General features: G+C 44.9%; 1 protein-coding gene across 1 annotated transcript; it reads left to right on the top strand.

Annotated features, from left to right (window-relative positions):
- Positions 1-34,996: 34,996 nt before the first annotated feature.
- PYY (peptide YY) lies at positions 34,997-43,682 on the top strand. The gene is made up of 4 exons (XM_077257718.1): positions 34,997-35,114; positions 40,041-40,228; positions 42,238-42,321; positions 43,509-43,682. Exons 2-4 carry the CDS (start codon positions 40,041-40,043, stop codon positions 43,534-43,536), a joined length of 300 nt encoding a protein of 99 aa, XP_077113833.1. The 5' UTR covers positions 34,997-35,114; the 3' UTR covers positions 43,537-43,682.
- Positions 43,683-72,089: the final 28,407 nt, after the last annotated feature.

Below are 72,089 nucleotides of genomic sequence, written 5' to 3'. Positions count from 1 at the left end.
AAAAAAAAAATATTATTGTCATGTCGGACACTGTTCAGACCAGGTCGTCTGACAGACAGCGGTAATTCCGCGTTTGACCACTGTTTGCTCACTGTTTGCTCATTGGCGTCAGCTAGTTTTCGTCTGGCTGCTCCGGGGTTAATTTATCTGATCCTCGGATTGGAAGCTGGGCCATGCCCATTTCCTTTAAATGGTTCTCCTGATCTTTGGGCGTCGCCGATTATAGCTTCTGTCTTATCCGTAGTTATCTCGGTCCGGAGTGGAGAGCTGGTTGTTGGAGAATCGTTGCTGGTGGTGTATTTTCTTGTCTTATTTACTCCTTCCTATATTTGTATTTATTTTGCCCTGCACCGTTATAGTGTATTCCTGATTGACTGCGGCGTGGTGTATATTTTCCTTTATCCTTGTTTGTTATAACTGTGGGTATTGGTCTATTGCATTCACTGCGTGGTGTGCGGTGGTATTCAGTCTAGGGCTGAATCAGGAGTCAGGGTGAGGGTGGAGGCCTGAACATGCACACCTTCAGTGTAAACTTCAGGTAGAGGGTCAGACAGGGTTTCCCTAGTCTGAGGGAAATTGCAGGGGCCCGGGTTATTAGCTCTCGCCCTCCTTGTATCCCCGTGACAATTATTCCCATAAATACATTTCTTTATCTAAATAAAAAAACAAAACAATAAAAGTACACATATTTAGTATCGCCGCGTCCGTAACGACCCAACTTATAAAACTGTCCCACTAGTTAACCCCTTCAGTGAACACCGTAAGAAAAAAAAAACGAGGCAAAAAACAACGCTTTATTATCATACCGCCGAACATAAAGTGGAATAACACGTGATCAAAAAGACGGATATAAATAACCATGGTACTGCTGAAAACGTCATCTTGTCCCGCAAAAAAGGAGCCACCATACAGCATCATAAGCAAAAAAATAAAAACGTTATAGTCCTCAGAATAAAGCGATGCCAAAATAATTATTTTTTCTATAAAATAGCTTTTATTGTATAAAAGCGCCAAAACATAAAAAAATGATATAAATGAGATAACGCTGTAATCGTACTGACCCGAAGAATAAAACTGCTTTATCCATTTTAGCAAACGCGGAACGGTATAAACGCCTCCCCCAAAAGAAACTCATGAATAGCTGTTTTTTGGTCATTCTGCCTCACAAAAATCGGAATAAAAAGCGATCAAAAACTGCCACATGTCCAAAAATGTTACCAATAAAAACGGCAACTCGTCCCACTAAAAACATGACCTCACATGACTCTGTGGACCAAAATATGGAAAAATTATAGGTCTCAAAATGTGGAGATGCAAAAACGTTTTTGCTATAAAAAGCGTCTTTTAGTGTGTGACGGCTGCTAATCATAAAAATCCGCTATAAAAAAACACTATAAATAGTAAATCAAACCCCCCTTCATCACCCCCTTAGTTAGGGAAAAATAATAAAATTAAAAAAATGTATTTATTTCTATTTTCCCATTAGGGTTAGGGCTAGGGTTAGGGATAGGGTTAGGGTTAGGGCTAGGGTTGGGGTTAGGGCTAGGGTTAGGGCTAGGGTTAGGGCTAGGTTTAGGGTTGGGGCTAGGGTTGGAGCTAAAGTTAGGGTTAGGGTTGGGGCTAAAGTTAGGGTTAGGGTTGGGGCTAAAGTTAGGGTTAGGGTTGGGCTAAAGTTAGGGTTGGGGTTGGGGCTAAAGTTAGGGTTGGGGCTAAAGTTAGGGTTTGGATTACATTTACGGTTGGGATTGGGGTTGGGATTAGTGTTAGGGGTGTGTCAGGGTTAGGGGTGTGGTTAGGGTTACAGTTGGGATTAGGGTTAGGGGTGTGTTTGGATTAGGGTTTCAGGTAGAATTGGGGAGTTTCCACTGTTCAGGCACATCAGGGGCTCTCCAAACGCGACATGGCGTCCGATCTCAGTTCCAGTCAATTCTGCGTTGAGAAAGTAAAACAGTGCTCCTTCCCTTCCGAGCTCTCCCGTGCGCCCAAACAGGGGTTTACCCCAACATATGGGGTATCAGCATACTCAGGACAAATTGGACAACGACTTTTGGTGTCCAAGTTCTCTTGTTATCCTTGGAAAAATAAAAATTTGGGGGGCTGAAAATCATTTTTGTGGGAAAAAAAGATTTTTTATTTTCACGCTCTGCGTTGTAAACTGTAGTGAAATACTTGGGGGTTCAAAGTTCTCACAACACATCTAGATAAGTTCCTTTGGAGGTCTAGTTTCCAATATGGGGTCACTTTTGGGGGTTTCTACTGTTTGGGTACATCAGGGGCTCTGCAAATGCAACGTGACGCCTGCAGACCAATCCATCTAAGTCTGCATTCCAAATGGCTAAAAAATCATTTTTGTGAAAAAAATATATATATATTTTCACGGCTCTGCCTTATAAACTGTAGTGAAACACTTGGGGGTTCAAAGCTCTCACAACACATCTAGATGAGTTCCTTAGGGGGTCTACTTTCCAAAATTGTGTCACTTGTGGGGGGGTTTTACTGTTTAGGTACATTAGTGGCTCTGCAAACGCAATGTGACGCATGCAGACCATTCCATCTAAGTCTGCATTCCAAATGGCGCTCCATCCCTTCCGAGCCCTCCCATGCGCCCAAACAGTGGTTCCCCCCCACATATGGGGTATAAGCGTACTCAGGACAAATTGGACAACAAAATTGGGGTCCAATTTATCCTGTTACCCTTGTGAAAATACAAAACTGGGGGCTAAAAAATCATTTTTGTGTAAAAAAAAAAATTATTTTCACGGCTCTGCCTTATAAACTGTAGTGAAACAATTTTACTTTCCAAAATGGTGTCACTTGTGGGGGGTTTTAATGTTTAGGCACATCAGGGGCTCTCCAAACGCGACATGGTGTTCCATCTCAATTCCAGTCAATTTTGCATTGAAAAGTCAAACGGCGCTCCTTCCCTTCCGAGCTCTGCCATGCGCCCAAACAGTAGTTTACCCCCACATATGGAGTATCAGCGTACTCAGGACAAATTGCACAACAACTTTTAAGGTCCAATTTCTTCTCTTACCCTTGGAAAAATAAAAAATTGGGGGTGAAAAGATAATTTTTGTGAAAACATATTTTTTATTTTTACGGCTCTGCATTATAAACTTCTGTGAAGCACTTGGTGGGTCAAAGTGCTCACCACACATCTAAATAAGTTCCTTAGGGGGTCTACTTTCCAAAATGGTGTCACTTGTGGGGGGTTTCAATGTTTAGGCACATCAGGGGCTCTCCAAATGCAACATGGCGTCCCATCTCAATTCCAGTCAATTTTGCATTGAAAAGTAAAATGGCGCTCCTTTCCTTCCGAGCTCTGCCATGCACCCATGCAGTGGTTTACCCCCACATATGGGGTATCAGCGTACTCAGGACAAATTGTACAACAACTTTTGGGGTCCATTTTCTCCTGTTACCCTTGGTAAAATAAAACAAATTGGAGCTGAAATAAATTTTGTGTGAAAAAAAGTTAAATGTATTATTTGTTATTTAAACATTCCAAAAATTCCTGTGAAACACCTGAAGGGTTAATAAACTGCTTGAATGTGGTTTTGAGCACCTTGAGGGGTGCAGTTTTTAGAATGGTGTCACACTTGGTTATTTTCTATCATATAGACCCCTCAAAATGACTTCAAATGAGATGTGGTCCCTAAAAAAAATGGTGTTGTAAAAATGAGAAATTTCTGGTCAGATTTTAACTCTTATAACTCCCTAACAAAAAAAAAATTTGGGTTCCAAAATTGTGCTGATGTAAAGTAGACATGTGGGAAATGTTACTTATTAAGTATTTTGCATGACATATCTCTGTGATTTAAGGGCATAAAAATTCAAAGTTGGAAAATTGCAAAATTTTCAAAATTTTCGCCAAATTTCCGTTTTTTTCACAAATAAACGCAAGTTATATCGAAGAAATTTTACCAATCGCTAAGATCTGTTGAAGCGTTCCAGAGTTATAACCTCATAAAGGGACAGTGGTCAGAAATGTAAAACTTGGCCCGGTCATTAACGTGCAAACAACCCTTGGGGGAAAAGGGGCTAACAAAGATCCAAATGATCAGTGCAAAGTTATCTGTAAGAAATGCTCAAAGACCTTTAGCAGAGGGAAGAATGTCCAAAATTTAAATACAACGTGCATGCATAGACATTTAACCAGCATGCACTTGCAAGCCTGGACTAACTACCAAACATCCTGTACCGTTGGTGCACCCGCTCAGAATGAAGGTAGTCAGCAACGCTACATTGCTTCCCTCACAGTAAGCCCACCGCTTAGGACACCACCAGCAGCAAATGTGGAGGTATCGTCGCAAGGCCAAAGCAGTCAGGGAATCACAAGGTTCTTGGTAGGAAACACTGTATGTAGGCCAACATCAAGAATACCATCACCAACCCTCTCTCAATCTGCCATGTCCACCACCACCCCTGCTAGTTCCACCATATGCAGCTCTCCAGTCCAGCTCACCCTACAAGAGACTCTCGTTAGGAAAAGGAAGTACTCATCCTCTCATCCGCGTACACATGGTTTGAATGCCCACATTGCTAGACTAATCTCGTTAGAGATGATGCCCTACCGGTTGGTTGAAAGCGAAGCTTTCAAAGCCCTGATGGCCTACGCAGTACCACACTATGACCTACCCAGTCGACACTTCTTTGCGAGAAAAGCCATCCCAGCCCTCCACCAGCATGTCAAAGACCGCATTGTCCATGCACTGAGGCAATCAGTCAGTAGAAAGGTGCACCTCACAACAGATGCATGGATCAGTAGGCATGGCCAGGGACGTTACGTGTCCATCACGGCGCACTGGGTTAATGTGGTGGATGCAGGGGACAGCCATAGTGGGACAGTTCTGCCTAGCCCACAGTCTAGGAAACAGTTGGCTGTAGGCGTTCACCACCCCTCCTCCTCCTCCTCCAGAAGCGAAAGCTCGTCCACAGAGCGCAGTCGCACGACCACTCCATCCGCAGCTGCCAGTGTTGCACACGAGGTGTCTCATTATGGAACAGCTAGTGGTAAGCGTCAGCAGGCTGTGTTGGAAATGAAGTGTTTGGGCGACAATAGACACACTGCGGAAGTACTGGCCGAGTACTTGCAGCAAGAAACTCAGTCATGGCTGGGCAGTGTACATCTTGAGGCAGGCAAGGTAGTCAGTGATAACGGAAGGAATTTTATGGCTGCCATAGCCCTTTCAGAACTGAAACACATACCTTACCTGGCTCACACCTTGAACCTGGTGGTGCAGTGCTTCTGAAAAATTATACGGGGTTACCTCCTGAAGGTGCGAAGACTTTGCTCGCACATCCTCCGGTCGCCCGTACACTCCAGCCGTATGCTGAACCATCAGAGATCGCTGAAGCTTCCCCATCACCGCCTAATAATAGACGTTGCAACAAGGTGGAACTCCACACTGCACATGCTTCAGAGGCTGTGCGAACAGAGGCGTGCTGTAATGTATTTGTGGGAGGATACACATACACGGGCAGGCAGTTGGATGGCAGACATGGAGTTGTCTGGTGTGCAGTGGTCGAAGCTACAAGACCTCTGTCAAGTCCTTCAGTGTTTTGAGGAATGCACATGGCTGGTAAGTGCAGACGACGCAATCGTAAGCATGAGCATCCCACTAATGCGTCTGCTGATGCAAAGTTTGATGCACATTAAGGAGCAGGCGTCTGCGGCCGAGGAGGTGGGAAGCCTTGATGACAGTCAGCCATTGTCTGCTCAGGGAACTCTCCTGGATGAGGTGGCGGACGAAGAGGAGGAGGAGGAGGATGGGGATGAATATTTATGGGAGGAGGATGCTTCTCAGGGGGCAATAGAAACTGGTGGCATTGCAAGGTCAAGTACAGGGTTTTGCGGGAGACAAGTGATGTTGATTTGCAAGAAAGTGCTCCTCAACCCAGCACAAGCAGTGAATTGACACCTGGAACATTGGCCCACATGGCTGATTATGCCTTGCGTATCCTAAAAAGGGACCCCCGCATTATAAAAATGATGAGCGATGACGATTACTGGTTGGCCGCCTCCTGGATCCACGATATAAAGGGAAATTACAAAATATCATGCCACATGAGAACCTTGAGCAAATATTGGCTACCAAACAAGCAACTCTTGTAGACTGTTTGGTTCAGGCATTCCCAGCACACAGCGGCGGTGATGGTTCTCACACGAGCTGTAGGGGCAACATGGCAGAGGTGTTAGAGGTGCACAAATCAGAAGTTGCGTTGGACAGAGGGGTTTTATGACCAGGTTGTGGAGTGATTTCACAATGACCGCAGACACGACAGGTACTGCTGCATCAATTCAAAGTGACAGGAGACAGCATTTGTCCAGTATGGTTACAAACTATTTTTCCTCCCTTATCGATGTTCTCCCTCACACGTCATTCCCCTTTGATTACTGGGCATCTAAAATAGACACCTGGCCTGAATTGGCAGAATATGCATTACAGGAGCTCGCTTGCCCAGCTACTAGTGTGCTATCAGAAAGAGTCTTCAGTGCTGCTGGTTCAATACTGACCTAAAAAAGGACTCGTCTGGCTACCCGAAATGTTGATGATCTAACCTTCATTAAAATGAACCAATCATGGATTTCAAATTATTTTGCCCCACCTTCCCCTGCTGACACGAGCTTGCCTGAAAAATGTCTTGCTTTTGGCCTCCTCTTACTGACTGCTCCAATTCCTCCATTTGCAGCTGCTGAATGTCCACCATAGGCCATTTTTATACTTCCCCCACAGGGCCGTGGTCACCACTTGGCGCAAGCACCCGTGTGAGTGCCTTCTGTCTGGACAGGTGTGTGTGCCCACTTTTGGGCGACGGCACTGGCGCAGGGTCCCTCATAGTACAATGAAGTGTCTCTGACGGTGGTGGTTAACACCCAACGTCAGACACCGTCGTAATATGAAGGGCCCTGTGCCAGTACCGCCGCCCACGATAGAGTGTTCCCCCCAGCTCAATCAGTGCTCTACCACTTGCAAAACTTACCTCTCACTGCTCCACCACTGTTTAGTCTGTGCTGTTAAATCCTTCAATGGCACTGCCAATACAAATTTGTTGAAATGATAGATGATAGTAAAAATATACAGGGGCCCTGCCCTCCATTTAGACCAGTTAATACTGTGTGCGAACTACCACTGTCTGTTTCTCAGCAGATGAGCCCACCCCTTTACCTAGCTATGCCACCTGTTTATTTAGGAACATTGTTTTGGCAGACATTTAGCCCACTTTACTATTTTGGCCTACTAACTGTGTCAGCCACTCCTTCCAGTTGTCCTCCACCGAACAAAGCAATGCCACCTGTGTATTCCAGTTACCAATTTTGAACTGCATTTAGCCTACTTTATCATTTGGGCCTACTACCTGTGACTGTCTGCGCCACTCCTTACAGTTGTCCTCCACTGCACAAAGCTATGCCGCCTGTGTACTCCTGTTACAAATTTAGAACTGCATTTGGCCTACCTTTTTAATGTGCGCCTACAAACTGTGTTTGCGCCACTCATTACAGTTGTCCTCCATTGAACAAAGCGATGCCGCCAGTTTACTCCTGTTAACAGTTTTGAACTGGATTTAGCCTACTTACTTTTTTGGGCATACTAACTGTGTCAGCCCCTCCTTACAATTGTCCTCCGCTGAACAAAGCAATGCCGACTGTTGAGTCCTGTTACCAATTTTAAACTGCATTTAGCTTACTTTTTAATTTTAGGCCTACTAAGTCTGTCTGCGCCACTCATAACAGCTGTCCTCCATTGAACAAAGCTATGCCGCCTATGTACTCCAGTTACCAATTTTGAACTGCATTTAGCCTACCTTTTTATTTTAGGCCTACTAAGTCTGTCTGCGCCACTCATTACAGCTGTCCTCCATTGAACAAAGCTATGCTGCCTGTGTACTCCAGTTACCAATTTTGAACTGCATTTACCCTACTTTTTTATTTTAGGCCTACTAAGTCTGTCTGCGCCACTCATTACAGCTGTCCTCCATTGAACAAATCTATGCGGCCTGTGGACTCCAGTTACAAATTTGAAACTGCATTTAGCCTACCTTTTTATTTTAGGCCTACTAAGTCTGTCTGCGCCACTCATTACAGCTGTCCTCCATTGAACAAAGCTATGCCGCCTGTGTACTCCAGTTACCAATTTTGAACTGCATTTAGCCTACTTTTTTATTTTAGGCCTACTAAGTCTGTCTGCGCCACTCATTACAGCTGTCCTCCATTGAACAAAGCTATGCCGCCTGTGTACTCCAGTTACCAATTTTGAACTGCATTTACCCTACTTTTTTATTTTAGGCCTACTAAGTCTGTCTGCGCCACTCATTACAGCTGTCCTCCATTGAACAAATCTATGCCGCCTGTGGACTCCAGTTACCAATTTTGAACTGCATTTAGCCTACCTTTTTATTTTAGGCCTACTAAGTCTGTCTGCGCCACTCATTACAGCTGTCCTCCATTGAACAAAGCTATGCCGCCTGTGTACTCCAGTTACCAATTTTGAACTGCATTTAGCCTACTTTTTTATTTTAGCCCTACTAAGTCTGTCTGCACCACTCATTACAGCTGTCCTCCATTGAACAAAGCTATGCCGCCTGTGTACTCCAGTTACCAATTTTGAACTGCATTTACCCTACTTTTTTATTTTAGGCCTACTAAGTCTGTCTGCGCCACTCATTACAGCTGTCCTCCATTGAACAAATCTATGCCGCCTGTGGACTCCAGTTACCAATTTTGAACTGCATTTAGCCTACCTTTTTATTTTAGGCCTACTAAGTCTGTCTGCGCCACTCATTACAGCTGTCCTCCATTGAACAAAGCTATGCCGCCTGTGTACTCCAGTTACCAATTTTGAACTGCATTTAGCCTACTTACTTATTTAGGCCTACTAACTGTGTCTGCCTCCCATTACAGTTGTCCTCCATTGAACAAAGCTGAGCCTCAATTTTCATCCTGTTTCGGATATTAAACTGCATTTGGCCTACTTGTTTGGTTGGGCCTACTAACGGTGTCTGCCGCTGCTTGTTGTTCTCCACTGAACAAAGCTGAGCCTCAATTTTCATCCTGTTTCGAATATTAAACTGCATTTGGCCTACTTGTTTGGTTGGGCCTACCAACGGTGTCTGCCGCTGCTTGTTGTTCTCCTCCACTGAACAAAGCAGTGCCGCCTGTTTACTCCTGTTACCAATTTTGAACTGCATTTGGCCCACTTCATTACTTGGGCCTACTAACTGTGTCTGCCACTCATTACAGTTGTCCTCCACTGAACAAAGCAATGCCGCCTGTTTAGTCCTGTTACCACATTTGAACTGCATTTAGCCTACTTTATTATTTGGGCCTACTTACTGTATTTCCTGTTATGAACTGGTGGTTAGGAGCAACATGGGACGAGCTCTGGAGGAGGTGGTACCTGTACTAACTGCAGTTCCTGAGCTTATCACAACACTAGAAGTAGCCGTGGGATGTTCCTGTCACTCCCTAGACACCTCGTCACAGCCGGAGGACTAACTACCCCTAAAGATGGAAACAGGAAAGCTATCTTGCCTATCTAACCTCAGAGAAAATCCCCAAAGGAAAGGCAGCCCCCCACAAATATTGACTGTGAGTGGAGAGGGAAATGACATACGCAGAATGAAATCAGAATGTAGCAAAGGAGGCCAGTCTAGCTAGATAGATAGAACAGGACAGAATACTGTGCGGTCAGTATAAAAAACTAGAAAAATCCACCACAGAGTTTACAAAAATCTCCACACCTGACTAAAGGTGTGGAGGGTAAATCTGCTACCCAGAGCTTCCAGCTTAACTGAATAAATCCATATTGACAAGCTGGACAAGAAAGAACATAGAAAGAGCTGAACGATTAAGTCCACAATATGTGGACAGCAAAAGAACAAGCAAGGACTTATCTTTGCTGAACTGGTCAGAATATCAGGGAAATCCAGAGATGTGAATCCAACCAGGAACCATTGACAACTGGCCCAGGCTGAAGGATAGAGCCAGGATAAATAGCCGAGCCAGAAAGACGATCAGTGGAAGCAGCTGCTGACTGCTAAATCCAAGGAGCAGCAGTTACACTCAAAACCACCGGAGGGAGCCCAAGAGCAGAACTCACAAAAGTGCCACTTATAACCACCGGAATGAGCCCAAGAGCGGAATTCACAACAGTACCCCCCCCTTGAGGAGGGGTCACTGAACCCTCACCAGAGCCCCCAGGCCGATCAGGGCGAGCCAAGTGAAAGGCACGAACCAAATCGGCGGCATGGACATCTGAGGCAACAATCCAAGAATTATCCTCCTGGCCATAACCCTTCCACTTGACAAGATACTGAAGCCTCCGCCTCGAAAAACGAGAATCCAAAATTTTCTCCACCACATATTCCAACTCCCCCTCAACCAACACCGGGGCAGGAGGATCAACCGAGGGAACAACGGGCACCACATATCTCCGCAACAAAGATCTATGGAAAACATTATGGATGGCAAAAGAGGCTGGAAGGGCCAAACGAAAAGACACCGGATTGATAATCTCAGAAATCTTATATGGACCAATAAACCGAGGCTTGAACATAGGGGAAGAAACCTTCATAGGAACATGACGAGAAGATAACCAGACTAAATCCCCCACCCGAAGCCGGGGACCAACACACCGACGGCGGTTAGCAAAACGTTGAGCCATTTCCTGAGACAACGTCAAATTGTCTACCACATGAGTCCAAATCTGCTGTAACCTGTCCACCACAGAATCCACACCAGGACAATCAGAAGGCTCAACCTGCCCCGAAGAAAAACGAGGATGAAAACCAAAATTACAAAAGAAAGGCGAAACCAAAGTAGCCGAACTAGCCCGATTATTAAGGGCAAACTCGGCCAACGGCAAGAAAGCCACCCAATCATCCTGATCAGCAGACACAAAGCATCTCAAATAGGTTTCCAAGGTCTGATTAGTTCGCTCAGTTTGGCCATTTGTCTGAGGATGGAACGCCGAAGAAAAAGACAAATCAATGCCCATCCTAGCACAAAAGGCCCGCCAAAACCTAGAAACAAACTGGGAACCTCTGTCAGACACAATATTCTCCGGAATGCCATGCAAACGAACCACATGCTGAAAAAACAATGGAACCAAATTAGAGGAGGAAGGCAATTTAGGCAAAGGTACCAAATGGACCATTTTAGAGAACCGGTCACAAACCACCCAGATAACAGACATCTTCTGGGAAACCGGAAGATCCAAAATAAAATCCATGGAAATATGCGTCCAGTGCCTCTCAGGGACCGGCAAAGGCAAAAGCAACCCACTAGCGCGGGAACAGCAAGGCTTGGCCCGGGCACAAGTCCCACAGGACTGCACAAAAGAACGCACATCCCGCGACAAGGAAGGCCACCAAAAGGACCTAGCCACCAAATCTCTGGTACCAAAAATCCCAGGACGACCAGCCAACACCGAAGAATGAACCTCAGAAATTACCTTACTATTCCATCTATCAGGAACAAACAGCTTCCCCACTGGACAGCGGTCAGGTTTATCTGCCTGAAATTCCTGAAGCACCCGCCGCAAATCAGGGGAGATGGCAGAAAGAATCACCCCTTCCTTAAGAATGCCATCCGGCTCAAGGACTCCAGGAGAATCAGGCAAAAAACTCCTAGAGAGGGCATCAGCCTTAACATTCTTAGATCCCGGAAGATACGAGACCACAAAATCAAAACGGGAGAAAAACAGGGACCATCGAACCTGTCTAGGGTTCAGCCGCTTGGCCGACTCGAGGTAAATCAGATTCTTATGATCGGTCAAGACCACAACGCGGTGCTTGGCTCCCTCAAGCCAATGTCGCCACTCCTCAAATGCCCACTTCATAGCCAACAACTCCCGATTGCCAACGTCATAATTGCGCTCAGCAGGCGAAAACTTTCTGGAAAAAAAGGCACACGGTTTCATCAAAGAACCATCAGAATTCCTCTGAGACAAAACGGCCCCTGCCCCAATCTCAGAAGCGTCAACCTCAACCTGAAAAGGAAGAGAAACATCCGGCTGACGCAACACAGGGGCAGAAGTAAATCGGCGTTTAAGCTCCTGAAAGGCCTCAACCGCCGCAGAGGACCAATTCGTCACATCAGCGCCTTTCTTCGTCAAATCGGTCAGGGGCTTAACCACACTGGAAAAGTTGGCAATGAAACGGCGATAAAAATTAGCAAAGCCCAAAAATTTCTGAAGGCTCTTCACCGGTGTGTTGAATGCAGTCATGAACGGCTTGGACCTTAACAGGATCCATTTCTATAGACGAGGGAGAAAAAATAAAACCCAAAAAAGAGACCTTCTGAACTCCAAATAGGCACTTAGACCCCTTCACAAATAAAGCATTATCACGAAGGATCTGGAATACCATCCTGACCTGCTTCACATGAGACTCCCAATCATCGGAAAAAATCAAAATATCATCCAAATACACAATCATGAATTTATCAAGATAACTGCGGAAAATATCATGCATGAAGGACTGAAATACAGAAGGAGCATTAGAAAGCCCGAAAGGCATCACAAGATATTCAAAATGGCCTTCGGGCGTATTAAATGCAGTTTTCCATTCGTCACCCTGTTTAATACGAACAAGATTATATGCCCCTCGAAGGTCAATCTTAGTAAACCAACTAGCCCCCTTAATCCGAGCAAACAAATCAGAAAGCAAAGGTAAAGGGTATTGGAATTTTACCGTAATCTTATTAAGAAGGCGATAATCAATACAGGGTCTCAAGGAGCCATCCGTCTTGGCAACAAAAAAGAATCCCGCTCCCAATGGTGACGAAGACGGACGAATATGCCCCTTTTCCAAAGACTCCTTCACATAACTCCGCATGGCGGCATGCTCTGGCACAGACAGATTGAAAAGTCGGCCCTTAGGGAACTTACAGCCAGGAATCAAGTCAATAGCACAATCACAGTCCCTATGTGGAGGAAGGGAACTGGACCTGGGCTCATCAAATACATCCTGGAAATCCGACAAAAACTCAGGGACTTCAGAAGAGGGGGAAAGGAACGTCACAATGTACCCCTTGACAACCCCAACTAGTCACAGACATAGATTTCCAATCCAGCACCGGATTATGTTCCTGTAACCATGGAAAACCCAGTACAACAACATCATGCAAGTTATGCAACACCAGAAAACGGCAATCTTCCTGATGTGCTGGAGCCATGCACATGGTCAGCTGAGTCCAATACTGAGGTTTATTCTTGGCCAACGGTGTAGCATCAATGCCCCTCAAAGGAATAGGGCTCTGCAAAGGCTGCAAGGAAAAACCACAGCGCCTGGCGAATTCCAAGTCCATTAAGTTCAGGGCGGCGCCTGAATCCACAAATGCCATGACAGAAAAGGACGATAATGAGCAAATTAGGGTCACAGATAAGAGAAATTTAGGCTGTACAGTAATGATGGTAACAGACCTAGCGACCCTCTTAGTACGCTTAGGGCAATCAGAAATAACATGAGCAGAATCACCACAGTAAAAACACAGCTTATTCTGACATCTGAATCCCTGCCGTTCTGCTCTAGTCAAAAGCCTATCACATTGCATAGGCTCAGGACTCCGCTCAGAGGACACTGCCATATGGTGCACAACTTTGCGCTCGCGCAGGCACCGATCAATCTGAATGGCTGGAGACATAGATTCACTCAAACCAGCGGGTGTGGGGAACCCCACCATAACATCTTTAAGGGCTTCAGAAAGACCCTTTCTGAAAATTGCTGCCAGAGCATCCTCATTCCATTTAGTGAGCACAGACCATTTTCTAAATTTCTGGCAGTATAATTCTGCCGCTTCCTGACCCTGACATAGGGCCAACAAGGTTTTTTCTGCATGATCCACAGAATTAGGTTTGTCATACAATAATCCGAGCGCTTGAAAAAATGCGTCTACATTAAGCAATGCCGGATTCCCTGATTCAAGGGAGAATGCCCAGTCCTGAGGGTCACCACGCAGCAGAGAGATGACAATCTTAACCTGCTGAATGGGATCACCAGAGGAACGGGGTTTCAAAGCAAAAAACAATTTGCAGTTATTTTTAAAGTTCAAAAACTTAGATCTGTCCCCAAGAAACAAATCAGGAGTAGGAATTTTAGGCTCTAAAGCCGGAGTCTGGACAACATAATCTTGGATACTCTGTACTCTTGCAGCAAGTTGATCCACACGAGAAAACAAACCCTGAACATCCATGCCAGCGCCAAAATCCTGAACCACCCAGAGATTAAGAGGAAAAAAAAGACAAAACAGACTGCAAAAAAAAAAAAAAAAATGGCTCAGAACTTTTTTTTCCTTCTTTTGAGATGCATTTAATTCATTTTTGGCCAGTTGTACTGTTATGAACTGGTGGTTTAGGAGCAACATGGGACGAGCTCTGGAGGAGGTGGTACCTGTACTAACCGCAGTTCCTGAGCTTATCACAACACTAGAAGTAGCCGTGGGATGTTCCTGTCACTCCCTAGACACCTCGTCACAGCCGGAGGACTAACTACCCCTAAAGATGGAAACAGGAAAGCTATCTTGCCTCAGAGAAAATCCCCAAAGGAAAGGCAGCCCCCCACAAATATTGACAGTGAGTGGAGAGGGAAATGACATACGCAGAATGAAATCAGAATGTAGCAAAGGAGGCCAGTCTAGCTAGATAGATAGAACAGGACAGAATACTGTGCGGTCAGTATAAAAAACTAGAAAAATCCACCACAGAGTTTACAAAAATCTCCACACCTGACTAAAGGTGTGGAGGGTAAATCTGCTACCCAGAGCTTCCAGCTTAACTGAATAAATCCATATTGACAAGCTGGACAAGAAAAAACATAGAAAGAGCTGAACGATTAAGTCCACAATATGTGGACAGCAAAAGAACAAGCAAGGACTTATCTTTGCTGAACTGGTCAGAATATCAGGGAAATCCAAGCAGAGATGTGAATCCAACCAGGAACCATTGACAACTGGCCCAGGCTGAAGGATAGATGTTGTGAATTCCGTTCTCGAACTCCCTCCTGTGGTCATGAATGGTACTTCGGTGAGTTCTGTCCTTGGACTCCCTCTGGTGGCTGTGAGGGGAGCTGCTGGTTCTGAGATTCCTTCCCCAGCTGCCCTCGTTTAGGGCTAGGCTAGGATTCTCTATTTAACTCCACTCAGATCGTTACTCCATGCCAGCTGTCAATGTTCTAGTACTGGTTCAGATCTCTCCTGGATCTTTCTGAGGACCTGTCTACTCCAGCAAAAGCTAAGTTCCGGCTTGTTCATTTGTTACTTATGGTTTTTCTTGCTAAGTTCTAGTCCAGCTTGCTATCATGAAACTGCCTGGCTAGCTGGAAGCTCTGGGGGTGCAGAGTGGCACCACCGCACCGTGAGTCGGTGCGGGGGTATTTTTTGCACACTCTGCGTGGTTTTTGAAGTTTGTTGTGTTGACCGCAAAGATCCCTTTTCTATCCTCAATCTGTTTAGTTAGACTGGCCTCTCTTTGCTAAAGCCTATTTCATCCTGTGTTTGTGATTTCCTCTTAACTCACAGTCAATACTTGTGGGGGGCTGCTTTTCCTTTGGGGAAATTTCTCTGAGGCAAGTGAGGCTTTGTTTCCTTTCTTTAGGGGTAGTTAGCTCTTAGGCTGTGAAGAGGCGTCTAGGTAGAGTCAGGCACACTCCACGGCTATTTCTAGTTGTGTTGATAGGAGTAGGGTTTGCGGTCAGCAGAGTTCCCATTTCCCCAGAGCTCGTCCCGATTCCGTGTTTAACTATCAGGTCATTCCTGGTGCACCTAACCACCAGGTCCATAACAGATAGAGCCAGGATAAATAGCCGAGCCAGAAAGACGATCAGTGGAAGCAGCTGCTGACTGCTAAATCCAAGGAGCAGCAGTTCCACTCAAAACCACCGGAGGGAGCCTAAGAGCAGAACTCACAAAAGTGCCACTTACAACCACCGGAGGGAGCCCAAGAGCGGAATTCACAACAGTTTCCTTCTCATCCTGCCCATTGCCCAGCCACTGATAGATGAGTCTGCTGGTACATTGACCCAGACCACTACATTCCCCTTGCACTCTACACAGCCAGAATCTGACCCTGCTGAAAGTCATGTTCCCCTTCTCGCATACTGTACCACCTTACATGGGGACAAAGATGCAGATGAAAGTGCAGGTTCCTTCATCAGGTGGGGGGGTGGCATACTCATTGGCGACGTCACTGGCACAGGGCCCCTCATAGTACACAAAAGTGTCTCTGCCGATGGGAGGCGCCCCCGCCGTCAAACACACCGCCGTACTTTGAGGGGCCCTGTGCCAGTGCCAATGCGAACGAGTGGGCCCCCCCTGCTTGCTCAGGATCACAGCACTTGCAAAGTTTAAATACTTACCTCTCCCTGCTCCACCGCCGTGACATAGTCTGCGTTTCCTGGGCCGACAAAAAACTTGAACCAGCCCTACCCCCCCACAACTTTAGCCAAATGACCCCCAATTTTCAATGACTATTATTATAAGGTAAATTAAGATTGACAAGCTTAAGTATCAAGAATTGATGTTTTGGCATTAAAATGGGCACTGTAGGTGTTTTCCTGTCCTCCACTCACTGCCGACTTTGATTCCCCATTGACTTGCATTGGTTTTCGTGTTTCGGTCAGCCCCCGACTTTACGCAATAATCGGCCGATTTCACCCAACCCGACTTTTGAGAAAGTCGGGTTTCGCGAAACCCGACTCGATCCTAAAAAAGTAAAAGTCGCTTAACTCTAATCCTGTAGTGTGTGTGGCCTCCACGTGCCTGTATGACCTCCCTACAAAGCCTGGGCATGCTTCTGTTGAGGCGGTGGATGATCTCCTGAGGGATCTCCTCCCAGATCTGGACTAAAGCATTCGCCAACTCTTGGACAGTCTGTGGTGCAACGTGACGTTGGTGGATGGTGCTAGACATGATGTCCCAGATATGCTCAATCGGATTCAGGTCTGGGGAACAGGCAGGCAAGTCCATAGCTTCAAAGCCTTCATCTTGCAGGAACTGCTGACACCCTCCAGCCACATGAGGTCTGGCATTATCCAGCATTAGGAGGAACCCAGGGCCAACCGCACCAGCATATGGTCTCACAAAGGGGTCTGAGGATCTCATCTAGGTACCTAATAGCAGTCAGGTTACTTCTGGCAAGCACATGGAGGGCTGTGCGGCCCTCCAAAGAAATGCCACCCGCCGCCATTACTGACCCACTGCCAAACCGGTCATGCTGAAGGATGTTGCAGGCAGCAGATCGCTCTCCACGGCATCTCCAGACTCTTTCACGTCTGTCACATGTGCTCAGTGTGAAACTGCTTTCATCTGTGAAGAGCACAAGGTGCCAGTGGTGAATTTGCTGAGGTAGCGGTCCTGCTGCTGGATTGTTGCCCTCCTACAGCCCCCTCCACATCTCCTGGTGTACTGGCCTGTCTCCTGCTAGCACCTCCAGCCTCTGGACACTACGCTGACAGACACAACAAACCTTCTTGCCATAGCTCACATTGATGTGCCATCCTGCATGAGCTGCACTACCTGAGCCACTTGTGTGGGTTGTAGAGTCCATCTGATGCTAACATGAGTGTGAAAGCACAACCAACATTCAAAAGTGACCAAAACATTGGTACTGAGATGTGGTCTGTGGTCCCTACCTGCAGAACCACTCATTTATTGAGTGTGTCTTGAAAATTGGCAATAATTTCCATCTGTTGTCTATTCCATTCGATTTCACAGAAGTTTGATTTACTTGGCGTTATATTCTGTTGTTTAAGTTTTCCCTTTTTTTTGAGCAGTGTATATAAATATACTGTAATATATATATATATATACTGTATATATATATATATATATATATATATATATATATATATACTCACAAGACTTTCAATGTTATTTATACATTGCAGTATCTATGAATTACACATTCAACATACCGTAGTTAACAACAGTCCTATATAGTGTTATACTTTTAATTCACCTCTTCTACATTGTTGACCTGGTAACTTTTCTTTCACCCGCAGATTCAGACTTTTTATGTGAGGGTTTTATTTTCCTCTATATAATGTTCGGTATTGGAACAGGGCATTGGACATGTATTACCTCAGTTTGACAAAGTATATGATTTTCGGTAACAGGCACTGATTGTATTTTCCTCCCCATCTGTATAAATCTCAGCACTGGCAGTGGAAACGTTAAGGATCCAGGACTCATTTATAAATCCCATTTTTGACAGAGCAGCTCTCTGCCCTCAGGGTTAGTGACAAATCTCATCAAATAAGACAATTACTCAGGCTTTTCCTGGACAGATACATCATTAAAACCAAATAAATTCAGACATATCTCAATTCCAGATATCCTGACTTTATATTATATGTATGAGAGTGTCTGATAACTCTTCCAATGCCAGGCGCCTTACCAAGGAGTAACACTGTCCATATGCCAAATATCCTGAAATCTTAAAAACATTAAATTTACAACACCTACAGTGATGGATACAAGTTTATGTAGGCCCTTGGGTAACAGTCTGCTTGAGCATTGTTACCCATACCATAAGGGTCATCCCATACGCAATGAGTCTTGGCATTAGACCAGGTTTGCTGCAATGCTTAGACAAACCTTGCATGGGATGGCTACTGCATACCCAAGCTCAAAGAGTATTGCCTTGAGGTGCAGTCCATTATCAATGTTGTGACTTTTGTTCCATGGTAAAAAACAATTGAGAGAATATATTCAGGAGACAAAGGGTTGCAAAGCCGTGTGGCTTCCAGACTTGAACAAAGTCCTGCAGAACTATTTTCAAGGAGAAGAATTGTAGAATGGACAGAATTAGGCAATGCTCCGGATCAGGTGACAAAAGCAGCTTTTGATATAAAAGGTCAGAGAGCAAAAACGACAGGAAATTTGGTGCCAAAAGATGTGAGGAATGTAGGAGAGTGGAGCATAAACGACAAAGGGTTGAAAAGTCGTGCAGCCTCCAGACTTGAACAAAACCCTGTGAAACTATTCTCAAGGAGAAGAGTTGGAAAAGGGACAGAATTAGGCAGTGCCCCGGTTCAGGTGACCGTGACAAAACCAGCCTCCAATGTAAAAGGTCAGCACACCAAAAAAGGAGGGGATTTAGTGACAAGAGAGGTGGCAGATGCTTCTGCTGCAGCTCCCGCAGCTAAGACAGGAGTCCGGGTACCAGCTAGGCCCAGTCCGAGATGATAACGATCAAGCACTGAAGATCAGAGCTACACCGGTCAAGGTCCACACTGCTCTCGTCGACAGTCAAGCACTGAATAACCCAAACAATACTGATCAAGTTTCCTGACCTAGACACTGACAACAAACAAGTGCCAGTCCCCACCGGGAAAGCATCGAAGAGGTCCTGGAAATACCTGACTAGAGACTCCAGCCTGGGCCAGTGATTAAAGGAGACGAGTGAGATGGGCTATCGGTCCTGCACAGACTTACTGTACCAGGCGTAGGCAGAAGGAGGGCTGTGGACCAGACTGTTGTGAATTCTGTTCTTGGGCTCCCTCCGGTGGTTGTTGGTGGTAGTGCAGTTGTCTCTGGGTTGTAATCCAGGGCAGGTGTTTCTGCTGATTGCAGCTTTACTAGGTATTTAGGTGTGCAGGATCCATTAGTCCTTGCCAGTTGTCCATTGTTCTTGGAGGGATTGCATCTCTGTCTGGCTCCTCATGCCCTGCTGTCAATTCAGCTAAGATAAGTGTCTGGTTTTTTGTCTCTGCAGCACACATGCAGGGTGCTTTAGAATTCAGTGCAATTCATTGTGTTTTTGTCCAGCTTAGACTTTGTTTGGATTTTTCAGTCATGCTGGATTCTCTGGAGATGCAGATATACATTCTATGTCTTTAGTTAGATGTGGAATATTTTTATTATCTGCTGTGGATATTTTTAGGGTTTTAATACTGACCGCTTAGAATTCTGTCCTATCCTTTTCTATTTAGCTAGAAGTGCCTCTTTTGCTAAATCCTGTTTTCTGCCTGCGTGTGTCTTTCCTCTTATACTCACAGTCAATATTTGTGAGGGGGCTGCCTATCCTTTGGGGTTCTGCTCTGAGGCAAGATAGAATTCCCATTTCCATCTATAGGGGTATTTAGTCCTCCGGCTGTGTCGAGGTGTCTAGGACGTGTTAGGTACACCCCACGGCTACTTCTAGTTGCGGTGTCAGTTTAGGGTTTGCGGTCAGTACAGGTACCACCTACTCTAGAGAACGTCTCATGCGGCTCCAAGGTCACCGGATCATAACACCAGACGAGGTCCGGCAGATGCTAGAGTGGCTCAGAGAGCATTGATAGACTTTGTAAGAAAAACGTGTGGCTTGTGAGACAGAGCAGTGACTCATCACGTCCCAGAAGGCCACAGAAACTTCCAGAGACTCCTCTCACCAAATACTGGGCTTGTCCCCCCAGTAGAATTAGGTTGGACTGCAGATTCCTGTTGTATAGTAATCCATATATCTCTGTTATATAATTGCTTGTCAAATGCTCTGTAAATATTGTCCTACTGTGATCTGTCATTTTTAGTGATGAGCGAATATACTCGGTACTCGAGATTTCCCGAGCACGCTGGGGTGTCCTCCGAGTGTTTGTAAGTACTCGGGGATTTAGTTTTCAGTGCCGCAGCTGAATGATTTACATCTGTTTCCCGATCGTGCTCGGGAAATCTCAAGTACCGAATATATTCGCTCAGCACTAGTCAATTTCATAGTTTGCCATAGTTCATAGTTTTAATCCTTCCATGGTGCCTCTGACACTTGCTAGGCAGCATAACATTAATGATGTCGTGTGAGCCCGAGTGACTTGGTTACATGCGACGCCTTAACGTGGTGGGGCCTAGTAAACGCAAGAGGTAGCCTGGATGCCAGGCAGAACATCCCAGATGCAGAAATGAAGAATGACTGCTATGCAAATACTGAATGCTGAATCAGGGCAATGCTAATCAAGTACCGTAGCTCATTTTTAGTATACAGCTCCTATGCAGACCTATTCATCTCCATGGAAACAAAATACAAACTCTGTGTGTAAAATGATACCATAGTCATCCTCCCTTTCATCTGTTTTTCCTTTTTCGGCCCACACTGAGTGTTTAGATGGAAGAGGAAGACAACGTGATTGGAGAGGTAGATTTCTCAGAGCTTGATTGTAGTCTGTAACCAATATACTAAGGTTTGCAAAGGAGCTGTGGTACTAAACAGCAGACTAATATAAACCATGGCTAGCTGTGAAGTTGGTTCGCGTACTGATGCATTAGTGCGCTAATATAATTATTTAGGTGGATATACGTCTAATTGTGCCGCTGTATGGCCTAATAGCAATTAGATGGACAATAGACCCATGTTCCAGGTTATTACAGCGTCACCCATACTGTTAGTCGAGCACTTGATTGGGTAATAACTTTCAATTCGCTTACACTGTTCTTCCTGTCCCTCCAGCTTGGAGCTGCCGATATATTATATTACACAGCAATGCAAATATATAACAGGCGAGAGATAATTGTTCTGTAACTCAAACTAAACACAGGACAATCCCTGCTATTTGCACTCAGTGTTTGCTTTCTTATTATCCTTCCTAGGAAACCTCTACTCCACCCCCTTGTGTCTGTAGTCTGGTCCAGCGATAGTTAACACCTTACTGACAGTTTTACCAAATATACTTAGGCTATGTTCACATGTCTAGTAATGATCCAGCAGTAATACGTAAGCAAAAGAATTGTGCAGACACAACCTTTAAGTCCGTTCTTCAAAAACTGGTCTCTGCTGGATCTGTTTTTTTAAAAGAGTTTGTCCACTACTTTTACATTGATGGCCTAGCCTTAGGATAGGTCATCTATGTCTGATCAGCCGGGGTCCAGCACCCGGCACCCCTGCTAATCAGCTGTTACCGTGGCAGTGGCCACCAGCCGGAAGTACTTACTTACAGAGTTGGCCGTCTACTTGTAGTGGCCGCGGCTTGCTACTGTACATACAGCACCTATTGATTTGTATATGAGGTGAATGTGCTGTACCCTGCGGTAGCCACTACAAGTAGACAGCCAGCTCCGCAGGTAAGTACTTCTGGTCGACGACCGCCATCACTGATAACAGCAGATCAGCAGGGAAAGCCGGACCACGGCCAATCAGACATTGATGACCTATCCTAAGGATAGGCCATCAATTTAAAAGTAGTGGACAACCTCTTTAACACTAAAGTCTATGTATAACGGATCAGTTAATTAGCCATACATTGTCTTCCATTTCTAATGGATCCAGCAAGCAAAAACTGGATGGCTAATTAACGAATCCATTGTCCATAGACTTTATGGTTAAAAAAATGAATCCAACAGAGATCAGTTTTTGAAACACAGACTAAAAAGTTATGCCTTCAAAACTATTTTGCCAACAGATTGTTACATGACCTGTTCTAAAAGATCATTACAGGACATCTGAACATAGCCTTATATTTAAACAAATATATATATACAGTATATTCTCTGTCACTATATTCGTACATGCAGAATTTGGATGGCGTCTATGAGAATACATTGTTTAACTTCTTTTAGTATTACGGTAATTAGTATTGTGATGGACAGATAGAGAAAGAAATAGGTAAATTTATAGATAGATAGATATATGACATACTGTAGATATTATATAAACATTGGACATCGGTACGTGTGTTGCTTTTCTCAAATTAACACACCAGAAAAAAATCATGATGTAAAAAATGAACTCAACACAACCAAAGCCATAAAATTTGTATATTTAGGCGTTGAATTACTGTATCTTCATCTGATACTCAATATCAGGCAGCAGCTGCAAAAGTAAATGAGATCTTAGGATGTATAAAAGGAAATGTAAAATACTGTGAAACTAATGTATTATTATCCCTCTATAAATCACTTATGAGGTCACATCTAGAACATATGATTCAGTTTAGGGTTCCACATTTTAAAAAGGATATTCAGAAATTAGAGAAAGTTCAAAGCGAGAAACTTATATTGCAAGGGATGGAAGGCTCCTCATATGATGAGAGATTAGAAAAGATGGGCTTGTTTAGCTTAAAAAAAGACATCTCAGTGGAGATATCATTTATATGTATAAATATATGTGTGGTCAATACAATGGACTGGCACATAACTTATCTGGACTTGGTGGACTTATGTTTTTTTTTAACCTATATAAATATGTAACTATGCACATTTCTGCATCAAGATATATTTGCCATTTCAGGAAAGATAGCACAAAATAAACACGGCCCTTTGGGCAAAACACCAAAATAAAACAAAACAGTAGCTCTAGGTACAGTCGTAGTAGCGGGGTCAGCCCAATCAGGGTTAGCACGACCCACGGTTCAGGCCTAAACCACAGAACAAACCACTTCTCTGGAGTGTTCCTCTCCAGACATTCAACACCCAGACTGCATGTGGAGCCCAGCTATTTAAGCCTAGACCATGTGACTCCTCAGCTATGTGACTGATCACATGCCTGTGACATCACACAGGTCCTGTCAGGACACGGCAGTGGCGGCTCTGCAGGTGGAGATAAGTTGGATACCCTCCCACCCTCTCTATGGATGTCCACATAAAAATGCCCATTTATACAACTGTAGCTTAAGCCTCACAACACTTTAATGTGCTGGAAGAAAATACTTTAGCTTTCTATCGCTGACGCCATTAAGCGTAGTGACAGATATCTCTCCTCAGTACTTTGCCACATATACCCCCTCTGCCCAAAGCCGAGGGTTTTGGCACCTTCACTGGCTAAGCATGGGACTATGGACAGGGCATCTGCATTCCCATGCAATTTCCCTTTCCTGTTCTCCACATGAAAAGTAAAGTCTTGGAGAGCCAGAAACCACCTAATTACTTGGGCATTCTTCCCCTACTTTTCACTCATCCATCTCAGGGGTGTATGATCTGACACTAGCCTGAACCTTCTGCCTAACAGGTAGTATCTCAGGGTGTTGATTGCCCACTTGATGGCTATGTACTATTTTTTTACTATGGCATAGTCCTTCTCACAGGAGAGTTTCCTACTCAGGTATAGGACTAGACATTCATCCCCATCTATTTCCTGGGACAGCACAGCTCCTAAACTGACCTCGGAGGAGTCCATCTGGAGCACAAACTCTTTAGTGAAGACCGGCTATCTGCACAGGACAAGCTTCAACTCCTGGAATGCTATTCAGTTTCAGAGGACCATTTGACCATCGACAACTTTGTGCCCTTGAGAAGATCTGTCAGGGGGGCAGCTACCATGGCGAAATTTGGAATAAATCGCAGATAATATCCCACAATTCCCCGAAACCTGGTAACTTGCTTCTTGGACACTGGCTGAGGCGACTTCTGTATCGCCTCCACTTTGTCTATTTGTGGCTTAATCTTGCCCCTTCCAACAATGTAACATACAGTAAGTACTTTGCCTATCCTTTCCCAAGGGTGCACTTCTTTGGGTTCATGGTAAACCTTGCCTTCCTCAGTGCATCTAGTACCGCCTGGACCTTCTGCAGGTGACTTCCCCAATCTGGGCTGAAGATCACGATGTCATCCAAGTACACGGCGGCTGACCCTAACCTCTCAATAAGCTCATCGACCCTGGGCTTGGATAAGCGTCAAACTTGGACACCTCATTGAGCTTCCTGTAATCATTACAGAAGTGCCACTCTCCTTTTCGCTTCGGCACAATGACAATAGGACTGAACCAGCTGCTCTTTCACTCCTCGATGACGCCTAGGCTCAAAATTCTCTTCTACTCCTTGGAGATCACCTCGTGGCGAGTTTCCAGAATCCATTACGGCCTTTGGCTCACCCTCACATGTGATTCAGTCAGGATTTCATGCTCCACAACCTGCATACATCCTGGTAACTCCGAAAACTGGTCACGGCACTGTTGTCTCTATGCCAGCGACAGTGTCTCTGCCACTGTGACATCCTCGACCTTGGTTTCAGAATGGGCTCCTAGGCACGTTGCTTCTAATGGATCCCTGTCTCGCCACGGTTTCAGCAGTTTAATGTGGTACACCTGGTATGGTTTTCTTCTCCTCGGTTAGTGGACCCTGTAGTTGATGTCACTCAACTTCTCCACCACCTTGTATAACCCTTGCCTCTTGGACAGGAATTTACTTTCAACAGTGGGGATCAACAAGAGCATCCGATCCCCAGTGCTAAACTGTCTGTCTTGCCGACCGATTGTAGACCCTTACCTGGGCCTCTTGTGCTTGGAGGAGACTCTCCTTCACAATTGGCATCACACTCGCGATCCTGTCCTGCATCTGGGCCACATGTTCAATAACGCTTCGGTGGGGTGTTACCCCGGCTTCACAGGCTTCCTTTACAATGTCCAGAAGACCCTGATTGTGCCATTCGTACAGGAGCGCGAACAGCAAGAACCCCGTAGAGCAGGGGTGGGGAATTTCTGGCCCACAGGCCACATGCTGCCCATGATGACTTTTCATGTGGCCCGCGGGCATGTCCCCAGAGTCCGCAATCCTCGAGCGGCAGCCATATCCTGTCAGCTACCGGCATTACAGAATGCTGCCTGCCTGCACATAAATGGTGACTGTTATGATCCGGTGACTTTGGAGCCGCATGAACTTTCTCTGGAGTAGGTGGAAACTGTACTGACCGCAAAACCTGAACTAACACCGCAACTAGAAGTAGCCGTGGGGTGTGCCTAACAAACCCTAGACACCTCGACACAGCCGGAGGACTAAATACCCCTATAGATGGAAATAGGAATACTACCTTGCCTCAGAGCAGAACCCCAAAGGATAGGCAGCCCCCCACGAATATTGACTGTGAGTAGGAGAGGAAAGACACACGCAGGCAGAAAACAGGATTCAGCAAAAGAGGCCACTCTAGCTAAATAGGGAAAGATAGGACAGAATTCTAAGCGGTCAGTATTAAAACCCTTCCAAAAAATATCCACAGCAGATAATACAAAAAGTTCCACAATCTAACTAAAGACATGGAATGTATATCTGCCACTCCAGAGAATCCAACAAGACTGAGAAAATACTGACACAATTTAAGCTGGACAAAAAAAACACTGAATAGCATAGAATTATTAAGCACACAGCATGTGTGCCACAGAAACAAAACCAGACACTTATCTTTGCTGATTTGGCAGAAGGCAGAAGGAACCAAACCAGGACCAAAACCTCCCAACAACCATGGACAACTGGCAAGGACTAATGAATCCTGCACGCCTAAATACCCCAGTCAGAACTGCAATCAGCAGATACACCTGACCAGGACTGCAACTCAGGGACAACTGCATTACCACCTACAACCACCGGAGGGAGCCCAAAAGCAGAATTCACAACAGGTGACATCAGGGTGAGCGGGGTTAGCATCCGGGTGGGCGGGGTTAGCGCCCAATGTGCTGCCGTCCTACTGTCCCAGAAGAGTAGCTGCTGCCATAGCGTCCAGAGCGATCTCTATGCATGTTGGCAGCTCTGTGCCTGTCTGCTGGTGATTTCTGTGCCTCTCAGCTATGTGCTCCCCTCCAGCTATGTGCAATAATATGATCTCTGTGCCTCCCACCTATATGACCTCCCCAGTGATCTCTGTGCCCTCCAACTATATGCCCCCCTGTAATCTCTGTGCCTCCCAGCTATGTGCCCCATGTGATCTCTGTGCCTCCCCTGAGAGCTCTGTGGCCCCCAGCTATGTACCCCCTGTGATTTCTGTTCCCCGCAGCTATGTGCCCCCCTGTGATCACTGTACCCCACCTGTGATCTCTGTGGCCCCAGCAATGTGCCCCCAGCTATGTGCTCCCTGTGATTTATGTGCCCCCCAGTTATGTGCCCCCTCTGATCTCTGTGCCTCCCAGCTATGTGCCCCCATGTGATCTCTGTGGCCCCAGCAATGTGCCCCCTGCGATCTCTGTGGCCCCCAGCTATGTGCTCCCTGTGATTTCTGTGCCCCCCAGCTATGTGCCTCTGTGATCTCTGTGCCCCCCAACTACACTCCCTGACAGAAGTTTTGTCTTGCCAAAATCTGACCATTCTGTGTCCATTAAATGATCAATATTTCTGCATTGATGCCAATTTATTTTCTTAACCTAAACCACATTTTGGAGGGTTTCAGCTTTGAAAAGAATAATTTAAACAACCAATGGATAAATTTAACATCCGTTTATAAGCTTTTATTTACATAACATGGATAAGCGACATAACTTCTGTCAGGGAGTGTATATGCCTCATTCGAACTCTGTGCCTCCCAGCTATCTGCCCCCATGTGATCTCTGTGCCCCCCTGTGATCTCTGTGCCCCTTATGATCTCTGTTGCCCTAGCTATGTACCCCCTGTGATCCCTGTGCCCCAAAGCTATGTCCCCCTTGTGATTTCTGTGCCCCCAGCTATGTGCCCTCCTGTGTTCTCTGTTCCCCCTGTGATCTCTCTGCCCCCCCAGCTAAATGCCCTCTGTGATTTCCGTGCCCTCCAGCTATGCACACCCTTGTGCTCTCTATGGCTCCCTGCTTTTGTGCTCCCCTGTAATCTCGGTGCCCCCTTTGATCTCTGTCACTTCCAGCTATGTGCCTCCCAGCTATGCCCCCGCTGTGATCTTTGTGCCCCCCTGTAATCTTTGTGCCCCCTGGGATCTCTGTGCACCCCCCGTGATCTCTGTGCCTCCCTGGCGATGCCTGTCCCCCTCAGTGCTGTATATCCCCCCAGGGCTGTATGTGCCCCAAGTGATATGTATATTCCCCAGTGATACATTTGCCCCAGAAGTGTTGTATATCACACTGAGTACTGTATATCACGCCCAGTGCTGTGTATCCCCCCACCTGTGATGGATATAGCCCCCAGTGCTGCATATAGCCCCCAGTGATGTATGTGATCCCACCAGTGATGTATATTCCCCCAGGGACATATATACCCCCAGTGCTGTCTATGCTTCCTAGTGATGTATATAGCCTCTCAGTGATGGCTATTCCCCCCAGCCTCTCCGGTGATCAATATGTCTCAGCATCTCCAGTGATATCTATGCCCCCCAGCCCCTCCTGTAATTTATATGACCCAAGAGTCTCCTGTGATGCATATACAGCAGTCAGAATGTTTCCTATGTTATGTACGTACAGCAGTCCCATCGTCTCCTATGTGGTTTATATACAGCTGTCTGAGCATCTCCTATGTGATGTATATACAGCAGTCCCAGTGTCTCCTATGTCATGTATAGACAGCAGTAATAGTGTCTCCTATGTGATGCTTATATAGCAGTCCCATAGTCTCCTACGTGGTGTATATACAACTGTGTCAGTGTCTCCTATGTGATGTATATACAGTAGTCCCAGCATCTCCTGTGTGATGTAAATGATTTACAAAACTTATGACAAAAAGTTGACTGCTCTCTGGGCGGACACAAACCTGGAAAAGCAGCTGTGAGAAGCAACATGATTAATATCACCTAACATCACACCTGCACCAAAGAGAAGCAGCTCCAGCCATCACATTAAGGGTGAGTTACCATAATTAATTGTGTGACTAAATATACCGGGGTCATTTTTGAGGTGATCATTTTTGTGTGGCCCCCAAATGATGGTAGAAATTTCCAAATGGCCCCCGGCTAGAAAAAGGTTCCCCACCCCTGCCGTAGAGGCCTGTGGGATTTCTCTGATAGAGAACAGTAGGTATGGCAGGAAGCAATCCAAATCTCGGCCATCCTTCTCTACAACCTTCTTCAACATTGATTTTAAGGTCTTATTGAACCTCTCCACCAGGCCGTCTGTCTGTGGATAGTACACTGACTTCCTAAGTTGGGTAAACTGGAGGTCCTTATACAACTCATTCATTACCTTAGACATGAACGGTGTCCCTTGGCCTGTCAAGATCTCCTTCAACAGGCCCGTCCGGGAGAAAATTTGCACTAGTTCCCATGCTATATTTTGGGATGAGAAGCTTCTCAGTGGCACCGCCTCCTGGTAACGTGAAAATAGTCCATTACTACCAGGATGTATTGATAACCCCTGGCAGACTTAACTAAGGTCCAGGTCCATGTCAATCTGGTCAAATGGGACTTCAATTATTGGTAACGGAACTAGGGGACTACGGAAGTGGGATACGGGTGCAGTTAGCTGACAGGTAGGGCAGGACCATCAGAATTTAACAATGTCCCTGTGACACCGAGGCCAGTAGAACCTCTGAAGTACTCGCGCTTGGGTCTTATCTATGCTTAGATGCCCCTCCAAGACATGAGCATGGGCCAGATCTAATACCCAAGTCTATAGTATCCCGGGACTAACAGCTGCTCCAATACTTTCCCTCTCTGTTTAGTGACCCAATATAGCAACTCCTCACAGGTGTCTTTTATACTGATAACAAGTTCAAACAGGTGCCATTGCTACAGGTAATGAGGGGAGGACAGAGCAGCCTCTAAAAGAAGAAGTTACTGGTCTGTGAGAGACATAAATCTTGCATGTTTTTAGGTGACCAAATACTTATTTTCCACCATAATTTTAAAAATAAATCTTGCCAAATCAGACAAGGTGATTTTCTGGATTTGTTTTCTCATTTTGACTCTCATAGTTGTGGACTACCTATGATATCAATTACAGGCCTCTCTCATCTTTTTAAGTGGGAGAACTTAAACAATTGGTGGCTGACTAAATACTTTTTTCCCCCACTGTATGGATTGGTGGGAGACCTTGCTCTTGGAGGATGTTTAGATCCAATTCTTTATTCATGGAGGTGTTCTTAGGTAAAACTGTGAGTGAAAGATGGCTTCATCAGAGGAAATTACTTTGCAGGAAGTTCAGGGATTAGACTGCAGAGGACTGGAATAAAGTTATTTTCTCTGCTGAAGCTGACTTCAGACGGTTTGAGACATTTTAAAGAATGTCTGGAGAAAAGAAGATGTGTGCTACCATGAAGTCTGTGTCATGCCAGCAGTAAAACATCCTTAGACCACAGACGTGTGAGAACCTGTGGTTGATCATTGAAAAAAGTGTGAACACAAACAAGAGCACAGAAATGATGATAAACTCAAATGACTTGTTAAGGAAAAATGGATTGTCATCAGTTGGGATTTGGCCCAGAAGCTGGTATCCAGCTGCCAAGGCGAATTGCTAAAGTCTTGAGAAATATGGGTCAACACTGTAAATTTTGAGTCTTTGCATAATCTTGATGTGTTTGTCAAAAATAGTTTAAAACCTTATGAAATGATGATAACCATAGAAATCATATTAACATCTGAATGAAATATTTAAAAACACTAAAGCAGCAAGCTTCGTGAAAAACAAAATTTGTCAGTCTCTAAACTTTTGTCATGACCGTAGATAGTATGAAAACGTTGCATACGGAAGTGCCTCTGTAGTTCGTCCATCCTCTTTGTAAAAACCTGTTCAGGACTCTTCTCTTCAGAAGAACAAAGTAATGAGGAATCTGGTGATTGATCATGTAACAGATGCTAGGCCTTTTTTTTTGTTAGAGCAATATCAAGTATTAAAGAGGGGTTTTATGCTCGGGAGACCCCTTTCCTCAATATACAGTACATGTCTATACTTAGATGGTAACTGATTATGATGTACCATGATATTCTTGGTACTTATTTTGCTTCCATGCCATTATCCTTCAGTACAAATATAGAAATGCAAAACTGAAGAATAATGACTGAAATAACTTTTGTTGCCATATTTTATCCAGGCACAGCAGAGAACTGTGAGAAAACATTATCGGTATTGCAAGAACCACTTTAAGGTCATACCACAATCATTGTGTGACCTATTGATCCTGAACCACAGAGTGACTGGCACCACCTGTCACTTCCAGTCAACCTTTCCTGATGACAGCGGAGATCCCTTATCCATAGAAGTGTAGACAGGTAAAGGTGAGCGGATGGATAATATAATTTTGTATGTTCCAACTAAGATTATTTAATCACACTGTCCCCAGTTATATTCTTCTTGATTCTTCAGGGAAGCTGCTAATGGGCACATAGACAATATTTCTCCTGAAGATGCTGAAAGATGACGAGATAAGTCGCTGAAACTAGGATAACAGATGGATTGTCTACTGAAGCCTAAGGAAACATTTTCTGGATAGGTTACCTACTGACAGAGAAATGCAAGCTAAATACAGATGGAATTTAACCAGTAAAAGCATGGCTTCCCATTGCCAGTCTTTAGTAGAAACAGATAAAAACTAATACATTGATTAATTAAAAGTGAATATATGAAAGATGTCCTACATGTCATTGAAAATATTTAAAAATTCTGATTTCCAACAGACATTTCAAAGAAAAACAGTAGAAATATTTATTAATATTTTTAGCAGAATTCTCATTCATTATTGCATAAAATCTTTCCCTATACCTCATTCTATTAATCTATAAAACCTCCCTTAAATCTTCTATTACTCCATAAAATCTCCCCTATATCTCCTTCTAATAATCAATATAACCTCCCTATATCTCCTCCTATAACTTTATATAACCTCACTATATCTCCTCCTATTACTCCATATAACCTCCCTATATCTCTTCCTATTACTCCATATAACCTCCCTATATCTCCTCCTATTACTCCATATAACCTCCCTATATCTCCTCCTATTACTGCATATAGCCTCCCTATATCTCCTCCTATTACTCCATATAACCTCCCTATATCTCCTCATATTACTTCATATAACCTCCCTATATCTCCTCCTATTACTCCATATATCCTCCCTATATCTCCTCCTATTACTCCTTATAACCTCCCTATACCTCCTCCTATTACTCCATATAACCTCCCTATATCTCCTCCTATAACTCCATATAACCTCCCCCATATCTCCTCCTATTACTCCATATAACCTCCCCTATATCTCCTCCTATTACCCCATATAACCTCCCCTATATCTCCTCCTATTACTCCATATAACCTCCCTATATCTCCTCCTATTACTCCATATAACCTCCCTATATCTACTCCTATTACTCCATATAACCTCCCTATATCTCCTCCTATTACTCCATATAACCTCCCCTATATCTCCTCCTATTACTCCATATAACCTCCCTATATCTCCTCCTATTACTCCATATAACCTCCCCTATATCTCCTCCTATTACTCCATATAACCTCCCCTATATCTCCTCCTACTACTCCACAAAATCTCCCCTATATCTCCTCCTATTGCTCCATATATCTTCCCCTATATCTCCTCCTATTACTCCATATAACCTCCCTACATCTCCTGCTATTACTCCACACAATCCTCCCTTATATCTCCTGCTATTACTCCATATAACCTCCCCTATTACTTAATAACTTCCCTATATCTCCCCCATTACGCCATATAACGTCTCTATATCTCCTCCTACTACTCCACATAACCTCCCCTATGTTTCCTCCTATTACTACATATAACTTCCCTTATATCTCCTCTTATTTTTCCATATAACCCCCTATATCTCCTCCTGTTACTCCATGTAACCTCCCTATATTTCCTTCTATTACTCTGTATTACCTCCCCTATATCTCCTTTTATTATGCCACATATCTTTCCTATATCTTCCCTATTACTTCATATAACCTCCCTATATCTCCTTCTATTACTCCATATAATCTCCCCTATATCTCCGCCTATTACTCAATATAACCTCCCCTATATCTCCTCCTATTACTCCATATAACTTCTCTATATCTCCTATTATTCCATATAACCTCCCCTATATCTCCCCTATTACTCCACAAAACCTTCCTATATCTCCTCCTACTACTCCACAAAACCTACCATGTATCTCCTCCTATTATTCCATATAACCTCCACTATATTTTCTCCTGTTATTCCATATATCCTCCCCTGTATCTCCTATTACTTCATATAACCTCTCATATATCTCCTCCTATTACTCCATATAATCTCCCTATATATCCTCCATTATGCCATATAACCTCCCTATATCTCCTACTACTACTCCACATAACCTCCTCTATATCTCCTGCTATTACTCCATATATCCTCCCCTATATCTCCTCCTATTACTACATATAACCTCCCTATATCTCCTCCTATTACTCCATATAACCTCCCCTATATCTCCTCCTATTACTCCATATAACCTCCCTAAAATTACAGAGTCTCCTTCAGCTCATTCGTCGGGATTGAAAGCAGCTGTGACTTCGGACCTTCCAGAGCCAACTACCCCTACCTGTGGCACACAGAGAGGAGGTGACAACAAGCTTAGGAAGCTGACAGTCCATTGAGGTACAAGGCCAGGTGACCACAGAGTCACAATCTGCCATTTCTGAACATCTCCGTGGAGCCAGGTGACCAGTGGATCCGAATCCTGGCTTCCCCAAGCTTATCCATGGGATCAGTGATGGTCAGTGAAGCAGATCTGTATTATTTCAGCTGGCACCATGGTCCCCTAAGCTGGCATCCTATAGAATGTCAAGAAACTAGCTGGCCTGGACAATCTGTAATCAGCATATTAACAAATATCTATTGTTCAATTGCCTTGCGTCTCTGTCATCCAGGATAACAACACAATATATTACAAAAAAAGTCAGAAATACAGAAATGAATAATAGACTTATTTATACAGAACAGAATTATGAACAAATAGAAGTAGAGGGATAGGGTTCAGCACCATGCACAGAAGATATGATGAGCTCACAATTTGTAGATATCGATGCAGTAATCAGAACCTCATATTTTTTTACATCAATATAGTGCTTGCTATCTTTTAGGTAGCTCTAGCTATGTTTGTGATGTTTTAAACCTCTTAATTATACAAAACTTGAGAAACTACTACAGTTGGAAAGTGTGACAAAATAGCAACTGAAGCAACATTAAACTAAACTTTTTCTCCTCAAGTGTTGATGAAACAATTAGAATGGTTATTGAAAAGAGAAATTAAAAATGATATGATGTAAAAGGAGTAAATATAGGGGATGATATATGCAGTAATAAGAGAAAATATAAGGGAGAGTATATGGAGTAATAGGAGGAGGTATAGGGGAGGTTATATGGAGTAATAGGAGGAGATATAAGGAGGTTATATGGAGTAATAGGATAGGAGATATAGGGAGGTTATATGGAGTAATAGGAGGAGATATAGGGAGGTTATATGGAGTAATAGGAGGAGATATAGGGATGTTATATGGAGTAATAGGGGGAGATATAGGGGGTTATATGGAGTAATAGGAGGAGATATAGGGAAGTTTTATGGAGTAATAGGAGATATAGGGAGGTTATATGGAGCAATAGGAGGCGATATAGGGAGGTTATATGGAGTAATAGGAGGAGATATAGAGAGGTTATATGGAGTAATAGGAGGAGATATAGGGAGGTTATATGGAGTAATAGGAGGAGATATAGAGAGGTTATATGGAGTAATAGGAGGAGAAATATGAAAGAAGGGATAAATAGTGTTATCACAAGATATATTGGTGGCTGACATATAGTTGAGAAATGTTGCAGTAAAATATTACAGTCTGTTCCCTATGCGTAGTAATATACACTTGTGAAGAGTTTATGACACTAATTTTACAATACATATATTTATGAGGTCGCTCATATTTGTGAATACGGACGCTACCTTTCTATTCTTCTTTCAATTAGACAACAGAAAATCATGAAGAAAGAATGAAGTGAGGATGATGAACATATGCTCTGCACAATACCTGGGGATGGAGAGGCTGCTGATGTGGAGTGGTAGGCAATGTTTTAGAAGTAATGAACCCATACTAGCAGAGTCTCTAATTGGCCTATAAACAAACACAGGTGAATGTCTCTGCATTGCTCCCTAACCTGAAACCACTACATTAACTAATTATCTCCTATCTTTGATGATAAAATGTTAAAATAATTGAGTTGTAAAAGCAGATTACTTCAGCAAACCTGAAGGTTAATAGACAGACTCCTCACCCACGCAGGCCTCTATCACTTTACCTCCTTCTAACCTCCTCCTCCATCCTATACAATATGCCATAATAGACAACTTATTGATCAATCAGAGATGAGTGAGTGTCTGGTTATAGGGGATGGAGCTAGAAACTTTGAGTGGGAGGAGGAGCTGACTTATTCCTCTGTTATCACAGGACATATAAACCCACAGAGGGATCACAAGGCAAAGCAGATCCTGAGCAGACAGCAGCGAGAGAGAAAGAAGTGTTGGAGCATCTTCACCTGTCTGCACAGTCCCTTCCTTCCATCACACAGTGAGTAGAAGCATTTTATGTCTGACTAGAGATCCACTCAATGGCATTCATAGCCTCCTCAATAGATGTCTTATTTTCTGTTTGAGTTTAGTCGTTTTAAGGTAGAAAAAATACCCAGGTCCATCAAGTTAAATCTTGTATCATATTGTTCTGTAGAGCAATGCTATGTTATGTTCCTACTATCTTCTTGAGGCTGTAATGTCATTGACATCCAGGTTTTACAACATTCTTTGAGCCCAGAGGATATAATTTTTTTTTTTATAACCAACATCTTAGATTACAAATTTACGGCATATTACTAGAGCAATTTATGCTGGTGATCATCTTACCTATAAGTTGGAAGTTTAACGTTGATATTCCAATTTGTGACTATAGATGTTGTGTTCCACATACTTCCTACACCATTGTGATTGAGCAATGTAGGATGACGGGTGCATGGCAGGTCAATAAATCACTTATTTGTAAATGTAGGTTTTCTGTGTAAATCCCCTCTTTGACAAGGGATTAAGATTTTAAGAACTTATTGGAAAGACCCAATCTATGGTCTGTAAGAAGTCACTACAATGAATGGCTTAGTTGTCGCAGATATTTTGTAAGCAGTGATGGCATGTTCATGGTGAATTTAGACAGTTCTTAGCATGGCCAAAATAATTTTGGATATTATTGGTTTCCATTCTGTTTAACAGTTCTAATAATGTACCCCACACCCAAAGATACAATGGGCAAATATCTTTCCTTATGGGACAACATAGGTAACTTGGATTCATTGTTGCAATATTTTTTTTGCCAAACTGAGGTTGAAAGGGTGTGAGGAGCACTATTGTACACATCATAGAGAAAGATTACTTGGAATAACTGAAGGAGATATAGGGAGGTTATATGGAGTAATAGGGGAGATATAGGGAGGTTATATGGAGTAATAGGAGGAGATATAGGGGAGGTTATATGGAGTAATAAGAGGAGATATAGGGAGGTTATATGGAGTAATAGGAGGAGATATAGGGAGGTTATATGGAGTAATAGGAGGAGATATAGGGAGGTTATATGGGGTAATAGGAGGAGATATAGGGGTTATATGGAGTAATAGGAGGAGATATAGGGAGGTTATATGGAGTAATAGGAGGAGATATAGGGAGGTTATATGGAGTAATAGGAGGAGATATAGGGGGGTTATATGGAGTAATAGGAGGAGATATAAGGAGGCTATATGAAGTAATAGGAGGAGATATAGGGAAGTTATATGGAGTAATAGGAGGAGATATAGGGAGGTTATATGGAGTAATAGGAGGAGATATAGGGAGGTTATATGGAGTAATAGGAGGAGATATAGGGAGGTTATATGGAGTAATAGGAGGAGGTATAGTGAGGTTATATGGAGTAATAGGAGGAGATATAGGGGGCTATATGGAGTAATAGGAGGAGATATAGGGAGGTTATATGGAGTAATAGGAGGAGATATAAGGAGGCTATATGAAGTAATAGGAGGAGATATAGGGGAGGTTATATGGAGTAATAGGAGGAGATATATGGAGGTTATATGGAGTAATAGGAGGAGATATAGGGAGGTTATATGGAGTAATAGGAGGAGGTATAGGGAGGTTATATGGAGTAATAGGAGGAGATATAGGGAGGTTATATGGAGTAATAGGAGGAGATATAGGGAGGTTATATGGAGTAATAGGAGGAGATATAGGGAGGTTATATGGAGTAATAGGAGGAGGTATAGGGGAGGTTATATGGAGTAATAGGAGGAGATATAGGGAGGTTATATGGAGTAATAGGAGGAGATATAGGGAGGTTATATGGAGTAATAGGAGGAGGTATAGGGAGGTTATATGGAGTAATAGGAGGAGATATAGGGAGGTTATATGGAGTAATAGGAGGAGATATAGGGAGGTTACATGTAGTAATAGGAGGAGATATAGGGAGGTTATATGGAGTAATAGGAGGAGATATAGGGAGGTTATATGGAGTAATAGGAGGAGATATAGGGAGGTTATATGGAGTAATAGGAGGAGATATAGTGAGGTTATATGGAGTAATAGGAGGAGATATAGGGAGGTTATATGGAGTAATAGGAGGAGATATAGTGAGGTTATATGGAGTAATAGGAGGAGATATAGGGAGGTTACATGTAGTAATAGGAGGAGATATAGGGAGGTTATATGGAGTAATAGGAGGAGATATAGGGAGGTTATATGGAGTAATAGGAGGAGATATAGGGAGGTTATATGGAGTAATAGGAGGAGATATAGGGAGGTTATATGGAGTAATAGGAGGAGATATAGGGAGGTTATATGGAGTAATAGGAGGAGATATAGGGAGGTTATATGGAGTAATAGGAGGAGATATAGGGAGGTTATATGGAGTAATAGGAGGAGATATAGGGAGGTTACATGTAGTAATAGGAGGAGATATAGGGAGGTTATATGGAGTAATAGGAGGAGATATAGGGAGGTTATATGGAGTAATAGGAGGAGATATAGTGAGGTTATATGGAGTAATAGGAGGAGATATAGGGAGGTTACATGTAGTAATAGGAGGAGATATAGGGAGGTTATATGGAGTAATAGGAGGAGATATAGGGAGGTTATATGGAGTAATAGGAGGAGATATAGGGAGGTCATATGGAGTAATTGGGGAGATATAGGGAGGTTATATGGAGTAATTGGAGGTGATATAAGGAGGTTATATGGAGTAATAGGAGGAGATATAGGGGAGGTTATATGGAGTAATAGGAGGAGATATAGGGAGGTTATATGGAGTAATAGGAGGAGATATAGTAGAGGTTATATGGAGTAATAGGAGGATATATCGGATGAGTATTTTTTTTACAGAATAATAGGTAGACATTTAAGAATAGTAGATCACACTGGGGCAAGGGCATAGCTAGGATAGGGCTACCCAGGGGGGCACATGATGGGTTCTGGCACTTTTCTTTAGTCATTTGGTACTTGCTAAGTAATGACATTTCCATTTAAATAAACTTGATGATTTTAGTAGATCATAACAATGATTTAAGTGCTTGATATTGAATGCTAATAAAATGATTTTCCCACTGGAATTCTTTGTTAGAAACTATATAGTGATTTTATCTCAGCATAATAAGTTTTAATTAGATTTACTAAATAGAACTTTTATTGGAGTAATATCTCTAATATTGACACATAATTATCATTCAGCTTTTAAGAAGTACATTGAGCATCATATAAATTAACAAGAGCAGTGGAGAACAGCCCAATGGAGACTTATCTATTAGCTGTCAGAACATAAATCTCTTCACCTGATTGGATACTGTGAATGAGCCCTCAATTCATTTGTACATAGAACTGGAGAAAAAAAATGGGTTATTCTGCCCTGACATGGAGGAAAAATGAAGGATGCCAATCCAATTTTACGTGGTTTTATTTGTCAGTGCATTTTGAAGTATAAAACTTCTCCATCAGGACAAACTATGAACTGATTGTGCTTTGTCCTGTTGAAGAAATTTTATATTTTGAAACGAGTTGATGAATAAAACCACCTGAAATTAAATTTGCCTCCTTCATTTTTTCACCGAGTCCTTTAACACAAGGTACCACCGAGGAGACCTCTTTTGCAATTGAAATAAAAAAAAAAATTAATGTAAAATTAATGAAATGAAAGATATACTACAGTATGATTTTTACATGGGCTAACAAGTACATTTCCTTCTTTCAAGGTAAAACAATTTTTTAGGGGTACAAATTATAAAATTATGAAATATTGTTGCTTGCTGAACAGAAAAAACTATTAGTCTCAGTTATAAACTTAGTAAACAAAAAATGAAATAGAAATTTAGCAGAATTTTCAGACATCTTGAATTATCAGTCACCAATATAAAGGAATTTTATTTGGTAGTTAAACATTAGAATGTTACTATAACTTTATAAAAGTTAGGTGAAGCAGAAGTCCAGCGTGGGTGATATCCATAAAAAATAACTTTTATTCCATTTTCATTAAAAGCACATAAGTCCAGAATCCATCTTTATATCCAGAGACACAAAAACGGGTGATTCATACCAGTGACAGTCACAGGCTTAAGTGCATTTAAAACCATACGTGTTTCAACGGTCGTGCCGCCTTAGTCATTGTGTATCACAGTGACTGAGGCGGCACGATTTTAAATGCACTTTAAGCCTGTGACTGTCGCTGATAGGACTCACTCGTTTTTGTGTCTCTGGATATAAAGATGGAATAAATTGGAAAAATGGAATAAAAGTTATTTTTTATGGATATCACCCACACTGGACTTCTGTTTTACCTTCATACTACTTGCAGCACTGCATGATCGTCGCGGTGGGACTGAGAGGAGGTGAGCTGATCTTTATTGCTTTTTCTTTTTTTATAAAAGTTTTGTTTTATGGTTTCCTAACTAGTTATAACATCACAGAGGTTTTATTAGAAACCAATGCATCATTCTGAGAGTAAGCAATCCTCAACTGAGCAAAACATTGTTATAATCAACAATAATTTCTGAACTCCTTAAAAGAATCTTCTGTATCGATATTTTGAGGATTTCTTGTCAGTGCCTAGAAATTTGGATGATGTGGATTGATGACTTGTCAAGGTCCATTATCTCTTTCCCAAAGTCTCATTTGTGCCCCCTGATTTTACTGTTTTCCTTTTTTTTTGGCTTCTGAATACTCATACGTCTTCGTAAGTTGAACATATAGATTATCTAATTTCCTATGGTTGATATCAGTCGGTCACTTAATATGTCTTAATCAACCAGATATAGGAATGTCTTGGTCAACCAGATAAGGGAAATAAGACTCTTGATTGTGCATTACCCTTTCTTGTGCCATACTTTGCATAGACATAGCATTGGGGACCTCAAGTTGTGCATGTAAAACAGTATATGACCAGCTTTTTAAGTAACTTCTTCCTGTGTTCTTGTTCCTCTAGATGGTAACCTCTATTAAGCTGTGGCCAATGATGGTAGCTATTGCAGTGTGTGTCTTAATATGTCTAGGGACAATAGTAGAGGGATATCCACCAAAACCAGAATCTCCAGGAGAAGATGCTTCCCCAGAGGAAATAAATAAATATCTGACCGCTTTGAGGCATTATATCAACCTGGTGACAAGGCAAAGGTGCGTGATATCATCATAAACAAAAAAATGGTTGTTACTTTTGGATCTTACCTTAGAAGACTTGTATGTCTACTTGACTTAAACACTTAAAGGGTTGGTCTGCTTTAGAGTATCACTTTTGATTAGACAGTCAGCAACTATTTACTTTTTTTGCACAACACCACTAAAGATAAAGCATTAACACAGTTCTCACTGTGTTTTTTTCTCCATCTTCTCATCGGAGAGAATCACACTCTGATCAAACACTGGTCAGAGTGTGATCAGAGTGTTATTTGCATAATTGACCCGATTCTCTCAGATGAGAGACTATACAGTTGATTGCACCTGCCCTATAGGGCAGTTTGTCAGTGGCCAACTAAAGTCAAGTAATAGTTAGATTCAGGGCCTTGATAGGCCTAAGGTTTGGGAAAGTACAATGTTCTGTCTGTCTTGATAGCAACAAAGACAGGAACTTGTATACTTGGAGAGATGTTAGTGAATCATGAGAAGGCAATGGAGAAATACAATAGACTGCACAGGTGGTAGCAGCTAATATCTTGCCACTAGTGTTGAGCGATACCGTCCGATACTTGAAAGTATCGGTATCGGAAAGTATCGGCCGATACCGGCAAAGTATCGGATCTAATCCGATACCGATACCCGATACCAATACAAGTCAATGGGACACCAAGTATCGGACGGTATTCATGATGGTTCCCAGGGTCTGAAGGAGAGGAAACTCTCCTTCAGGCCCTGGGAACCATATTAATGTGTAAAATAAAGAATTAAAATAAAAAATATTGCTATACTCACCTCTCCGATGCAGCCTGCACCTTACCGAGGGAACCGGCAGCGTTGTTTGCTTAAAATTCGCGCTTTAACTTCCTTACGTGAAGTCCCGGCTTGTGATTGGTTGCGCGCCGCCCATGTGGCCGCGACGCGACCAATCACAGCAAGCCGTGACGTAATTTCAGGTCCTTCAGGATTTTAAAATTACGTTCCGGCTTTGTGATTGGTCGCGTCGCGGTCACATGGGCGACGCGACCAATCACAAGCCGTGACGTCACGGGAGGCTGGACACGCGCGCATTTTAAAATGCGCGTGTGTCCTGCCTCCCGTGACGTCACGGCTTGTGATTGGTCGCGTCGCCCATGTGACCGCGGCGCGACCAATCACAAGCCAGAACGTAATTTTAAAATCCTGAAGGACCTAAAATTACGTCACGGCTTGCTGTGAATGGTCGCGTCGCGGCCACATGGGCGACGCGACCAATCACAAGCCGGGACGTCACGGGAGGCAGGACACGCGCGCATTTTAAAATGCGCGCGTGTCCAGCCTCCCGTGACGTCACGGCTTGTGATTGGTCGCGTCGCCCATGTGACCGCGACGCGACCAATCACAAAGCCGGAACGTAATTTTAAAATCCTGAAGGACCTGAAATTACGTCATGGCTTGCTGTGATTGGTCGCGTCGCGGCCACATGGGCGGCGCGCGACCAATCACAAGCCGGGACTTCACGTAAGGAAGTTAAAGCGTGAATTTTAAGCAAACAACGCTGCCGGTTCCCTCGGTAAGGTGCAGGCTGCGTCGGAGAGGTGAGTATAGCAATATTTTTTATTTTAATTCTTTATTTTACACATTAATGTTGTTTCGATACCGATACCCGATACTACAAAAGTATCGGATCTCGGTATCGGAATTCCGATACAGCAAATATCGGCCGATACCCGATACTTGCGGTATCGGAATGCTCAACACTACTTGCCACTGCTTTGACTACTATTTGTTATACCGTGTATGAGTAATGCAATCTTTTTTTTTTAAAAGGACATAGTCATATGTATCGTAAATTCTAGTTATAATAGCAGGTTATAACAGAACATGTAAATAGTATAGGAAAGTAAGGTGATATAGGTGACAGTAGAAAACAATTGGAAACAGAGACTTGGGCTTCAGTCCACTTTCCACTCCATATTCTCACCATTATTTCATAGTACAACAAATCCTAATGCATACTATGTTTTGAGCAGATATGGGAAGAGGGACAGTCCTGCTGACAGTCTGATTTCTGAGCTACTTTATGGAGACAATGGAAACCACAACAGCCGATCACGGTGAGTAAATAAAGCAAATACAAACACATGATAAATCAGTGGCACTCAATATGGTAAACTACATGAATCTTGTTGTATTCCAATCTCCACTTGACCTGCACTGTAAAACTACAAGGCTGCCCAGTATATACAGTATATAAAGGACAGCATGGACAATCATTCATCTCAATGGACTGCTTTTAAAAGGATTCTGTCAGCAGGTTTTTGCTTTGCAATCCAAGAGCAGCATAATATAGGGCAAGATAGTCTGATTCCAATGATATATCTGCTTGACGTATTTTTTATAGAATCCTTTTTTAACTGTTGTAGGTATAGAGATGGTCAGAATGCTAAGCCCTGTATAACCTCACCCAAACCCCTGATTGGCAGATTGCGGTGTATGCTACACATTGTCGTCTGCAAGCTGCCAATCAGTGGTGGGGGCGAGGTTACACAGATCAGCCTGACTATCAATGATAATCTCCTGCCTAGTAAGTGACACATCGCTCTCAGCTGAGCAGTGTTTTTTCCAACCTGGATTACTTTTTATAGCATCAGAGGAGAGCAGTGCTGGGCTAAATGCTACTTCTCCTTTTCAGTGATCAGTGGATGTTTCAGCATACTGACCCCCATCATTCAAGACTATTGACATGTCTCTATGACTTGTCAAAAGTTTTCTTCAAGTGCAATTAAACTTTAAAGGGGCTGTCCATAATTAGAAAAACATGGCTGTTTTAGTCAAATGCAACACATTGGTGAATTTTGCTTGGTGTTGCAGTTTGGCTCCACCAAAGTAAATATCACCGAACTGGAATACCATATGCAACATGTGGACAGATTTTTGTAACAAAGATGCCACATTTTCCTAATCCTGGACAAAGATTGTGCAAAGATCTCAAACATGTGGCCTTAGACCATGTAAAACCACCATGACAGCCCTCAGGTTGGATATCACTGTATTATTTTATTTGATCACCCTTAGTCCTAGTAATGAGCACCAAGGAGTGAGCAACAAGTGAAAGAACATCACCTATATCTATCACACTTATGGGCTTCGTCTTCCTATCATTAAGAATGTCAGAATGCAAAAAAGTACAGAGTTGGGGGTCAACAATAATCTACAATGTAACAAGAAATTTCTAAGAATATTAATAGACTTGAGTTTGTATTTCAGAAAATATCTAAAGCTTTCTTTTCTATATCCTTAGGTATGAGGACTCCTCTTATAACTGGTGACCCTTGGACTTTTCCCTCTCCCATTCCCTTTTCCCGGGTGATTGCTTCCCACTTTCCCTTCTTTTTAACGTATCAATTATTTTTATGCCATATTGCATTTTGACTGGTTCCTGTATCTCATCTCTCCGCCCAGCGGGGAGAGTGCAGAGCGGACGGTGCCACCCTTCAGTGGTGTCAAGAACACGCATGTGTGCGTGTTGTGTGTGTACACCATCCTACCAGAGCTGCCTCTCCCATGATATGCAGTCTGTGATGTTTGACAGAGAATTCCACTGTTTCCAGAAATAAAAGCAAGTTTAATGGAAATAAGACTGTGTTATCAATGTGTGATTGTCCATTTTTGGGCTATGGGCCCTCAGACACTGGGCTAATGCCTGAATACACATTTTGCATGCCTGAGCAAAGAAAGACATTAGATAACATCATTCTTTCCATTGCTTTTAGATGCGATACCTAAAATATGACTCTTATAACCTATAATTATGCCCTAATAAGGTCCAAGTACTCCATGATGGTAATTAAAAGAAAATTACTTCATAAAAAGTCTAAAATCTTGACATGAGGACATGCAAGAATGTGAGAGGTGGGAACTCCAAAGCTATAGACACATGTCGCAGAAGATTAGCTGCATAGTGGTATGCAAGGGATCAATACAGTGAAGATCAGCAGATCAGCTCAAACAGGGCTTTTCCTGTTCTTTATTATCAGTGTGCAAAATAAATGTAAAACCTTTACATCCAGGCACAAAACACAATTTAACACATGATTAGCTTAGCAATAACTAGACATTAGCTTCCCTGACTACACAGGTGGCCTACTACCAACAACCAGAATAAAAGGTCTTGTGTTACGTCACACCAATTGCACCAACTGGAGAGCAGAAGTCCTCCATAACAGGGTCACTTAAACGGATGTCTTCTTTTCCTTCAGCCAGTTTTTCTCCACTTAGTCCTCAATCAGACGTCCTTTTTTTCACATACGAGAAAAACTGACAAAGTTTCATAAGTGATTTTGGTCAGAGTTGCATCTGAGTTTTAGCAGAGTATGGTCTGTGTTTGGTCAGAGTTTCATCCGTTTTTCTTGTACATGTAAAAAGGGTCTCTATTCTTTGCCTGTCTGTCAGACGGATGTCATCTGAGGGCGGTCTGATTTTTTCAGACTCAAAGATTTGCATTGCCAATTTTGATGCAACACTCGGATCAAAATCAGACCAGGTCTAAAACGATTTTGGATGGACCACTCGGTCCACGGAAAATCACAGACACGTGAATGACTAGTCACTAGTCTATTATAGGTTCGGGTGCTATCCGTGAAAGACACGGACAGTACTCGTATGCAAAAAACGGACGCCTAAATGAGGCCTAAGAAGCACATGTAGCGCCCCCACTGCCGCAGGGCCGAGGGGTACCCGGTACCGGGCCTCTGAGTCTCTGCTCTGGGGTTGTCACGGTGGCTAGGCCCGGTCCGTGACCCTGCCGAGGGGCGTACGGTGATAGATATGACGGATGGTAGTGGTAGTGAGGCTGTAGTGGTGCGGTGCAGTAAATAACGAGGACACCAGGTTGCAGTCTCTTTACCTCTTTACTGAAGATCTCTGGGTCCTCAGTCCAGAATCTGGATAACCAGGCTGCGCAAGTCCAGCCGGTCCAATGGCACCTCCAGAGTTCTCTTAGCAGGTGGAAATCTGTGCCTTCCTTCTAGCGCTATGTGTTGCGGTCCTTCCCTGCTGTGCTTACGGAAAGTCCCCACAACTGTTGTGTCTGTTTCTTAAGTTCCCTCACAACTCGATTAGATGATGTTCTGCTAATCCTCCGTCCCTCCCTGATGTTACGGTTGGGACGGCACCCGTTTGACGGGTAGGCTCGGAGCTCTTCCGGGACCCTAGAGTCGCCCCTCTCCACAAGTTGCCCCCCAAGACTGCATAGGTGATTTAAGTGAGACAGCCCGCCTTAGACTGACTGTCCTGCCGCTGTTTGGAGTATCGCTTGAAGCTGGATGTTGTAATACTCCCTCGGCGTTCCGGCCACCGGTAGTGCGCCTCAACAGGGTGTTGCCTCGGTCTTACGGCACGACCCCTACTGGTATTCTCCTTATTGCTTGATCTCGTTTCTCACTCAGCACAATCTATCTCGCTTCTCGTCCTTCCTTGGGCACTGCCGCTATCCTGAGCAGGCACGGTCCCGTTACGTTCGCTCAAGTTGCCAAGCCTCTGTCAGGATCCCACCCCTGACAGAGATCCTACTGTATCTTCCCCCACAACACCCTCTGCCACAAGGTGTTGCTTGGTTCCAACCCAGTCAGCTTTCTGATCTAACTTCCTGCCTGACCCCCAGTTTACCCACTATGGTGGGGAGTGGCCTGGTGAATAGAACCCTTAGCTCCCCCCGGAGGCCCGACTGTGAAATGTATTGGTGTCTGTGATACCTGATCAGATGAACTCCTTCAGTGCCATCAGACGTACCATAGCTCCCCTTAGTGGCGGAGCCACAGTACTGCAACGACCAGGACTCTGGGGCGCTGCACTCCCCCCTGGTTAAACACAGTACTCCGGGACTGAGAAGAAAAACAACAATACAAGTTAGCAAAAAGACATACAGTTTTGTTGAGTGTGATAACAATAAGCATATTTAAACAGAGCTTCCCTTTATGGGAGGTGAGGACACTTGAACGTTACAAACATGGTTAAATATCATAGCAACATGCTATAACTAACTTTCTTTTACCCAACCGGGTATTCTACTAAGTGCAAAATTGTTGAACAATAATTTAACATCGCCTTTAACCCCTTCACCCCCGGAGCTTTTTCCGTTTTTCCGTTTTCGTTTTTCGCTCCCCTCCTTCCCAGAGCCATAACTTTTTTATTTTTCTGTCAATTTGGCCATGTGAGGGCTTATTTTTTGCGGGACGAGTTGTACTTTTGAACGACATCATTGGTTTTACCATGTCGTGTACTAGAAAACGGGAAAAAAATTCCAAGTGCAGTGAAATTGCAAAAAAAGTGCAATCCCACACTTGTTTTTTGCTTGCCTATTTTGCTAGGTTCACTAAATGCTAAAACTGACCTGCCATTATGATTCTCCAGGTCAGTACGAGTTCATAGACACCTAACATGACTAGGTTCTTTTTTACCTAAGTGGTGAAAAAAAATTCCAAACTTTGCAAAAAAATAAATAAATAAAATTGCGCCATTTTCCGATACCCGTAGCGTCTCCATTTTTCGTGATCTGGGGTCGGGTGAGGGCTTATTTTTTGCGTGCCGAGCTGGCATTTTTAATGATAGCATTTTGGTGCAGATACGTTCTTTTGATCGCCCGTTATTGCATTTTAATGCAATGTCGTGGCGACCAAAAAAACGTAAATCTGGCGTTTCGATTTTTTTTTTCATTACGCCGTTTAGCGATCAGGTTAATGCTTTTTTTTTATTGATAGATCGGGCGATTCTGAACGCGGCGATACCAAATATGTGTAGGTTGGGTTTTTTTTTTATTGATTTATTTTGATTGGGGCGAAAGGGGGGTGATTTAAACTTTTATATTTTTTTTATTTTTTTCACATTTTTTTTTACTTTTTTTTTTTACTTTTACCATGCTTCTATAGCCTCCATGGGAGGCTAGAAGCAGGCACAGCCCGATCGGCTCTGCTACATAACAGCGATCATCAGATCGCTGTTATGTAGCTAAAATGCAGGTGTGCTGTGAGCGCCGACCACAGGGGGGCGCTCACAGCCACCGGCGATCAGTAACCATAGAGGTCTCCAGGACCTCTATGGTTACCTTCCTGACTCATCGCCGACCCCCGATCATGTGACGGGGGTCGGCGATGCGCTCATATCCGGCCGCACGGCCGGATGCGGTAGTTAAATGCCGCTGTCTGAGTTTGACAGCGGCATTTAACTAGTTAATAGCGGCGGGTGATCGCGATTTCACCCGCCGCTATTGCGCGCACATGTCAGCTGTAAAAAACAGCTGACAAGTCGCGACTTTGATGTGCGCTCACCGCCGGAGCGCACATCAAAGCGGGGGTCCCGACATGTGACGTACTATTCCGTCACATGTCGGGAAGGGGTTAAGGATGTACACTCTGAATCCGCTAAAGACCTTCTTATAATCACATTATAAGGCAATTTAACTTTTACATTCTCTTTCTTTAAATCTGCAGGACCGCCTGTCCTAACGGCACCAGACCTACTGCCTCTCCTTTCTCACAGGACCGCTCCTTTCAGCCCGAGCCTTCTGTCTTTTCAACTACTATACACAGTATAGAACATAACATTACTTTCAGTTTAAGAGCACTGAGCCATCTCTACATGACTCCTTGGAGGACTCAGGGTTCACCTTCTGTCCTAGCTTTCTATCAACATTATCAAACATTTTCTATAGAACATTAAACCTTCTCCTAGCTTTCACTTTCTTTCAGGGAACATCATCAGCATTTCTTTACAATTAACTAGTTGGATACATATAACTTTCTCACATAAACATTATCATCACGTTCTCTTTATCGAAACATTATTGCTATCTCTCAGTCTTAAAGCAATACTATTCTCTAAGTGCAACACATGAACGTCCCCTTTAAGAGGGGACCAAGTCTCTATGAGGTAGCATGTCTTCTCAAGCTACCAGTCCGTACTCAGCAAAGGTTCCAGTGTGGTATCTTCACAAAGAGTCCTTTTTGAAGTAAAACCAGTAGGAAGCACCTTTAATAAGGTGCAAACTATTTACAAAAAGTTTGTATCATGCACTGTTCATGATTGCGGCAGTTCTGGAACTTTGTGCAACAACTCAGAAAAATAAACAAAACAATAGGGATCCCGGGTCAACAAAGGGATCCCCTTAAGAGTTAACCCTGGACGGGTCTAGCAGCAAAAATCAGGAAACAAACAAACAGTTAAGGAACTATTTACATGTACTGCAGTTTCTTACTCATCTTTCGGTAGCCCCCACCGAGGCTTCACCTGGCAGGTGGCCCTCTGCAAGCCAGGCAGATCGGACTCCAAGCTCACTCCCGCGGCCAGGTGCACCCCGTGGGTTCGGGTTTCCTGCACGACCAGGTCATGCGCTGCGATGAGTGTCTGCGTGGGCCGATGGATAATGCTGGCAGCAGCAGCGGCGGCATCAGCGGCTTCAGCGGCGAGCTCCTCCCCCTCGGTGCAGGATACTGCCAGAACGGCAGTGCAGCGCTGCATATCCCGGGCCCACCAGCCACTCCCCTTTAGGTGCCGGCGGTATGTGACCACGTCCCCCGGCTTCAGGGAGAACTTGGCGCCGTCTCCACACAGGCAGGGCTCCACTTCTTCCCGGGTGATGCGGACCCTCAGGCCTGTCCCGATCTCCTGCACGAAGCCCTTCCCCGTCTGGGGCAGGTACACAACCACAACGCCCCACTTCGGCAGGGAGCCCTCCAGCAGTTCTCCTCGCGCCTCCCGCTCCACTTCTCGCTGGAACGCTGCGATCAGGTGGTTTCGATATTCCCCCCAGGGGAAGGGCCCGAGGTCATGCCCCCCCGGTGCATTGGTGCCAGACGGCGGGGACATCGGGGCGCCACTGGTCGCAGCAGTGGCCGGGTCATGTGTAGAGGTGAGGTGGCCTCCCCGGGAGTCGCGGCATTGGGTCCCTTCACTCACGGTAGCTCTTCCGGTGCCGCTCTCCTCTCCTGCGGAAGGCGTACGAACCGGAGACCATTCAGGCACGGGGTGCCCCATCGGCAGCTCCCAAGGATCCAAATCCTCCAGCGGGGGCATATCAGAATAATCCGCTGGTGACGGGGGTCGATGCGGGGCCATTCTTTTCTGCAGGCCTGTCCTGGTCTCCAGTCCCACCTCATCTGAATCATAGTTTCGTTTCTTCGGTCTCCGCCCGCCATAGAAGATCAAGAGGCGGATCTCTCCTGTCAACGGGCCCGCCCTTAAGATGCAACAATATTTAGACTGGGCGGCCATTGTTTTTCGCGCTCTTCAGCTTGTCTACGCCTACTCCACGCCCCTCTTCTTCTCCTACGCTCTCCTCAGCGCTGTAATGGCGGCGGATTTTGGCGGTAAATGGTGCAGCACAGTCTTTGCAATAAAGTACAGTCCAAGCACAATAAATCACAGTTCCAAGGCACACATGACCTGATTCTTCAGGCTTAAGTAGATCCTGTTCGTGACGCCAAGTTGTAGCGCCCCCACTGCCGCAGGGCCGAGGGGTACCCGGTACCGGGCCTCTGAGTCTCTGCTCTGGGGTTGTCACGGTGGCTAGGCCCGGTCCGTGACCCTGCCGAGGGGCGTACGGTGATAGATATGACGGATGGTAGTGGTAGTGAGGCTGTAGTGGTGCGGTGCAGTAAATAACGAGGACACCAGGTTGCAGTCTCTTTACTGAAGATCTCTGGGTCCTCAGTCCAGAATCTGGATAACCAGGCTGCGCAAGTCCGGCCGGTCCAATGGCACCTCCAGAGTTCTCTTAGCAGGTGGAAATCTGTGCCTTCCTTCTAGCGCTATGTGTTGCGGTCCTTCCCTGCTGTGCTTACGGAAAGTCCCCACAACTGTTGTGTCTGTTTCTTAAGTTCCCTCACAACTCGATTAGATGATGTTCTGCTAATCCTCCGTCCCTCCCTGATGTTACGGTTTGGACGGCACCCGTTTGACGGGTAGGCTCGGAGCTCTTCCGGGACCCTAGAGTCGCCCCTCTCCACAAGTTGCCCCCCAAGACTGCATAGGTGATTTAAGTGAGACAGCCCGCCTTAGACTGACTGTCCTGCCGCTGTTTGGAGTATCGCTTGAAGCTGGATGTTGTAATACTCCCTCGGCGTTCCGGCCACCGGTAGTGCGCCTCAGCAGGGTGTTGCCTCGGTCTTACGGCACGACCCCTACTGGTATTCTCCTTATTGCTTGATCTCGTTTCTCACTCAGCACAATCTATCTCGCTTCTCGTCCTTCCTTGGGCACCGCCGCTATCCTGAGCAGGCACGGTCCCGTTACGTTCGCTCAAGTTGCCAAGCCTCTGTCAGGATCCCACCCCTGACAGAGACCCTACTGTATCTTCCCCCACAACACCCTCTGCCACAAGGTGTTGCTTGGTTCCAACCCAGTCAGCTTTCTGATCTAACTTCCTGCCTGACCCCCAGTTTACCCACTATGGTGGGGAGTGGCCTAGTGAATAGAACCCTTAGCTCCCCCCGGAGGCCCGACTGTGAAATGTATTGGTGTCTGTGATACCTGATCAGATGAACTCCTTCAGTGCCATCAGACGTACCATAGCTCCCCTTAGTGGCGGAGCCACAGTACTGCAACGACCAGGACTCTGGGGCGCCGCACACACACCTCACTCATTTGGATCTACCAATTACTAGGTTTACAACCTCTGGACTGACTGAGGGGTACAGAGAAAACCAGGCCAGAAAGGGAAGAAAAATGACAGGCCCACTACCAAACCTACGGTACATATCATTCCATAAAAAATCAAGGCACCAAAACAAGATTTACCAAAGCCCTTAGCAATTTTTACTTTGCTAGGGATATTCACCCCTCCTGACATATCACTGCGATTTTTGACGGACCATGTGTATACACTATCACAGTTACGAGGGCTACCCATGAAAACCACGGATAGCACTCGTACGGAAAAATCGGATGTCTGTATAAGCGCTAATAATCATGATACTGTTAGGGGGATGGCAAGACAGCAGGTACCTACATGCTGGAACTAGAGAGGCTGCATTCACTGTTCCTGGGGGAAGCATTAGTAAGGCGGACATTCCCTTGCTGCCTGAGGGAAGTGCTAGTGAGGGGTACCTTCCTGCTGACCGAGGGGGGGGTGGAGAAAGAGGAAAAAGAAGCGTGCGCAGCAGAGCAATTTGGTGTGAACTGAGGGCAGCGCGCAGTCAGGTGAGCGGTACGCTCCACTCCCCGTCCTGACACAGAGTACCGGCGCTGCGACAGGCCGTGCTGCAGCAGACCAGAACGACAGGGCTGCGTGGAGAGAAGTAGAGGGCCCAGCAGCAATCAAGAGATAGGGACCGCTGCAGAGTGTACAGAGCCAAGGGTGCGCAGCAGCAGCTAGGAAGAGAAGTTCTCCATCCCGGGAACATCAGCATCACACAGGCCTGCGTCCATACAGCAGCTCCGCCGCCAGCAGCGGGGACCAGAGAGGGACGTGCACAGTGTGTCCGGTGGCTAATCAGAAGAAAGGCGTTGCACGCTAAGTGTCCGTGAGTACTGCACACATGCCACATAAGAGGGACCGCATATAAGACTGACACTTGCGCCCTGACTTTGATATTTGCCCAGATACTTGCAACCTGACTTCACCTGGAATATAGTTGCAGAGCCACGTTGGGCTCATACAGTATTGTGGCTCGTACCCTTGTTAGCCACTGCAGCATATGGATTAGGCCCAGTGGAAGATACCGGAGACCAACCACTGCAGCCAAAAGACGGGGCATTGATGCCCACAGGACTTTTCTGGAAAAGACACCGCGCCAGCCGTTGCCGGCGCCATTGAGCTCTTAGCAGGAGTTACAGTTGGCGGAACTCCTGACAAAGTGTTTCACAAGAACTGCCGTTATCTGAACCGTCGTTCTTCTACTTACAATATCCTTTGCCATCTAAACTGTTGAATCCCCTGTTTAACCCTTTACCTCTCTGCGTGGAGTATTCCCCTGTTAATAAACTTGTTAACCCTTGCTCTGCCTCCTGTCCGTAACTGCATCCCGCAACCTGCTTTCAATACCATGAAAAACATTTATCATTACCTATGCACATGAATGGATTATTGAACAAACTTGCATTATTCTAATTTATTTAATATCTATGAGACTGATGGAAAAACTGAGCGCTGCACTTGTCCCTCTGCCTGTTAATTACCCATAAGCTGTTGTATAGAGGAGCATTAGTTCTAAAGACCACCATACACATTAGATTAAAGTTAAATGAACAGATACATTACAGATGGTGGGCTCGCCCTGCCAAAATGTAATAAGCAGTCCCAGTTCTCCCCCAAGAGATGATGTTGGGAGAATGAAGGATTGGGCGTGATAAATTTCAGTACCTGATGTCTTTTCTCTTAGGGAGATAAGGCACCATACTTCCAGAACCAATTGTGGATGTGTATGTGTATGAGGGGAGTTGGTAGAAATAACTGTCAGTTGAACAAGATTTTGTCTACCAGTAAGGCCTCTTTCACACTTCCGTCTTTTGTCTCACGTCGAAATCCGCCAATTTTTGAAAATGCAGGATCCTGCATTTTCCCATAGACTTGGCAGATTGTGACGGATGGCCATCCGTTTCATCCGTCGTGCACTGGATCCGTTGGAAAATAGCGGTCTGTCGCGGAGAGAAAACGTTCAGAGGAACGTTTTTTCTGCACGTCAGAAAATCGGTCAACGACGGGTCCTGCGCTGTCCGTCGTCGGCTATAATGGAAGCCTATGGATGCAGGATCCGTCGCTGACTGTCACACACAGGAATCCAGCGACGTATCACCTTTTTTCCCTCTGAGCATGCCCGGAAGGATTTTCAAGTCTGGAAAAAGTCTCTCTCTCTCTCTCTCCATTTATACCTGAAAATTCAGCCCGGGATTCATAACACTGGATGTGTTGCACACGCTTTCAACTATTTTTTGCAACGTCCGTCGATAAGTAGGTTCACTGCACTCTGACGCAGGACGACCGATGGAAATGTGAAAGTAGCCTTATCTATGGAGTACAGGCATCTTAAAACGTTTAGAGCTAGTCCCCACCTCCTAGAAGTTACTGAGCTCCACATACAGTGATACAAAGTGTGCATTACCTATAAAAGGGAGATATCAACACAGTGCAAATATAATCAGGTAGCTGACAGTTCTGCTATATCTTAAAGGTGCATATAGTACAACTTTAGGGCACTACATAATTTACCCACTTTAAAAACGTGTAGCGCCCCCACTGCCGCAGGGCCGAGGGGTACCCGGTACCGGGCCTCTGAGTCTCTGCTCTGGGGTTGTCACGGTGGCTAGGCCCGGTCCGTGACCCTGCTGAGGGGCGCACAATGAAAGGTGGTGGTATGGGATGATAACGTTATGGTGCGGTGTAGTGCCGGTCGCAGTAAATAACGAGGACACCAGGTTGCAGTCTCTTTACCTCTTTACTGAAGGCTTCTGGGTCCTCAGTCCGGAATACGGTCAACAGGGCTGCGCAAGTCCGGCCGGTCCGATGGCACCTCCAGAGTTCCCTTCGCAGGTGGAAATCTGTGCCTACCTGCTAGCGCTTGTGTGTTGTGGTCCTTCCCTGCTGTGCTTAAGGGATAGTACAGCACAACTGTTGTGTCTGTTTCTCGTGTTCCCTCACAACTCGATTCTGATGTTCTTCTACGTCCCCCTGATCTTACGGTTAGGACGCACCCGTATGACGGGGAGGCTCGGAGGTTCTTCCTGGGCTCTATCGTCACCCCTCTCCTGTTGTTACCCCCCTGTGTCTTCCTGGGTCTGTGTGAGACAGCCCACCTGTGACTGACTGTCCTGCCGTAGGTTCGAAGTTTGGCTTGGAGCTCTATACTTCCTCGGCGTTCCGGCCACCGGTTATGCGCCTCAATAGGATGTTGCCTCAATCTTACAGCACGACTCCTACTGGTATTCTCCTAGTTGCGTTGATCTCGTTTCTCACTCAGCACAATAAATCTCGCTTCTTGTCCTTTCTTGGGGTACCGCCGCTATATCGTGCAGGCGCGGTCCCGTAACGTTCTCTCTGGTTGCTAGGCCTCTGTCAGGATCCCACCCCTGACAGGGACCCCTCCGAATCTTCCCCTACAACACCCTCTGCCACAAGGTGTTGCCTGGTTCCAACCCAGTCAGCTTTCTGTTCTAACTTCCTGTCTAACCCCCAGTTTTACCAGATTGTGAGGAGTGGCCTAATACATAGTACCCTTAGCTCCCCCTGGTGGCCAGACTGTAAAGTGTATTGGTGTCTGTGATACCTGGTCAGGTGAACTCCTTCAGTGCCATCAGACGTACCATTGCCCCCCTTAGCGGCGGAGCATCAGTACTGCCACGACCAGGACTCTGGGGCGCTGCACTCCCCCCCGGTTAAATCCAGTACTCCTGGACTGGGAAGAAAACAACAATACATGTCAGCAAAAAGACATACAATTTTGAAATGCAATAACAATAAGCAAATTTGAACAGAGCTTCCCTTTATGGGAGGTGAGGACACTTGAACGTTACAAACATAGTTAAATACTTTAAATAACGTACTATAAATAACTTTTCTTACCCAACCGGGTATTCTACTAAGTGCAAATTTTTGAAAAAATAATTTAACATTGCCTTTAAGGATGTACACGCTAAATCCACTAAAGACCATCTTATAAAACACTATAAGGCTAATCAACTTTTCCTTCATTTTCCATCCTTACATCTGCAGGACCGCCTGTCTATCTGCCCCAGGCCTACTGCCTCTCGTTCTGTTGCAGGACCGCCCCTTTCCACCCGGACCTACTGCCTTTCTGCTACTATACACAGTATAAAATGTATCATCCATCTCTCAGTTCGGATTACTGAGCCATCTCTGTATGGCTCCTAAGAGGACTCACCACTAACCCCTACGGGTTCACTTCCTGTCCTCGTTCTTCTATCAACATCATTAAACATTTCTTACAATCAACTAGTTAGCTACATTTAACTTTCACATATCAGCATTATTACTTTTTCTTTTAGAGAATCATCATTCTCTAAGTAGTATCAATGAACATCCCCTTTAAGAGGGAACCAAGTCTCTATGAGGTAGTGCAACTTCTCAAGCTGCAAGTCTGTTCGCAATAAGGACTCCGGTAATGTTTTCAAGATCAGTATCTTCACAAAGAGTCCTTTCTTTATGTAAAACCAGTAGAGAGCACCTTTAAGAAGGTGCAAACTATGTACAAAAAGTTTGTAATCATGCACTGTTCATGATTCAGCAGTTCTTTCAATGATGAATAAACAGGAAACAAAAACAAAAAGCAGAAGAAGGGATCCCGGGTAAACAAAGGGATCCCTTTAAGAGTTACCCTAATCGGGTTTAAAGCAGCAAAAAGCAGGGAAACAAGCAGTTAACTATTTACATATCCATGGCATCGAGGTTTACTCTCGCTCTGGCGGCCGTAGCTCCGCATAGACCTCGCTCGGCAAGGTGATCGGCGAGATCGGGGCCTTTAAGAAGTGCTCCATACCCGTGGCCCGATCCCAGGGTGTAAGGCGCCGGAGTCTATAGGTCCCAGGGAGAGGGGGTACCGCGACGGGGCCTATCAGCAAGTCTGCTGCTGGCGAGGCAGGGTCGTTCTTCATACCTGCTTCAGATGCGGTCCCTCCGGTACCGATCTGCTTCGTCTCCGTTGGGGTCTGGAACGCTAGTTGCAGGGCCTTGCGCTGCGGCGTTGTCATCTCCGTTTGCAGCACCTCACTTTCCGGCAGAGCCTTGCTTTCTGGCTTCGGAGCACTGGAACTTCTTTCTTGCTCCGGACCAGACGAGGCTGCCGACAGACGTCTGGTGAGGCTCCCGATGAAGGTCTTCTTCCACCCGGCCTCAGTGCTCAGCTGCGTCCGCAGGAGTTGGTCGCTGAGCTCATCCACTCCGGCCGGCAGGAAGTCAGTATCAGCGGTGGAGGCCTGGTCACGGTGTCCCTTCGGGTAGCTGGGGGAGTCCTCTGCTCCGACCCCACGCTCCGGTTCCGGGCAGCTCGCCATGGCGTCCTCCACGTGGTTCGCTTCTTCTTCCTCGTCCTTTTCCCGCTCTCTCCTTCGTGGGCGGTTTCGCTTTCATTGTCTCCGCCCCCCATTGAGGATCAGTAGGCGGATCTCGGCCGCTGACGGACACGTCCTCAAGGAGCAGAAATATTTAGACTGGGCGGCCATTGTCTTTCGCGCTCTTCAGCTTGTCTACGCCCACTCCACGCCCCTCTTCTTCTCCTGCGCTTTCCTTAGCGCTGTAATGGCGACGGTTTTGGCGGGAACTTCTGGTGGCAAGTGGCAATACACAGTCTTTGCAATAAGTCACAGTTCAAGTATAATAAATCACAGTTCCAAGGCACACATGACCTGATTCTTCAGGCTTAAGTAGATCCTGTTCGTGACGCCAAGTTTGCAGCGCCCCCACTGTCGCAGGGCCGAGGGGTACCCGGTACCGGGCCTCTGAGTCTCTGCTCTGGGGTTGTCACGGTGGCTAGACCCGGTCCGTGACCCTGCTGAGGTGCACCCAATGAAAGGGGTGGATAAATGATGATAATGTGATGTGATGAAATGCCGGTCGCAGTAAATAACGAGGACACCAGGTTGCAGTCTCTTTACCTCTTTACTGAAGGCTTCTGGGTCCTCAGTCCGGAATACGGTCAACAGGGCTGCGCAAGTCCGGCCAGTCCGATGGCACCTCCAGAGTTCCCTTCGCAGGTGGAAATCTGTGCCTACCTGCTAGCGCTTGTGTGTTGTGGTCCTTCCCTGCTGTGCTTACGGGATAGTACCCCACAACTGTTGTGTCTGTTTCTCGTGTTCCCTCACAACTCGATTCTGATGTTCTTCTACGTCCCCCTGATCTTACGGTTAGGACGCACCCGTATCACGGGGAGGCTCGGAGGTTCTTCCTGGGCTCTATCGTCACCCCTCTCCTGTTGTTACCCCCCTGTGTCTTCCTGGGTCTGTGTGAGACAGCCCACCTGTGACTGACTGTCCTGCCGTAGTTTCGAAGTTTGGCTTGGAGCTCTATACTTCCTCGGCGTTCCGGCCACCGGTTATGCGCCTCAATAGGATGTTGCCTCAATCTTACAACACGACTCCTACTGGTATTCTCCTAGTTGTGTTGATCTCGTTTCTCACTCAGCACAATAAATCTCGCTTCTTGTCCTTTCTTGGGGTACCGCCGCTATATCGTGCAGGCGCGGTCCCGTAACGTTCTCTCTGGTTGCTAGGCCTCTGTCAGGATCCCACCCCTGACAGGGACCCCTCCGAATCTTCCCCTACAACACCCTCTGCCACAAGGTGTTGCCTGGTTCCAACCCAGTCAGCTTTCTGTTCTAACTTCCTGTCTAACCCCCAGTTTTACCAGATTGTGAGGAGTGGCCTAATACATAGTACCCTTAGCTCCCCCTGGTGGCCAGACTGTAAAGTGTATTGGTGTCTGTGATACCTGGTCAGGTGAACTCCTTCAGTGCCATCAGACGTACCATTGCCCCCCTTAGCGGCGGAGCATCAGTACTGTTACGACCAGGACTCTGGGGCGCTGCACATGCATGAGCCCATGCATCTGGAACGCCTTAGGGTGAGTTTCCACCCTAAATCCTGATGCAATCCTGAACGTGGAGACATACCCTAAGGGTGTGTGTCCACGTTCAGGATTGCTTCAGGATTTGGTCAGGATTTTTCATCAGTATTTGTAAGCCAAAACCAGGAGTGGGTGATAAATGCAAAAGTGGAGCATATGTTTCTATTATACTTTTCCTCTAATTGTTCCATTCCTGGTTTTGGCTTACAAATACTGATGTAAAATCCTGACCAAATCCTGATGCAATCCTGAACGTGGACACATACCCTAAGGGTATGTTTCCACGGTCAGGAAACGCTGCTTTTTTGACGCTGCGCAGAGCTGCAGCGTCAAAAAAGCAGCGTCCAGATGTTCCAGCATAGTGGAGGGGATTTTATGAAATCCCGTCTCCACTATGCGTGGAAACCCGCACGCGGCGACCCTGCGACTCCGGACATGCTGCGCGTCTTTTCAGATCGCAGCATGTCCGTACACCTTGCGGGGACGCAGCGTCCCCGCAAGGCATATCACAGGGCCCTATGGGAGCGAGCGATCGTCCCGGATGTGAAGAGTTAACACATCCGGCATGATCGCGTCCCAGAAAGGGGGCGGGGCATAGCGCCGAGCGGCTTCGCCGCTGCGGCGATCCCGCCGGCCATCCTGAACGTGGAGACATAGCCTAAGGGTATGTGTCCACGTTCAGGATTGCTTCAGGATTTGGTCAGGATTTTATGCAGGTAAAATCCTGACCAAATCTGCACCTGAGGTCACTGGCAGGTCACCTGTGTTGTCCTTGAGTTTTTTTCTCCAATGTAAGGACATGCTGCGTTCTGAAAATATGCGCCACATGTGAGTTTTCTCGGGTGTGCCGCATGCATCTTTTACTGCATAGTGGAGACAGGATTTCATGAAATCCCCTCCACTATGCTGTAACATCTGGACGCTGCGTTTTTTATGCATGCTGCTCAATGCTGCGTCAAAAACGCAGCGTTTCCTGAACGTGGACACATACCATAAGAGAAAGACACATAAAATGCAAGCAATTAAAGTCCATGAGTCTCAGGATAAGTGCTGTATCCTGGAACAAATATCACATCATATAAAAGTCTTTGGAGACACATCCAAATGTTGCATAAAATGAGAGAAATGAAGAACATGGCGACAGTTGTATCAGCTTCTCACAGCTTCTTGCAGAAATTTCCTGAGCAAAACTGGACATTTTCTGCAAGAAATCAGCATGCGTGTTTTTTGCGCGTTTTTACCGCGTTTTCGGTGCGTTTTTGGTATTTTTTTTGTGGATTTTTCCGGAGGTTCCCAATGCAATAATATAGTGGGAAATCCCCAAAAAATCCACAAAATTAATGAACATACTGCGTTTTTTACCGCGATGCGGTTTTTTAGAGGAAAAAAACGCATCATGTGCACAAAAATTGCGGAATACATTCTAAATGATGGGATGCATAATGTATGCATTTTTTTCGCAGTTTTATAGCGAAAAAACACGAAAAAAATCGCGAAAAATCTGCAACGTGTGCACACAGCCTAAAGCAGTAACTCTGTCAATCTAGGTAGCTTGCTTGGTCACTCTCTCTAAACTTCTCAGTGAGTCACTTGTGACACCTGATGGGACTCATTCTCAAGGGATTTATCCCGGGGTCACACAAGCGTGTTTTACGGACGTATGAGAGGTGCAGAAAATACGCATTGCACACGGTACAATGATTCTCTATGGCCCAGCTCCTATCTGACATATTTTACGTATCCGTATTTTACGGTCTTGTACGGCCATAGACAATCGCAGCATGCTGCATTTGTCAGCGTATTGCGCAAATAAATCGCCAATGAAAGTCTATGGGTGCGAGGAAAATACGGATTACACGCGGACCAACAGTGTGACTTGTGTAAAATACGCAAGAGTACAGCAGGTGATAGGAAATGTGTCAAGCCCTCAATTAGGAAGCTCAGACATGCTTATTAGCTGAAAAAGCCAGACAGACATCCCGGAAGTCTGCCGCACGCCTCCATGGAGTCACAAGCAGCATGGCATCCATTATTAATGTTGATATGCTCCTCATCCTGGTTCAAAAAAGGCCTGAAATATGGGACCAGCGGGATCCCAACTATTCTAACCGGGCCAGGAAAGAGGCAGCTTGGAGGACCATCTGTGGGATCCTATTCCCAGATTTTGAGCAACGACCACGTGCGGTGCAGACACAACTTTGTAAGTACACTCATGTTTCGACATTAATTAACCTACAAAAATGCTTTACCTACATGATTTCATGCAAATTATTTTTTTGTTCAGTGTGTTTTTTTTTTTTGTATTTTTGAGCAAAAAAAATGATGGTGGACATGAGAAAGGGGTTACGTACAGAGATAGAGATGTTGCTTACGGTAATATTTTTTTGAACACCAGACTGGTACAGAGGGGAGTGGACCCTGTCCTTGTGGGGTTAGACTTTATTGTGTATCCTTTGTTTTAATATTTTTTTTATCCATTTTTTAGTTACGAACTTCATTTAAAAAGTCATTTTAGTATCCACGTTAAAATATGATCAATCAATGACAACTTTTGTAAGCAATGTGCAGAATGACCTTATAGAATATTTGATTCTATGTCATTGCAGTGGAAGATGTTACGAGATGATGGCGCAGCATCAGGGACCAATATCGGAGGGAAAGGCAGCAGCGGGCCAGGAGTGGGTCAGCAGCTCCTTCAAAAAAAGAGAAAGTACATCTCCTTTTTGGATCCCAGTATGGATCTAAGACCATAAGTAAAAAACTCACAACACAATACACATATGTTAGCAATTGTATAAACTCTTAATTAGAGGTATTAATTTTCATAATTTCATAACAGAACACAGTCCAACCTCACTGAGAAGGAGACCGGGTCAGACTCGGAGGTTGTTATTGATCCGGTTGGTGTAGAAGAAGAGGTGGCAGGCCCATCTTTGGTCTCTTCTAGCTCCATACTTCCTGGACCATCTCATTCAGCATCCCAAGATCCAGCACCAACTGGCCAAGATGCAGCACCACCACCCACAGCAGCACCAGATCCTGTAAGCCAGGAAGATCATGGACACAGCAGCAGCCCTACTGTCCCACTGGTGTCCTCCCCACAGGCTGCTGGCGCTTTACACAGAGGCCGCAGAAGGAGAGAGCTGCAAGAGAGTAGGAGGAATGTGGACGCTGGGGTCCTTAATTATTTGGCCAGGGCAGCCCATGATGATGGTGAGGAGGCCTTTGCTCGCAGCCTGGCCCGGTACCTCTGTCCCCTTCCCCGTGAGGTGAGGCTACGTGTGAGAGGGTGTATTCAAATCCTGATTGATTTATGCCGCAGAAGGAGAGAGCTGCAAGAGAATAGGAGGAATGTGGACGCTGGGGTCCTTAATTATTTGGCCAGGGCAGCCCATGATGATGGTGAGGAGGAGTTTGCTCACAGCCTGGCCCGATACCTCCGTCCCCTTCCCTGTGAGATGAGGCTACGTGTGAGAGGGTGTATTCAAATCCTGATTGGTTTATGCACCTTCCCAAATGAGCCCTATGAGGTGTTAGAATTTGTTGAGAGAATGCAGCTGTCACCACATAACCTCATGCGCCTTCCACGAACTCAACAGGTGCATGGTCAATCAGGATTTGAAGCACCATGTGTGCCTACACCTCAAACCCTTTCCACCCAGACAAAGTGCTGGATTCTGGTCCAAACCTGGGTTTGAACGACTTGGCCATATTGAGGGTGGGTATGTGTCAGGACTCTGAACATTTTTTATTACCTTTTTGTGCATTACTGCCCTTTTTCAAGATGGCGTCTTTGGTCTCATGTGCACTGTGTCTTCATGCTATAAAACTCCACCCCAGCCTTCAGTCTGTGCTAGAGTATTCTGCCTTGCATCCAGCTTCTGACCTCTGGTGACTCCCTGGCTATATACCTGCTCCTGTGAACCTGTGGGGTTATCCTGCTACTCTGCTCTGAGTTCCTGCTGCATATACCAGTTCCAGTAATCCTCCTTCATCTGCTGCTCGTGTTTGCTTCCATCTGCATTTGCTGGACATGTAAGCTGTTTCTGCTCTGCATGAACCTGAGACTATTACCCAGACCTCCCTGGTTGAGCTAAGATATTATTTGACCTGCCTTATAAGCATATCTATCTGTGTTTTGGACTAAGCAAGGACTTATTCGTGTCAAGTATCCTCAAGAATAATTGTGCTTCATAGACTTTCTGCGTGATTGCATTTTCCTCTGAAGTTTCCTATAGACTGCTGAGCTGCATTTGATATTTGCACCAAGTGTTGTGGACTTGAGTTTCTCTCTGCACCTGTTTGAATCACCGTGTGATAATATAGACTTTACCACTTATAAAACTGTGTCCTGTAGTTGTCTTGTTCCACGCAAAGAGTCTCCTGAGTTATCCCCTATAATTATTACAGTATGAGTCACAGCCCTATTTTCAACATCATGAGGCCCAAACTCAATACCCATATGGCCAATACGAGCAAGGCCACCATTTTGAGCAGCCACACACATGAGCCACACAGGTCGGAGGACAATTGGGCCAACAAAGGCCACCTGACCAAGACACCCAGCTGCCGCCTTCACCTCCACCAACGTATCGGAATCTGTGATGGGTTTTTTTTTGTTTGAACAATTTTGCTTGTTTGTCTTAAAAACAATGTTCTTGTCCTGTGTTTGCGCATGTTTTGTTATTATTTTGTTTTAAAAAAAATAAGCCAAGTTTCATAGGCACAAAAAAACATGAAAAAAATATGTTTTTTTTAATTAAAAAAAAAAAAGGTTTGGCTATAAGTAAAAATTATATTACAAAGCCAACATTTTATGGTTTGGACAATCGTTATTACTTCAGAGTAAATTACTATGTTCATAAACATAACATTAGAAAATAAAACACACACTGTTACGTTTGTTAAGAAAATTTTACATTACGAAAAATATACATCAAGAAACACATTACAACATAGAAACAGCATTATCTTGCCAGGGAGGAGCTCCCTCAGGAGAAACAAAATAATTGGTAAAAATATCATGCACTTTTAATCCAGAAAGGGGATGCCGCAGAGGAGGGCCATGTGGTGTAGGCCTACGAACATTGCTCAACATGCCTTCAACACTATCAGCTGAGGAGCACTCATGAATTCTTGTGAAGTTGTGTAAAACAACACAAGCTTTGATTACTTCATTAACATTAGCCTCACTCAGCTGAATGGCAGACTGTAGGACCCGCCATTCGGCACACAAAATTCCAAAGGCGCACTGCACCACTCGCCGCACCCGTGAAAGCCTCAAATGAAACACCCGGCGCCGGTGGTCCAGGTTGCGACGGGGATAAGGCCTCATGACATGCCTTGTCAACTGGAAGGCCTCATCTGCCACAAGGACATATGGCACTGCTTCAACATTGGAGCCTGGGAGTTGTTGTGGTGGTGGTAGGTCCAACTGGTTTTCACGCAGCCGCCAACCCATAATGGACAAATTGAAGACTCTAGAGCCTCCAGTTCGACCATAGGCCCCAATATCTACAATTATAAACCTGTAGTGACTGTCAACTACAGCTAACAGAACTACAGAGAAACACTGCTTATAATTGTAGAATTGGGACCCAGAGTTCAGCGGCTTACGCACCCTGATATGTTTCCCATCAAGGGCTCCAATACAGTGGGGAAAATCGCAATTGTCCTTAAATCCACAGGATATTTTAAGCCAATCCTCCATTTTGGGCTCTGGCATCACAAGTTGTTGTAGTCTGGACCAAATTTCCATACACATAGTCCGCACTATGCCGGAAATAGTGGACCTACCAATAAGAAACTCCAGATGGAGTCCGGCATAAGACAAGCCAGTTAACAGGAACCTGAAAGAACAATGAAAATCTCAAATTAGCAATGTACTAATGATTGTGTGAAATCATATGGTAAACAATTAGTAATGTTTGTATTTTATAAGGGTGCGTAACAGTGTACCTTTAACAATATACACTGTCTACATAAATTTGGATAACAAAATATTGTTTTAATGTTATTTTTCTATACTTTAAAAATCTATTTTGTGTAACAACAACTAAAGCTGTATTAAACACCAAAAAAAAGGGCTTAGTTAAACACTTCATCAATATACAGTATGTGAGGATGGTGAATACATACCGTAAAGTATCCTCTGTGGATATAGCTTTACGCATCCTGGTATCCTGGTAAGTAATGCCTGGTCGTACTGTCTCCAACAAGATGTCAAAGGTGGGTATGGTCATGCGACAGTAATTGTAGAATTTGGAGGGATGTGTCCGCAGTGATGTATAGAGCCTGTGGAAATGGCCTTTAGTGAGGCATTGCTGCAAAAGTGAATGCACCCACAATCTTCTCCTCCTTCGCAGACCGGCCAAAGCGACGTGACAACACCCAGTTAAATAACACCCGCTCAGTTGGTGTGAAATGCAGGAGGTCACACATGTTGCCAAAGTACCACCAACACTACATTTTCCCTGTCCATGCTGTCGAAAAACATCCTCACAGCATGATGCTGCCACCTCCATGCTTTACTGTGGTGATGGTGTTCTTGGGGTTATGAGCTCTGCTAGTTTGGTGGCAGACATAGCATTTGCCTTCATGACCAAAAAGTTCAATCTTAGTCTCATATGACCATGGCACCTCTCGCCATACATTTGGAGAGTCTCCCACATGTCTTTTGGCAAGCTCAAAATGAGCCTTACAGTTTTTGTGTGTAAGTAAAGGCTTTTTATGCCCACTCTTCCATAAAAGCCACCTCTAGTGAGTGTACTGCTTTTTATTGTCGCATGGAAAGATACTCCAGCCTCTGCTTGGGAATGCTGAAGCTCCTTTCGTCTTTGTGCTGCCTCTCTGATTAATGCCCTCCTTGCCCAAGCTGAGCGTTATAGTGGGCGGCCCACTCTTGGCAGGTTTTTGTAGTACCTTGTTCTTCCCATTTGATAATAATGGATTTGATGGTGCTCCGGGGGATCATCAGTGATTGGGATATTTTTATAACCAAACACTGCTATGTATTTCTCAACAACTTTGTCCCTGACTTATTTGAAGATCTCCTTGGTCTTCATTGTGCTGTTTGGCTCGTGGTACCTTTTGCTTAATAGTGTCACAGCCTCTGTGGCCTTTCAGAAAAGGTGTGTAAATACTGACAGACCAGAAATTTATGGGGCTTTCATAGCAAAAGGGGTGAATACATATGCACATGCCAATTTTTAGTTATTTGATCCCACAAATTTATTTAATTTATGTCTATATTTTTCTCACCTTACTTCACTTCACCAACTTAGACTATTTGGTGCTGCTGATGCATCACACAAAAATCAGACTACAAAAATATTTAAACTCCGGTTGTAATATAACAAAATAGGAAAAAGCCAAAGGGGTGAATACTTTTGCAAGCTACTGTATTTTATCTTTATGTCTTGTAGCTTTTCGTTAGGGGTACCTCCTCTGGAACAGCACTCTCTGATAGATTCTTCCTAGGATCAGCTCTGAAGTCATCGGGCTGATGGTTAATGATGTCATCTCCGGTGTCATCTCTGAAGGGATTTTGAATGTCATCTGTCAGACAAAGCTTTAGCTGACTGCAGTGTGCCACATTGGTTGTCGCTTCATTCTTTCTACAGATCTTATAGATTTCTAATCCAAGTAGAGGGATAGTGGAATGATGTATGGGCTTGCCTCACACTTCTCATCCAGCTTTGCTCATGCAATGATTCTTCTTAAGCCAAACTCGATCTCCGACTATCAGGGGTATTGCTTTGTCATTCAAGTTGTGTTTGTCATTGTGTTTGTCATTCCTCTTGTGTCTGACATACAACTTTCTCTTGCTCTTCCACAATGACATTAGCTTCTTCTAGTCATCTCTGATGTTCTGAGATCCAATCTGTGTGTGGCAGAGGATTAATTGAAACCTGCACTTCCAAGGCAACATCAGCTGGTAGTCTTCATTGTTGACCAAACATCATATAATAAGGCATATATCCGGTGGAACAATGGACATTGTTATGATAGAGATAGATCAGCTCTGACAGTAGATTTGGCCAATCAGTTCTCTGCTGAGCAGGTATGTCACACAACGTGTCAATTATAATCTGGTTCATCGGCTCACACAGGCCGTTGCACTGCGGATGATATGCAGTTGTTAGCATTCTCTTATGGGCATAGAAGGAACACAGTTCTTGGAACAATTCAGATTCAAATGCAGCACTTTAATTAGTCAGGATTAGTGATGAGCAAACGTGCTTGGATACGGTGTTATCTGAGCATTCTTGGGTGATAAAGGAGGATCTTGTGAATGCTCTAAAAAGGTGTTTGAGACTCTGCTGCTGCATGTCTCATGGCTGTTCGACAGCCGCAACACATGCAGGAATAGCCTAACAAACAAGCAATCCCTGCATGTGTTGTGGCTGTCGAACAACCGCGAGACATGCAGCCGCAGGGTCTCGCACATATTTTCCGAGCACACTCAAGATACTCGGTTAGCACCCAAACATGCTCGGATAGCACCTTATCTAAGCACACTCGTATATCACCAGGCAGGATCTTTTCTGGATATCCATAAGGTTGCACAAAAGTCTTCCAGACAATTTTGTCCATTGTTCTCGCCATAAGGTTTTTGACTGGCACTGCCATAGCAAATTTTGTATAGTGGTTGTTGATAGTCGAGGCATGGGAGACTCCACCTCCATTAGGCTGTAGTTTCACATGATTCAATGCAACCAACTCTAATGGCTTGTGAGTGACTATTGGGTGCAAAGGTACTTTCTGGTCAGAACATTCTCTGCGTTTCAAGGTACAAGTGGTTACATTCACAGCAGCATTTAGAATAGAATCTCTTTTAAATTTTGGTCTTAGTCTTGTGAAAACAAAAAGGTCCAGTTTGGTCATGATAGGCTTCGAAGACAACATTGGAATCTTGTCTAGGTATGATAATCTGGACTGCTTGGACTTCTTGCTCATGGGTAGTTTGATCAATGGTTTTTCTAACCAACAGGCCTCATTCAAAGAATAAGCATTTCCTCTGTCTTTAGTGTTAAGTTAGCTCAATGTTCATATAGCTGCCCTGATCTTTATAAAGTCCATTTCTTGAGGTGAAAAGGTTCATTAGAGTATTCAGGACTCTACTCTCTTTATGGATGTGGACCTATTGAAATTTGACTAGTTGTAACTGTTGACCTTGATGGTCAGATAATGGCTAAGGATCTCGTCTCAACACATGGTCACTTTGATTCACACACAACAGGTGGAAATATGGCATCTGCAGATTCTGCACTTCTTCCCATTCATCAACTTCAGGCTCTTTACAGTAGACACAGAGACAATATATAAGCATTTGTGTTAGATTTTCCTACTCTGTATTTAATAGTGAATTGATAATTTGCCAGTTGTGATGCCTATTTCTGCTCTAGGGCTCCCAGTTGGGCTGTGTTCAGGTGTGACAACAAGGTTGCTGTCCATGAACGCCTAGCCGCTAAGTAGTCTTTGAACTTCTCTATAACTGTCCATACCAATGCAAGTAACTCAAACTTGAAAGAATTGAGGAAATTACTCGCACAAGCAATCACCTTCTTCTTACAATCTTGTAAGAACAGCTCCTAACCCTCTGTTGTTAACATCAGTATAGAGGTGAAATGAATAGTTGTAGTCAGGATATGCCAAGATATGAGAGTCTTTCAAAATTCTCTTCAGTTGATTGAACAAGACATATTATGCATCAGTCCAATGGTCAATGGACTCCTTCTTGACATGTGTGCAGACTGAGCTTTAAATAGCTGTTGCAGGGGTGCAGCAATTCGGGTTACATTTTTGATGATCAGCGGTACTATCCCACAAATCCCAAGAAACTTCTGACCTCATAGACAGTAGTCAGGACACTTCTGGATAACTGTAATCCTTTCAGGATTTGGAACCACACTTTTAATACTCACTAAATGGCCTAGATATTGTACTCTGGGTTTCAATAGATGGCACTTGGAGGGGGTTTCTTTCACCCCATAGTTGAAGAGTGTCTTAACGACATCCAATAGGTGTTCAATATGTTCTTCATAGGTTCTGGAGAGCATGATCATGTCATCCAGATAAACAGGACTGTCTCAAAGATATTGTGACCTAGGTAGTATTCCATTATCCGTTTGAAGGTCCTTAGGGCATTGCACAGACAAAATGGCATACAATTAAATTCAGATAGGCCCATAGGTGTTGTGAAGCCCATTTTCTCTTGGTCTTATGGGGCTACACACATTTGCCAATACCCATTGGTTAAGTCCAATGTTGAGAAGAAAGCAACTGACTTTTAATGCTGTGAAGGACTCTTCAATATGGGGCATGGGGTATGCATCTTTGTGGGAGACACTATTCAACTTTCTATAGTCCACACAGAAGCAGATTTTCCCATACTTTTTCCTTAAGAGGACAAGTGGTGAAGCCCAAGGACCATGACTGTCTCCGATGACATCTGTGCTCATCATGCACTGGATTAATTTCTTCAAAGCTGGTACATGGATAGAGGGATGGACTAGTTTTTTTGCTGGATATATGGATATGAATCAGTAGGGATGGTGTGGTGGATGAGCTCCACTTTCCCAAAGTCCATTGAATTCTTAAAGAAGGCTTGATGGTGTCCTTTTACAACCTTCAGAACAATGCTCCTCCACTTATCGGGAGTTGTCTGATCTCCCACATGAATCTCTTCTCATCCTGAGTTTTCACAGGACTTCTGCCTGAGCACCTTGTTGGTAGTTCAGCACCTCTTGACTCAGGATATCCAAGAAAGACTATCTTTACAGCTTGACAACAGTGCAGTTTTTTCTCAGCTTCACTAGCTGCCGCAGCTAGACTCCTTATTATCATAAAGGACACTTCACCATTCAGTGAGACAGATTCTACAGGCTTTTTCGACTGCAACGGCATCTCTGGCACCTTGCAAGGTAACTCTTGGAATTATTTTGGACGAAACTAAAATTAACTCTGAGAAAAAGCCTATATTATGATCCAGGTCCGCACATATAAGGGTCATTAACTCAACCGTTTGTAGACAGAACAAGTCATTACGTCCAGCATGAATCAACAAAATAACTGGTGGACAAATAGTTCTGCTCAGCTCCAACACTTGTGGCAACACTTGTGACCATGTAAGACCCTGAATGCCTCTCCACATCACCTCTATGCCTTGATAGCCCATGTTCTTTCCTCCTGGTCTGCATGCAGCTCTCTGATCGGCCCAACAAAATGTATGAATGCCCCAGCAACCACTCTGTCGGACGCCGAGCACCTGGAAAAAGAAATAATTAATTCAGCACAAACATTTTTAACTCCTGTTACATGATGAGCACGGAACCATATATTACACGGCAAACAACAAAGAACCAAATTCCTAAGCAAAGCAAGTATGGGTAGAGAAGATGAAGTGCTGTTATTAATGCTGTGAACCACTCCCAAATTGTCAGTCCAAAAACATACCTTTCTGTTGTTAAGATTAAGATCAGAACCCCAAAGTTCAACTGCCACTACAATCAAGAATAAATCGAGGAACGTGATGCTATTGTACAGGCCAGTAATAACCCACTCATCTGGCCACTTGGCGGAGCACCCCTCAGAGCCATGGATAGACCCAAAGCCGACCAATCCTGTAGTGTCAGTGAACAGTGATAATTCGCTATTTGATACTTCCACTGCCTGACAGCAAGTAAAGCCATTATACTCACTCAAAAAGAACTGCCACACATCAAGATCATGCTTCATGAACTTTGAGACACAAATGCAGTGGCGTAACTACAAAGTGAGGGGCCCCGATGCGAACTTTCAAATGGGGCCCCCCCCGCGCCAAAATATTTCCCACTGAAATTCACATTTTCCCTATTCATTTCGCACACTATAGTTTTGTTGCTTTGTTGTATAGTCTGACCTAATACTGCCCTGTAATCGCTGAGAAAAATGATTTTATAACTAACAAGTCCCTATACTAATTATGGCGATGTCTTCGGAAGTGCAGACTCTGGGCGTTCATGTCCTCCCTCGCTCTAATTCCAAGAGCACTCCCGGCGTTTGAAATCTGTGTGCTGTTTCTTCCTGGTATGACGCTGCAGTGCGTCATTTCCGGACCTGTGCAGTGTGGGGGTGTATTGGGTGTACTGGTCGGCTCCGGAGCATACACACTGCACATTCTGACGCTGGCAAGTACACCCAATACTCCCCCACAGTGCACATGCTGGGCTCTGCCTACAGCCGTATACCATTCTTCCTGACTCGGAAATTTACAGCCCGTACACACGCGGCTTCACTCTGTGAACCCTGTACACACACGGCTCTGCTCCGTACACCTTGTACACACACGGCTCTGCTACATCCACACTATAAACCCCTCCTGACCCCACACATAAACTTCCCCTCATTCAGAACCATGACAATCAGCACAGCAGAGTCCTGCATACAATTAATTGAGACGTCAGTAGGTTAGGTGTTTTTGAATATCCATATTGAATCAGGAGCCCCATATAATCCTGCATAAAGGTTAATAATGGCCCCATAAGATGCTCCGTAGACACATTTGTCCAATATAGTGCTGCAGAAACGTTGATTATGGCCCTATAAGATGCTCCATAAAGATATTAGCGCCATATAGAGTTGCAGAAACGTTGATTATGGCCCCATAAGATGCTCCATAAAGATATTTGACCCATATAGTGCTGCACAAACGTTATGGCCCCATACAGACACTTGCCCCGTTATAGTGCTGCACAAACAATTATGGCCCTATAGATGCTCCATACAGACACTTGCCCCATTATAGTGCTGAACAAACGTTATGGCCCCATAGATGCTCCATACAGGCACTTGCCCCATATAATGCTGCACAGATGTTATGGCCCCATAAGATGCTCCATACAGACACTTGCCCCATTATAGTGCTGCACAAACGTTAGGGCCCCATAGATGCTCCATACAGACACTTGCCCCATATAATGCTGCACAAATGTTATGGCCCCATATATGCTCCATACAGACACTTGCCCCATTATAGTGCTGCACAAACGTTAGGGCCCCATAGATGCTCCATACAGAAACTTGCACCATATAATGCTGCACAAATGTTATGGCCCCATATATGCTCCATACAGACACTTGCCCCATATAGTGCTGCACAAACGTTAGGGCCCCATAGATGCTCCATACAGGCACTTGCCCCATATAATGCTGCACAAATGTTATGGCCCCATAAGATGCTCCACACAGATATTTGCCCCATTTGCTGTTGCTGCGATAAAAAAACCCACATACTCACCTCTCCGTCGCTCAGGCCCCCGACACTTTCAATATTCACTTGCAGGCTGCTCCTCGTTCCAGCCGCCACTCCATCTTCCACCTCCTCCACACTGACGCTCAGGCAGAGGCGCGTACTAACTACGTCACCGCGCCCTCTGACCTAAGCGTCACTGAAGAGCAGCGGCTGGAACGAGGAGAGGTGAATATCGTGCAGCGCTCCCCCTCCCCGTTATACTCACCTGCTCCTGGCGCGGTGCAGTCCCTGGTTTCCCGGCGCTGCTGCTTCCTGTACTGAGCGGTCACCGTTACTGCTCATTACAGTAATGAATATGCGGAGGTGGAGCCGCATATTCATTACTGTAATGAGCGGTACCATGTGACCGCTCAGTACAGGAAGAAGCTGGGGCGCTGGGCAGCCAGGGATCTGCAGGGACCGCGCCAGGAGTAGGTGAGTATAATTAGACAGCCCCCACTCCCTGGCCCTGAAAACCCCTGGATACGCCACTGGGCGGGCCGGGCCCCTAAGCACTCCGGGCCCGGTCGCAGCTGCGACCCCTGCGACCGCGGTTGTTACGCCCCTGCACAAATGTGATTCTTAGACCTAATAACACCCTTTGTTGACAGGGATAGCCACTGTGAAAAAACCTGACCCATGGTCATAACATAACATGTGAAGGCAGGTATGCCTAAGAGGTCCGACATTTGTTTTAACGTTACCTGTTATGATGACCTGGTGGTTAGGAGCACTAGGAATGACCTGATGAGCAAACTAGTAATACAGGCCAAGCTCTGGGAAGTGGGAGCTCTGCTGACCGCAACCCCTAATCCTATCGCAACAACTAGAAATAGCCGTGGAGCGTACCTGACTCTGCCTAGACGCCTCTTCACAGCCTAAGAGCTAACTACCCCTAAAGATAGAAAATAAGGCCTAACTTGCCTCAGAGAAATTCCCCCAAAGAGAAAGGCAGCCCCCCACACATACTGACTGTGAGTTAAGATGGAAGTCACAAACACAGGAATGAAATAGGTTTCAGCAAAGGAGGCCAGACTTAACTA

Source organism: Ranitomeya variabilis, chromosome 4, assembly GCF_051348905.1.
Source record: "Ranitomeya variabilis isolate aRanVar5 chromosome 4, aRanVar5.hap1, whole genome shotgun sequence".
Classification (NCBI taxonomy): domain Eukaryota; kingdom Metazoa; phylum Chordata; class Amphibia; order Anura; family Dendrobatidae; genus Ranitomeya; species Ranitomeya variabilis.
This window is presented reverse-complemented; position numbering and strand designations above follow the sequence as displayed.

What these genes read in the sequence shown, in the direction of transcription:
- PYY (XM_077257718.1), top strand. Translation starts at nt 40,041, where the DNA reads ATGGTAACCTCTATTAAGCTGTGGCCAATGATGGTAGCTATTGCAGTG. An exon ending in AACCTGGTGACAAGGCAAAG is followed by an intron (nt 40,229 to 42,237) that starts GTGCGTGATATC and finishes TGTTTTGAGCAG; the next exon opens with ATATGGGAAGAGGGACAGTC. An exon ending in AACCACAACAGCCGATCACG is followed by an intron (nt 42,322 to 43,508) that starts GTGAGTAAATAA and finishes CTATATCCTTAG; the next exon opens with GTATGAGGACTCCTCTTATA.